This window comes from Felis catus, chromosome A1, assembly GCF_018350175.1.
Source record: "Felis catus isolate Fca126 chromosome A1, F.catus_Fca126_mat1.0, whole genome shotgun sequence".
Taxonomy (NCBI): Eukaryota; Metazoa; Chordata; class Mammalia; order Carnivora; family Felidae; genus Felis; species Felis catus.
Window position 1 is genome coordinate 12,975,613 of NC_058368.1, and position 72,089 is coordinate 13,047,701.

Below are 72,089 nucleotides of genomic sequence, written 5' to 3' on the forward strand. Positions count from 1 at the left end.
ACATGGTATGTTAGTGGCATAATCGTAAAATCTGGTATGTTTGTATAAAAGACATCAAGGTTCTAATATAGTTGGATTCTCCGTAATTGTGCTGAAAGTAACTCAATGCTGAGTTATTTCAGATGTCAGGGGACCATCTGAGACATGGAGTGCTGAACCTCTTAATATAACATGACTGTGTGAGGGAGGTAGGAAATATTCAGGGAAGACAAATTAGTGAGTCATTGTGTATTACTTTAGGCAACACTGTGCATTAGAACTTTCTGAGATGACAGAAATGTTCTCTATCTGAACTAATATTGTAGCCATTAGCTACATGTGGATATTGAGCCCCTGAAAGATGGTTAGAGCATCTGGGAAACGGAATTTTTAACTTTACTTAAATCAGTTTAGGGGTGCATGACTGGCTCAACTGGGGGAGCATGTGATTCTTGATCACAATGTGACGCTTGTCTCAGGATCCTGAGTTCGGACCCTATTATGGGGTGTAGAGATTACTTAAAAATAAAATCTTAAAAAAATAAAATCCATTTAAATTTCATTAGTCACATAAGTCAGATCCTGCTGTTTAAATCCCAGTTTGGCCTTTTATTAGCTTGAGGGCTTTTTTCTAAGGGCAGGTTACTTAGCCTGTTTGAATCTTAGTTTACTTCTGTGTACATCTGGGAAGCTAATTTTTTGTTTTCATTTTTTATTTTGAAATAATTTTAGACTCACACAAAGTTGCAAAATTAGCACAGAGAGTTCCTGTGCATCCTCCTTGCTGGCTTCCTCTAATGATAAGATCTTAGAAAACCATAAGACATTATTAAAATCACATAATTCACGTGGGTAGTATACCATTAACTAAACTGCACACCTAATTCAGATTTTACCCATTTTATACATGTAAATGTTTGGGGGAGGATATACAGTTGTGTGAAATTTTATTACATGTGGAGATGTGTGTAATCACCACAATCAGGATATATACCATCACCATAAAGAAACTCTATTGTGCTTTCCTTTATAGTTATACCTACTTTCCAATCCTAACTTCTAGCAATACTGGTCTATTTTCCATCACATTTGTTATTTTGAGACTGTTTTATGAATGGGATAATACAAGATGGCTTTTTTTACTCAGCATACTGCCCTTTGAGATCCATTCAAGTTGTGTGTATCTGTGTTTATTTCTGTTTGTTGCTGAATAGTATTATATTTTATGGATGTACCAAGTTTGTTTATCCATACACCCACTGAAGAACATTTGGGTTATTTGTAGCTTTTGACTCTTAAAAATGAAACTGCTATGAATGTTCATGTAGAGGTTTTTGGGAGAACATAAATTTTCATTTCTCTATGATGAATACCCAGGCATGTAATTGATGGAGAAAAAGTAACAATATTTCTAGGTTTCTGCTGTATTAGATCTAAATAATTTTTACTATAATGAAAATCCTATTATCACTCAATAGGTGATGTTTTATAGTGGGATTAACTGATTAACAACTAAACATGTATCTTAAAATGACCATATAAAAATATCAAAACTATACAAGGTCAGATTAATATTTTTAAATGATCTAGAGGGAAATATGATGAACATGAATAGAAATTGAAAGGAACTTACAAATGTGCATGTTAAAATGCATAGTTTCTGTTAGTTTATTTCTCCCACTTTAAACAATGATATAGTTCTCACCTCTCCTTCACAGTTCATTAAAACATTACATCAAGGGCAACATGATGGACACTTGTGGTGATGGAATTCTTTTGTGTCTTGACTATGGGGGTGGATATATGAACCTCAACACATGTAAAATTCTGTGGAACTACACACACACACACACACACACACACACACACACACATAGACATAAGTGCATATAAAACTAGAAAAATATGAGCAGGTTGAAGGATCATGTCACTGTCAATATGTTGGTTGTGATATTGTACTGTAGGTATGCAAGATATTACCATTGGAGGAAACTGGAACAAGAGTACTCTAGGTCTTATTTCTTACAATTGCAGAAGAAGCTACAGTTATTTAAAAATAGAAAGTTTATTTTAAAAAAACACATCAACCATTTGCTCTATTTCTGGGGCTTGCCACCAATTCTGTAGGCTTTGTATAATCTTTGAATTTCCAGAGTGTATATGTCTCAGTCAAAAAGCTCAACTGCCTATCCTGAAACTGTTTTTTTGAGCAACTACACAATAATCTGCATGATCAAAGTATACTGAAAAACCTATGACTCAGAAACATGACATTCTTTCACTTCTTTTGGCTTGCTCTTTTTAAAAATACAGGATAACATCTTAGGGAAAGTCTGTCATTGACCTCTCCCGTTCTTTAGATGCTGTGCTACAGGGTTCCACTTGAATGGGTTCTGCCCTGACCAAAGTGTGCTTGCTTTGGAGAAATTCTATTTTTACTTGTCTAATAGATAATTCTTTATGTTAGAAAATGAGGTCAAGTAAACACTCAGCCACAGTCCAGAATTATAACTACAGATACGGGGAACTGTTTAGAACCTAGACTTATTTAGAACACCTTTTGAAAACCCTAGAATGAAATGACCCAGTTACTCTGGTTTCTGCTTTATCTTCAAAGTCACCATTTTCTGAATTGTCCCTGACTGAGAACTATGCTGGATACAAGCTTTATAAGGGTGCCAAGCCTGTTTTGTTCATAAAGAATTTCTTCTTGCAATTCATTCAGCTGAACCTTATTATTATAGCTGGAGCCTTGCTCACCACGGTGACCATGGCTGGTGCCATCAGATATTAAATCTATTGATCTTGAGTGTACAGTCCATCTCGAGTTTTCAAATGGCCCATGCAGTCACTTCCCCTGGGGGGAAGCACATCTTAGCTTCTTGTGGGCTTCTCAAGGTTCATCTCGTTTCTGGGTACAATGTGTTCTTTTGATTTGCTGGTAATTTTGTTACTTCCCATGGACAGATATAAACTAGAGGACAAAAGGAGGGAAAGAAGTCCAAGGAATGTAGACTTCTTGCTTTTCAAATCACATTTCTTATGCTTGGTTGCCCTTATACCCAGGACATTTCCTGAATTCTTCTACTCTTACAGTGAGAGCCCACTCTTTAATTTCTCTCAGGTTGTATTGGGAAGATGGTGGGCTCCTGGAACAGAGAGTGCCTTGTTGAATAGAGCTACCTTCAAGCCTATGGTGAATAATTCCTATGAAGCTGATTAGTCTGTCTTGGGCTGCAGCAGTCATTTTGAAGTATGGCAGTGATTAGCTATTACCCTATGTTAGAGTAGGAACCTTTACCATACTGTATATAATTAAATACTATCATACTATAATATCATACTTGAAAATATAAACATAAAATATATGAAAATAACATATGAAAATATAAACATTTGAGACATCACAGAAAAAAAAGAAAGCTGGTCTCAGAGTCAGGAGACCTGGGACCAATTCTGGGCTTTATTATTTAATTACTTGCTGACTGTGTTGCTTAACCCTTCTTTGCCCCAATTTTCTCCTCTGCAGATGGAAATTAACTGTAATTTTGGTAGAATAAACAGAGAATGTTGAGCTGAAGCATACTACTCTTGAGAAAGGAAAAAAATAATACTGGAAGTTATGAAAACCTAAGTATAGTTTTAATAGACACTGACAAGAAATCTTTAATATTTGTCAAAATGTCTAGTTCTGGAGACCAAAAGCCTAATCTCTTTTCACCTTAGAATTGCCTGAGACACTGTGGGTTGCCTATGCAAGAGCTTTCCTTTTCTTTATTTTTTCCCCCTAGTATAGAGTGTTTGCACAATAGTGGTTAAAAAGAAATTTACTTGCTTCCCCAATCTCTCTTGTAGGTAGTACTGGTTATATGTAAGTTCTGGCCTTTGAGGTATAAGGGTAACATCTGGGTGACATCTGTGAACTAGTTTCTTCCCTTTAAAAAATAAAATAAAAAAGATACGAAGAGAGTGTTCTCAGCTGCTGCATTTTCTTCCTGTATTCGGATAGTTTTCTGCGACTTTAGAAACCATCTTGTGACCATGTGATGATAAACCCAAGGACAGAAGCCAACATGCTGACCACAACAGAATAGAATCATGGAAGATCTTGACTGACATAACCATGCACCTAACATGTTAGGACCACTTCTTTTATATTTTGAGAAAATAAAACCTTCTATTAATTAAGCCACTTCCTGTAATATTCTGTATACTTGCATCTGAAGGCATCCTGACTGACATACAAAAGAGTTTCCCAGGAACACAAATGCAGAGGTCACCATTTATATATAGTGATGGTGATGCTCCATGGAGTCGTACAACTTGGTGACCTTGGTCTTGGTGAACTCTTACTCATTCTTCCAAGTTTATCTTACAGAGTGCCTTTTCTGAGAAGTCCTTGTATACAGAGTAATAACTTATAGTTTAACACAACATCTTGTAATTATATTTTGTTATAGAGATAGTTATTTTTATAATACATTGATTTGAGGTTAAATGTCAATGAGTGTGTCTCAAGCACACGTATACAGCATATACAGTAGGTGCTCACAAACGGTTTCTGGAACAAAAGAAACTTTACTCACCTGTTCAGTGATAATAGAATTTTCATTATAGTAAAACTTATTCAGGTCTCATATAACAGAAATCTAGAAATAATTGTTATTTTTTCTCCATATGGGGTTTAGAAAAGAGATATAGGCGATGAAAAATTTATTGATAGTAGATATTTATTTTAGTGAAAATTTGAAATTTATATTTCGGGACCATACTTTCTTCCTCCCAACTCTTACCCTTCCTACCTCTTTACTTGCAGCTGAAAGATGAAAATGGATTTAGCATATGATAATCCTGAGGCTGCAATGATCTATGACATCTTTGAAAGATGCAGTCGTGTTCACTCTACTGCTTGATAAGGCAAGAGATTGCATACAGACATTGGGAGAAACATTTAGAAGCCATAAGAACTGAACCAACAGGAAGCTGGGCTACTCTTTAACCCTCAGGTGGCAAAACTTTACAGCTCAATCACGTGACAGGCTGGGTGATTGTTCAAGAATTTGCCTAATTTAAAATTAATCCATTTATTCATTCAACAAATACCTTTAGATAGACTAGTATGTATTACTTTTTTTTTTTTTTTTTTCTGAGTGCTAGAGATATATTGGTAATCAGTATATTCAAGGTCCTTGACTTCCTGGGCCTTAATATATTTATTCACATGTAGATGATAATGGTGATAATGGCCAGTTTTAGGGTCAGGGATAACCCTACAATTTCCTGACAAAAGTCCCGGAGAGTGTTGAGGCTCACTTTTTAAGCTGGGCATAGTAGGTAGAGTCCTAGTTTTCATTTGAGGGATTGCTAGTGTAATTCTTAGCAATGTGTTACTCTAAATAGAACTGGCATGTAGTGAATGATGTTAATTTATGAGTTCAGTGTTCTGGTTAGAGCCTGTACCAATTTTCTGTTTGTGCCCATGATCTGAATACTGTTCGATCCATGTCTAAAATAATCTAGGAGCTCATGTATGTAGTATAGCTATCCTATATGGGTAGTCCTGCCCAATCTGATAATACCAATAATATAATGTTAATCTGACTTCATCAGACTGGACATGACTATGTCCCAGAAACCACATAATGGTGATTCAGATGCCATTGCATTGCCCCTGTGCTAATGAAGTGAGCAAGAAATTGTTCAAAATGGTTTAGCGGATTTTCCCATCATAGTTCCAATCTCTTTTCAGAAAACCTATGAATCTTTGGAACTCTAATATTTATTTATCAGTTACTATGTGTCATATGTTATAAATAAAATATGTTATATCCTTTAAACTCATTACAAATTGATGAGATAGGTAATACCACTCTGACTTGATGAAACTGAGATTTCAAGAACCTAGGTTATTTGTTGAAGGTCACACGGCTTGTAGGTAGGCCAGCTGAGATTCAAACCAGGTCTATGGGACTCCTAAGTTCATTCCTGTTCTTTTTATATCATGCTTTCTTCTAGATATATCAATATGTAAAGTTAACTTAATTTTTAAGTGCAGACACATATCTTAGGGGATGGCATATTATTGTATATCAATCACAAAATTCATGAAATAACATTGGCTCTGTTATATGTAAATTTAATTCATACATAAAGTAAAAAACCCTAGAAATTATAATTTTCCACTTTTTGGTCCTTCTAGGTCATGGTCATTTAAAAAAAACTGAAGAGTCCACTATGTTTCATGGTTATAAAAAGTTGTAAAGTAAGAATCTTTCACAATCTTACTTGCTAAGTCTGATATTAAATACACGACCAAGAATGGCAATGGTAATTTTCAGCATTCAGTATGCATTTGAAATACTGGCAGAATTTCATATGTAGGAACTCTAATAATAGAAACAACTCCACCAACCTTGGTTTTAATGCATTCTTTTTATTCATATGTCAGGTTCCCTAAAGGTTTTATCTTGAAGTGTTAACAGGGAAATTTGTCACCAGTAGAGGACTAAATGAAGTCACGAGTCATATAACAAGCAGAACAGACAAGTAACCTTCACTTGGATACTTAAGAAAATACTGGCAGAAACCCTGATATAATCAATTTGCAAATAACTTGAAGACAAGAAGGTACTTAGTGGATAATGACTAATGTGTTCTACTTAAAACCAAATCCTTTTAAGCTAATCTAATATGGTAGATCAAGGAGGAATGATAGATTTTCTCTGTTGTGATTGCAACAAATCTTTTGATTATCTGCATGTTACACCCATCAATGAACAAAAAAGAAAAAAAAAAAGTGACCTGAAGCACACAGCTGGCTGGATTATAGTAACTACATAATGTCAAACATCTGGATGAAAATGCCAGATGCTCTTTTTCTGCAATGTCAAATATATTCATATAAACACTTATATATACACATGTGCATACACACATACCCAGAGTACATGTATTTGGAAATATATGAATTTTTGGCCTTTGTATTATGTTGGAATTTTTGCATCGTATAGACTTGGCTAAAGTTCTATGTCCCAACCATGAAGGATATGAATATTGTGAGAAGGTTCACAAGAATGCAAGGAACAAAAGACACCAGAAAATACTTTCTTGGCATAGAAGTTAAAGATATCAGGACAATTCAATCTGGAAAAAAAAAAAAAGGAAAAAACAAATAAGAGATAATTCAATAACATTATTTGAATATGCACCTGGTATAAAACAATCAAAACATTTTGGTCAAATGATTATGCAAGCAATTCAAATGAATTAAAAAAAATCTGATGATGCCATCAAGATAGTAATTGACAAAATAGTATTGACTGAACATTTACAAATAGTTGAGACATCTTAAATATAGCAATTTGCTGGCCCTTGGAGAGGATTGCCTTGTTGGCAGAGAAATAGGTAGGTTAATTAGATCTAAGACAAAAATTAGGGAAAGTTAAAAAAAAATGGTCAAAGAGAATATAAAAACCAGGACTCTAGAAGTCAGAATTAAGGAATATGGACCCTCCTCATGCTAGCATGAAGGTTCTACCCATCTGAAACCATAGGGCCTTAAGAGTTAAAGAAAGGCTGTCTCAGCCTAGAGGCATCTTATAATCTTTCTACCCCAATTAAAACTATAAGGTTTGCAAAATTGAATGTTGGCCCACATTATTCCTATTTCTCTATTTCCTTTCCTGTCCATTTTTCTTCACTAGTCCCATCAGTGACTCCTTCAAAGGGGCCTGCCTCACTTCAGGCAACCATCTTAGACCTATGGCCCTGAGTTAGTGCCTTTGTGCCCCTCTTCCACCCCCAGCAACCTCTACTTTCATGAATGTATTTCCTTACAGTTTAAAACTTTAGAGTCAGTCTTTGCGACTTTTAAAAAAGCAAATAATTCATGGATTATTTGAAGGTGCTTAGTGAGAAGAGCACTGAGGAGACTTCTTCACTAGCAGAGAAATGTCCACCCACACCCCAGACCCTGACCCCTACCCTGCCATGAGTACATTTATAAAATGTCATACTTTTCAAATGTAAGACAACAGTAGTTACACAGAATAACACTGATGGAGGGAGTGTCAGGCCAGGTAAAGAATGGTGAACAGATAGGTAGGAGACAGGGTGAATGTGATTGAAGAAACACAGGGCAATGTTTGGAGGCTTGTAGAGCATGATGAGATTCTCAGGTCCTATTAGAATTAGCCTCCTTGCTTGCTCAAACATAAGGCTGACCCTATCTCAAGCCGGTGTGATTCTATCATGGTAAAACCTGGCTAAGTTCCATGACTGTGGAGTCAGAATGCCCAGCACCAAAACTTGGCCCTTACTAGTGGTGTCACTTTGGGCTAGCTGCTTGACTTCTTCAGCCTAAGGTACTTCATTACTTACGGAAGTCTAGACAGCCAGCAAAACAAGGAACCAAGCCTGATTTGTAGCATTTGCTAATTTCTGTGTTGTAAGTACCCCTACCTTGACCAATTCCAACTTACCAACGTGATGTCGCCAAGCATGGCGTTGGGCAGAGACATGCAATCATACGTCATCATATTTCTACCATACAGGTAAGAGTAGATGTAAAAACCTCAAAAAACCTCAAGAGCACAGGATAATAGTACAGTTTGTAATATAATTGGTGAGTAATAAATTTTAAGTATTAATTGCCCTTTTTTAAAAATGAAACTTAATTGTAAGTATATATAATTTATTGTTTAGTAATGTGTATTTTTAAAAACTGGATTGCAAAATTCCTGAAAATTTAGCAATAGGCCCTGCTGAGCTGGTGCATGCTGGCTCCAGGACATCTCCAGTATGTACCCTAGAAGTTCTTAAACACTCCTGATTGGATTTGCATATTTATGCAAACACAAGAAAAGATTTACATTTTGTTCTTGGTCTCCCAGCTTTGACCTCCAGGGAGGGTAGTCCCATTTTGCCCGGGGCCCTGTTCGGGGATTCATTACCTTTGTGATGTGGGGAGTGGTTTGGTGTCCCAAGTTTCCTTGTTAGGTCCCTGTGCTGTCATTTCTTGGTGATAACTCATTGGTTTTCTCCCCAAAATAGAAACTCAGTATCTCATTTCATCTTCCAGTTATGCGCCGCTCTTCCAATTAAGCAAAGAAACAGATATTTACTTCTGTTTTATCTTTTGGATATCCACGTTTATTACACTTATCTGTCTTTTTCTTCACTGATTTCACATTTGTGGGGGTGTATGCATACAAGATTACTTTTTTACTTAAAATTTTTTTTTTAATTTAATATATTTTTATAAATTTCTGTCAGCACAGAGCCTGACGTGGGGCTTGAACTCACAAGCCGCAAGATCATGACCTGAGCCGAAGTCGGACGCTTAACCGACTGAGCCACCCAGGTGCCCCATGTAAGACTATTTTTTCAAATATCAGTCTCATTTTCACCTTGTTAAAGATACTTATTTCTGAAATATTATTTGAACTTGAACATTCTAAAATCATTGTGGTAAATTTTACCTCATATTCAAGACCTTTGTCTTGACAAGACCTTTGTCTTTTTCATAATTGTGTGCTCAGCATGTAGTGCATTGCTTGGTATATAACATTGAGTTAATTTAAAGTGTGCAACATGTTGTACAACACTTATATGTTGCAAAATGGTCACCACAGTAGCATTAGTTAGCCCTTCCATTACCTATATAATTACCACTTCTTTTTTGTATTGAGAACATTTAAGATCTGTTCTCTTAGTAACTTTCAAGTATATACTATAGTACTGTTAACTGTAAGCACCATGGTATATATTACATCCCCAGAACTTATTCATCTTATAAATAGAAGTTTGTATCCTTTGACCAACACCTCTCTGTTCTTCCCCGCCCCCACCTCCTGGTAACCACCATTCTAGTCTGTTTCTGTGCATTTGGGTTTTTTAGACAAGTGATATGATATAGTATTTGTCTTTCTCTGACTGACTTACCACACTTAGCATAATGCTTTCAAGGTCCATCCATGTTGTTGCAAATGACAGAATTTCCTTCTTTCTCATGGCTGAATAATATTCCATTGTGTATATATCTCACATTTTCTTTATCTGTTCATACATAGACACAGAAGTAGTTTCCATATCTGGGCTGTTGTGAATAATGCTGCAATGAACAGGGGAATGCAGATATCATTTCAAGATGCTGGTTTCATTTCCTTTGAATATGTACCCAGAAGTGAGATTGCTATATAATATGTTAATTCTATTTTTAATTATTTAAGGAACCTCCATACTGTTTTCCATAGTGGCTGCACTACACAAGAATTCCTTCTTTCCACATCCTCAACGACACTTGTTATCTTTTGTCTTTTTCATAATAGCCATCCTGGTATCACCTCCCAGATAAATACTGTACCCAGGATACTGGCACTGGTTCTGTTTTTTGGGAAACCCAAACTCACACAGGAATATTTATTTTTGGGGATGCCTGGGCCTCAATCTGTGGAGCTTGCGACTCTTGATCTCGGGGTCATAAGTTCAAGCCCCACACTGAGTACAGAGATTACTTAAATAAACTTTAAAATAAATAAATAAAAGGTTTTTTTTTTTTTAATTTTTTTTTTCAACGTTTATTTATTTTTGGGACAGAGAGAGACAGAGCATGAACGGGGGAGGCGCAGAGAGAGAGGGAGACACAGAATCGGAAACAGGCTCCAGGCCCTGAGCCATCAGCCCAGAGCCTGACGCGGGGCTCGAACTCACGGACCGTGAGATCGTGACCTGGCTGAAGTCGGACACTTAACCGACTGCGCCACCCAGGCGCCCCAAAGGTTTTTTTTTTTTAAGGAGTATTTATTTACTTACTTAATTTTGTCAAGGTGAATTTCCGTTTTTTTCTTTTTCTTTTGAAATAATTCTAACTTCTAAAAAAGCTATACTGAAAGAATAGTACAAAATAACTCCCGCATTCTCTTTGCCCAAGAGCTCAATCAAGTTTCATCTGTCATCTCAATAACATCCTTCATGGTAAGGCAGCCCAGTGTAGGATCACATGTTGCACCTATGTCATGTCTCCTGAGTCTCTTTCAAACTGGAGCAGTTCTTCAATTTTCTTTCACTGTCATGGCCTTGTCTTTTTAAATATACGCCATTTTATAGGCTTCCTTCAGTTTAGGTTTGTTCAATGTTTCCTCATGATTAGACTCAGGTTTTTCATCTTTGACTGAAATACCACAGAAGTGGCCCTGTGTTCTTCTTATTATGTCCTATCTGGTGGCACACAATGTCAACTTATCATATTACCTGTGGTATTAACTTTAATTATGTGGTTAAGATGATGTCTGCTGCCTAGTTTCTCCAAAGTAAATTTGCTTTTTTCCTTTCCTCTAATTAATAAAATATTTTATGAGGAGATACTCTGGCAAGGCTGGTTCATGACTGTATCACCTGTGCAGTTACATAGGGTCCTGTGCTTAGAAAGATCCCAGACTTGGTTTTCTTTTTGCTTGGTTCCCACAAGGAAGGAAAGAAGGGAGGGAGGGAGGAAAGGAAAATAAGGTGGGGAGGAAACAGGCATACATTTAATTTTCTCTAATTTTTTAAATTGAGGTGAAACACATCTAAAATTTGCTATATTAACTATTTGTAAGTGTACAATTCAGTGGTATTAAGTACTTTCATATTGTTTTGTAACCATCACCACCATATTCCTTGGAGACTTTCATTGCTGTCTTCACATTTAAAAAAAAAATGTTTATTCATTTTTGACAGAGAGAGTGTATGTGAGCTGGGGAAGGGGCAGAGAGGGGGAGACACAGAATCCGAAGCAGGCTCCAGGCTCTCAGCTGTCAACACAGAGCCCGACACGGGGCCCGAACCCACAAGCTGTGAGATCATGACCCGAGCCAAAGTCGGATGCCCAACCAACCGAGCTGCCCAGGTGCCCTGCTGTCTTCACATTTTAAGTAGTAGTCACCTTCTTCATTCTTTACTAACTGCTGTCTCCATCGTGTCCAAACACCTATAGTTTTGCTCCAGCGGTGTGCTGGAATTTCTCTGCTGGAAATCTAGACTTCCACAGAAGGTCTCTTGTTGAACTGTGTTGTCCGGGGCCTCTGGACCGTAGCCGAGAGGGGCTGGAGCTGGTTCATGGGCCATTGCAATATCCACAACCAGGAGTGAGTCTATATCCCTATTATCTGATGCATGAATGGATGAGATTCCTCCTGGGTGCCCTGGCATATGGTGCTGGATTCCACAGCTCCCATATAGACACTTTTGTCTGTGAGTGGATACCAAATTGTTATTGTTGAAGGACGTACAAACAAGGGACCTCTTAGCCATGATGCTTGACACTTAAAATTATTGAATGATTAGATGGTTGTATATTATTCTATGTCCAAAATAAGCAATATTTTTTTTCTAAAAAATTTAGAAGGTTTTCTTCCTGACTTTCCTTTTCTGTTTTTCTTAAGGTACCACTTACTTTTTTTGTCACCTAAGCTCAAGTCCTCTCAATTGTCTCTTAAGCATTCATCTCCTCACCCCTGACCTTTACCAACTTTAGTAACTTCAGCTGTCCCTCCTCTACCCATTTATATCTTTTCTAACTGCTGCCTCTGGCCTAGCTCATACCCTAATCACCTTTCACTGGACGACTGCTATTTGTCTTCTAATTAGTTTTCCCACCTCCAGTCTCATTCCACATTAATCCATCTTCCTGGTTCCAGAGAAACTCTCCTGAAGCACAGGTCAGATCATACCATGTCCTTTAAAACAGACCAGATGGTTCTGACACCATCAGGACAAAATCCAAATCCCTCATGTGCCATTTAGGCCCTTCTACAATCTGGCCTCAATCTGCCCATCCACCCTTTCCTCTCAGCAATTCCTTCTACATTTGACATGCCAATGTTTCCCAGGTGAATTCCTCAGAAGAGTATTTCCTCAGAAATTAATAGATGCTATGTTGAACACATTTCCCATGGCCAAATAGGCTGGAATAACAATGCTGGCCTAAACAGATCTTGGTGGGACTCCTCAGAGCCAAGCTATGTTGAAAAATATGACTCAACAATATATATACGCTTTGGGATATATTAGATAAAACTGTAGAGAAAAACAAGGGGATGCTGAATAAAAAATTCAGGGTAGTAGTTATCTTATGTGGGAAGGAGGAAAGTGTGACAAGGGAAGTGTATATAGGGGGCTTTAATGATGTTGGGAATTGCCCTATAGCTTAAGCAAGGTAGTGTATACATGGGTGCATGTTATTTGTTGTTGTTTATCCTTTTCTTTTCACATTTTAACATCTTTGAAATCAGGATAGTCTGACAATTGCTGAAAGTCAGTGACAATTGTGATGTAGTTGTTTTTACCTTAGAAATATCCTAACCAATTTCTTTTACTCATATTCTCTTTTTTTTTGTACGCATAAGAGTGACATATGACAAAAATCCAAGTCTGAAAGACCTCTTTCATTAAGTACAAAATAAAAATCTCAATGGCAAGAAAAAGTCATCCATAAGTTTTTAACAGTATCTCTATTCCAGTTTGATGGCAACTTAAGGATATTCGTGACTGAAGCATATTTCTACATGGTCAATGTAGAGCATAAAGATGACTGTTAAAATAGCAAGCTCAGTATCTCACACAAAGTAAGTACACACTAAATACTGTTGATTGACTTTCTAGTGACTGTTAATAATCAACTCAAATGACCCTGTACCATTCTTCACCAAATCTGGCCTTTTACACACACACACACACACACACACACACACACACACACACAGAATAATGATTGGAAAACTTACTTTGGTAAATGTCTGACCTGATAAGGCAGTCCACATTTATGAGCTAATGGGAAAAGACTACAAGGAATCTTAAACTCAACCTGACCTTGCCCTTCTCTTAACTCCTGCTATGATTAGTTGTATGACACTAATTACTTCTGTTCTTAATATCAAATTCATAATGTCCTTAAGGAACTGTGGCTTCTGTTTGTTATTATATATGAAGCTGTGCATATAGTGGTACTTAATCTGTTGTTTGATTAATGATTTTGTTTGTATAAGTGGCACATTAATCACATCCTCAGAATATAGGGTTTGGCTTGTGACTCAACTCTGTGTATTGCCACAAGACCTTAAAATTCTATGCATGAATCTAAATTGCAACCATTCTCTAATACGTGATTCTTATTTATTTGGCTTATGGTCAGTAAATCAAAAGAGATTGAAAGTTGGATAAACTGATATATAAGGAAATTTCCATTTTCTGTGTTACTGACCTTCAAGCTAAAAGTGTTGGTTTTTCTAGTAGTAAGCCCAGTAGTAGACACACATTGGAACTGGACCTACAGGACATACCCAGAATCTAAATATGACCGAATGTGGCCTTCTCAGGTTCACGTAGAACCTTCTCAGGTTTACTATATGTGCTGATCACTACTTTCTATGGAAATGTAAGTCTCTAATTATAGAGTCGGCCATAACTCTTCAGTCTTTCTCACTGTTGACTTCTGTTTTTTAATTACACATTTTTCATCTTTTGAAAGATCTATTTCTTAGTTCACTCTCAATCTCTATTTCTGTTATTCACAGTACCAGTGTGGCACTAAGTCCTCAGTAATGACTTATTGAAATCTCATCCTAATCATGTGTGAGGTAAAGGCGTAGGGTAATATGTTCTATCCCTCGACTGTTTGGCACCATGAAAGGAAGATTATTTAGAAGGGGAAATTCTATTTTCTTCTTACTTCTCATATCTTTATTACCCCTAAACCTAGACCAGAAATCTTGAGATTGCTGTATTTGCCATTTGTTCTAAAGAAATGATAAATCCTGAGACATATTTTACTGCCCCAAGTTAGTACATATCAAGAATTAAATCTCCCCAAGACAAATAAGATAGATGAAAAGTTAATTGTGAATGTAGCTCATTTAAAAAATTACACTTAAAGCCACAGCCAAAAATACTTTTCTTAGTGAAGGAGACATCATATAGTTGTCATGTAAAATTTTAGAATGAAGAGTTCTTATAGATTTAATTCATTCTAATATGAATAGAATTAATTGCTTCTATGGTTAATTCAAATGTTAGCAGTAATCATCCTGATAGGGATTATTTAGAACAAAAAGACAATGAAGAACAAGCTATAATATCACTTGGCTGTCTCTAAAGACCATAGTTAAAAGCATCAACTATTTAATCTTCTTATTTTTTTATGAAATAATTTTCAAAATGAATATTTTAGGTCAGTGATCCAATTTAAATCCTATTAAAAAGCAAGAAAAGCATGTAGTCAGAAATAATTCTTCTGCTATATCTTATGTTACACTCAAGGCCTTTCACAAATTTTTGAAAAGTATTTGGGAATCAGAGTATCACACAAAAAAAATTCTTTCTCTTTTTTATGGCATGCTGATGTTATATGTTACTTTCTCCCTGACAGCTCCTATAATGGAAAGCCTTTAATGTGTTTGGAATAAAGAATTCTAGATAATAAAATTTCATTCTCTTTCTAAGGATACGCTGAAAGTCAGAGAGGGTAAAATAATCAAGTATTAAACTACTCAAAGAACTCCCCCAAATATTTCCACTAAGATTGATTTGCACTGTGTTTATCTGAAAAGAAAAAAGTTAAATTGACTAGTTCAGCATTTATTTTATAAGAAGGATGAGTATCTGCTGAACAGCCTATTAAAAAAGAAAGACACACTGCAGATTGGAGGTTCAGTGTTTTAGAACGTGTTCCATGGTGTTAAGGACCCATAGACCAGGATTTAGTGGCTAATAGCCCTGGAGTTCCAGGAAACTCTAACTTAAGTACCAGAGGAACTCTGGTTATCTGTAATTTCTGATGTGGCTCACTGGTTGCTCCATGATCTAGAAAGCTTGCTATAAATTGAATCCTAGTTCTTGTGGAGATTGTTCACTCTACAGAATTAGCAGGGAAAGTCTTAATAGTTCCAGAGAAGGTGGGAAATTATTAAGCCTTGCTTATTCCTCTTTTGTAATGATCTGTGTTCAGTCAGGATTCTCCAGAGAAATGAAACTCATAAAAGTTATATTTGAACTAAAATACAGACGTTAGAAATAATATATAACAACTAATATATATAATATGCATGTATCTATCTATCTATCTATCTATCTATCTATCTATCTATCTACCTATAGAGAGAGAGAGGCAGACATAGAGATAGAAGTTTATTATAAGGAATTGGTTTATGTCATTATGGAGGCTGAGAAGTCCTAAGATATATAATAAGTAATCTGGAGACCCAGAAGAGCCAATGATATAGCTCCAGTTCAAGTCCAAACACCTGAGAAACAGGAGAGCTGATAGCCTAAGTTCCAGTCCAAAATCCAGCATACTTGAGACCCAAGAAGAGCTTACATTTTATTTTCATTCCAAAGGTAGGAAAACACTAATATCTCAAATCAACCATCAGACAGGAGGAGTGCCCTCTTACTCAGGGGAGGTTAGCACTTTTGTTCTATTCAAGTCTTCAGAGAATTGGGTGAGGGCCACCACATTAAGGAGGGCAATCTGCTTTATTCAGTCTACTGATTCAAATGATACTATCATCCAGAAATACCCTCACAGATACACCCCAAAAATGTTTGACCGAATATCTGATCATCCCATAACCCACTCAAGTTGAAACAAAATTAACCATTACAATCTGATTCTATTTATGGACTTTTCTCATGTTGCCTGAAAGACACTGAAATTATTATATACATTCTACAGTCATGATTTAAAAAGAATTGAAAACAGGGCTTTCTGTAGACTTATTAATGTTTTAGACCTGGAAGAAACCTTAGAAATGTTTAGTCCAATTCTCTTGTTTTAATTCCCCAAAGATAATGCTCTTGGGGTCCCTGAGGTAACAAGAAACCAAGCTGGTCCCTCTCCTCCTGCTTTTAGGCTAGGGCTTCTCCCACAATCCACAGGACTTCTAAAGTCAAGGAAGGTGTCATTTAGGGAGAGGCTTGCCTTCTCTTTCACCTGTTCCTGCTCTTCCCTCTTCCTCTTTCTTTACTTCTTTCTCCCTTTTGCTCCTCCTCTTTTTCTTCCCCTTTCTCCTCTTCCTGCTCTGTCTCCTTTTTTTTTTTCCTGGTGTGGAAAAACTTAGCAATTAGAATAAATAGAAAACAAAGCATGCTTCTTTAACTTAAGTTTGTCCATTTTCAGCCTGAAGACAAAGACTGTTAGTCATCTCTATGTGACAGATCATTTTATGAGCCAACATCTTGGACATGTAACCAAAATAACAATGGTCTTAGGACTTAGAAAATGCATACATGGTGCCCCTTTGATTAGGGTTGGCATACTACAGGAAAGATTCTTTGGGGCATTTGCTCATTAAAATTAACATTTGATGAGCACAAACTATATGTTGGGTACTATGTCAAACACTTTAGCTCAGTTAGAAGGAGAGACGTCTTAGAAGTTCTGTTCTAAAAATGTAGTAAACTTTCACCTTTTCTGCAAGTGGGTAAGAATTATAGACCAGAAACCATGGCAATAATATATAATAATATATAATATATATGTATGTATATGATTTCTCAAGTTATGTTATCTCCATGTTTGGTATTATTATATTACTTATTATTGTTATTCTTTTTACTATTTTATTATTGCTTCTTTGCCATATTCATTAATTCTCTTGTTTATTCATTTATCTAGTTACCCAATTCCCTAACATTCACTTAGTTCCTATTGTGCACTAGGCATGTATTAAAAATGCACAGATAGAGGCACCTGAGTGGTTCAGTCAATTAAGCATCCGACTCTTGATTTTGGCTTAGGTCATGATCTCATGGTTTGTGAGTTTGTTCGAACCCCATGTCAGGCTCTGTGCTGTTATTGTGGAGACTGCTTGGGATTCTCTCTCTCCCCACCTCTCTCTACCACTCCCCTGGTTGCTCTTTCTCTTTCTCTAAAAAAAATAATATACAGATAAATAGGATAGAATTTTCTCTCAAAAAAAAGTTAATAAGCATAATGGTTAAGAATTTGGACTCTGAAATTGGATGGATGGTGTTTGAAACCCAGTTTTTGTCCCTTACTTAGAAGTTAACATCTCAGATTTAAATTAAAAAAAGTTAATGTCTCACCTTTTTTTTTTAAGTTTATTTTTATTTATTTTGAGAGAAATATAGACAGCAAGTGGAGGAGGGACAGAGAGAGAATCCCAAGCAGGCTCCATGCACTGTCAGTGCAGAGCCTGTTGTGGGGCTCAAACTCACAAACCATGAGATCATGACCTGAGCCAAAGTCAAGAGTCAGACACACTTAACCAACTGAGCCACCCAGGTGCTCCTAGAAGTTAACATCTTTAAACCTCGATTTGCTCGTGTGTAAAGTGGGGATTAATAGGTCTGTAGTGATGATTAAAGTACATGGAAAGAGTTTGGCAGAGTATTTGGCACATAGTAAGCACTTATGAATGCTCATCATTATTTTTATTATTGACATTAACCTTACAGCCAAGTCAGAGACACATGGGAGTAAACCAAGAATATAGAGCAGCGTGACAATATTGTCAGTGCTCCATGACAAACAGGGCTGAGGAAACTGGCACTTGATCCCAGCTACAGGGATCCTAGGAGGCTTTCAGGAGGACATGGTACTTGAGTTGAGTCCTTGGACAGACTAGGAGCTACCTTACAAGGAGTCTAAAAAGAGGTGTTTCAGGTAAAGAAGAATAGCAGTTATGAAAACAATAGGCTGTGAGAGTTCAAGGCACTTAAGAGGAAGGGTTTTAAAGAAACCAGCAATAGCAGACCTTATGGAGACCAATTTGAGGTAGGACAGTTCTATCACCCATTTCACAGATGAGGAAACTGAGGCCTAAATGCCTGGTTGGAAAGAATTCCTAAGTCCAAACAGCTGGTGAGAAGGAGAGCTCTTTCACATCACAGCCTCCCATCACCAACGCAGGACAGACATGGGAGGACATACTGCTCTTGGTTTATACACGGGAATATACACAGGAGAATTTCTATATATAAATTTGTATTAATAGCTTTGCCTATCTATCATTAATAATCTTTTCCTTAACTAGTTGGATATTGAAGGCTGATAAAGTATGTATTTTTGGGTGTATATTACTATAAGTCATTAATGTTTTCCTTTCTTAGACCTTACCCACACTTCTATTAACACCTCTCCTCATTGCCAGATCAAAGAACTACTTGCAAATTCTTGCCTATGTGATCTAGTCAAGATGAAAAAAGGAAACCAAAAAGTTCATGATATGAAGCCAAGAAAAAAAAATGTCTACAACTAGATATACTAGTTTTCAGCCCCTGATTTCTTGTCACTAGGGTTTATTTAGCCTATTAGTCAGTGATTCAAGAAATGGAGCTTCCATCTACTGTGTGTCCTAGGTCCTAGAGATATTGTTATGACCAAGAGAGACTGTTTTCACTACAGTGATGGTGGGAATGTGGCAAGTCAATGAGTGACTGCAAACTAGTGTGATGGATGCAACAATGGCAGAAGCCTAAGCCATTATGGGGTCTCTTGGGAGGGACATTTATTCTGACCCAGAGTGTTAAGAAAGGCTTTCTGGAGGAAACAATTTCAGCATTGAGTTTTGAAATGGGTAGGAGTGAGTGAGCTAGAAAGGGTTGGTGGTTGCTCAAAGGAGGCTGGAGGAACAGCCAGTGCACTGGCCTGGAAGAAAGAAGATATATTCAGGACCAAGAAGTGAGTCAGTATGGCTGACTCATTCATCTCCAGAGGTGAGGCTGGAGAGTGGGTGCAGAAACCAGCTATGAAGGGCTATATGAACCCAAGAGAGAAATTCAAAGTTCGCTCAAAGACAATGTGGAATCATGTGCTATTTATTGGGGGAGTAAAAAGACCAGACATGCATTTTAGAAAGAGTCTTCCAGTTGCAGTGAAGTGACTGAATAGATAGTCTAGGCCAAGAGTAGGTACAGGAATATCAGTTTGGGGACTTCTGTAATAACTACAGCAAGGCATATTGGTTAATTATATAGAACAAATTGATGGTTACCAGAGGGGAGGGAGGTAGGAGACTGGGTTAAATTAGGTGATGGGGGAGCACCTGGGTGGCTCAGTTGGTTAGGCGTTTGTGAGTTCAAGCCCCACATCAGGCTCTGTGCTGACAGCTCAGAGCCTGGATCCTGCTTCAGATTCTGTGTCTCCCCTCTCTCTACCCCTCTCCTGCTCACGCTGTGTGTCTCTCTGTCTCTCAATAATAAATAAACGTTAAAAAAATAAAAAAAAAATTAGGTGATGGAGATTAAGGCATGCACTTGTTGTGACAAGCACCTGGTGATATATGGAAATGTTGAATCACTATATTTTACACCTGAAACTAATATAACATTGTAAAAAAGTAAAATAAAATAATATAGAAAAAAAGATGTATTGGTAGCCTAGGGATGGAGTAAGTGGAAGGACAGGGGTGGTAAACTGGCTTGGTAATAGATTGAACTTTGAGTGGATGAGGACGAGGAATCATAGAATTGTATTCACCAGACTCTACTGAGAAAACCCACCTTTGGTAGTGCCATTCACAGAACAGGGGACCTTGGGCCAGGGACAGTTTTGAGGTATGGAGAAGGTCAGAAAGAAAAAGAGGGGAGTTTAGTTTGGGATATTTTGAGTTTGAAATGCTTGTGTATCACCCAAGTGAAGCTGTGTAGCATGAAACTGGCAATGACACTGTCAGTTTATGTAAGAAACTTAACTAGTTATTTTACTAAGGATACTTACTTTACTCTGGATAAGGAGATAAAACTCCCTGGACAAGAACATTTGCTGTCTAGGCTAGGATCTGGGGGTTTCTCAGTACCCAAGGCAGTGTCCACAGGCCCTAAACTGAGCTCAAGCAGTGATCCAGGTACTGGCAAAAGAACAAAGAAACATCTAGATGAGTCTAAAGAGAGAGCCGGAGACACTTTTAAATCTCTCCTTCATTGTTAATCTATATGCAATTGGTGTGAAAGCACCAAGTTGCCCAAGTGGTAAATGAACTAATTTTGTGATCAGCTTGAAGGACCCAGTAGTTAAGAACATGGGCTTTTGAGATGGTAATTCTGGCTTAGAATTCCAGTTCTGTCACTTACCCTATGACCTTAAAGGGAAATTAATTTCTCTAAGCCTCAATTTCTTTATCTGTAAATAGGGTAAAACCACTTGGTTAGGTATAAAAATACCTAGCTTATCAGATTGTTCTAAGGATTAAGTGAAGTAGTGTATGCAAAGTTTTAGCACATTACAGTGTCTAACAAATAATAAGTCTCCAATAGTCTCTGTAGCGGCCTTGTTGGTAATTACGAGATATCTAGGAAAATATCTTTTTCCCCTTGTTAACTACAGCAACCAGGGATAAAAGGAGCCCACAGTCACACCCATTCACACAGATATGCTGAGAGCATGTGACTGCACATTTGTTTGTCATAACAGAAGACTTCAGTATTTTCTTGCTTTAAAACCATAACCATGTTGTTCTATGGAAATACGGAAGAAAAGTACATCCTGTTGCTAAGTGATATGCTCATGTAATTACTGGGGAAACAGATGGCCAATCAATAGTAGACAGGTAATTGCTTTAGAAATAGATTTAGTTAAAGATTGGAAATGATGATAAAGTATATTGTCCTATGATAGTGGTATTAAGGCAGTTTATGGTCAATTATAATAAAAAATTATATTGAAAAGAGCATCTTATTTCTACTTTAAAGCTAATAGGAAGCCAACGCTTGCTCTATTATTGAGCCAACCTTTGGAAGAAAATGTAACCACTCACTGTGCTAGACAAATGCTTTATTCTAGGCTACTTTTTCTTAAAAGGAAAGAGTTGAGCATTTGAATAGTCCAATTATCTATTCATTCATTCAACCATCATCTCTTGAACACTCATTATTATTCTTTCCTGTACTCCATTCTTACCTCCTCTGTACCTTCTTCTTCCACATTGCCTGTATACACTCCAATATCAGGAAAACTTAGAAATGGCACCTCACACACAACAAATTTAGAAATGAGCACCTTACACGCACATGTGGCTGATGACAAGGTAAACCGGAACAACCTTTTAAGAAAGTAATACGTCTGTAAGTTGAGCACACAAATATTATGCCATTTGATCTGTTAACCTCACTTCCTTGGAAATTTATCTGAAGAAAATAATTATCTGAAGAAAATAATTCAGAAGAAGAAGCTATATGAAGGTATTTATTGTGGTATTACCTATAATGAGAAGAAACTGGAAATAAACATCCAATACTAAATAATAATTAAGGATGACAATCATATTAATTCTAGATAATAATATGCAGCTATTCACAATAGTTGCAAAATCTCTTTAGAAATATGAACAAAATAAAGATCTGAGACAATATAGTTTGAAGACTTCACCTGTTCTGTCTATATATGAAGAATTAGCATAAAACATAAAAATGACTGGGAAAGAGCAAACACAAATGAAAATACTGTGTTAGGGTAGTGTCGAAATTTTTTCACCATCTTCAAAAGTTTATTTTAAACTTATTTTAATAATATTTTATGATACATTTAAAGTGAACACCACAAAGAATTGTTCTGTATGTGGTCAAAATCCAAGATGGCATCTTGCAAGCAGCAAATAGAAAGGCTTTACCACTTTTAGAATTCAAGTAATCTTAGAGAAATAAATAGTTCTGTTTCTCGGAGTTTTATCTCCCTTGTTTTCTATTGTGAGAGGCATTTACAAGTATATTGAATTTCTCTTGCTTATGAATTCAACTGCTGCTGCTTTTCCACAAACAGCCTTAATCCTTTGTTTGGCTGTCATAGTTGCTACTGCAGGAATTATGATGCTGCCAGCAGAGAATGCAAGAGGTAAAATGAAGAGGTTTTTAAAATGCCAGTACACACGTTCCCCTTTTTCTGGATATTATGTATTTCTGAAACACACACACACACACACACACACACACACACACACACAATTCCTATGAAACTCTAACCTTGTTTAGGGCAGGGACCATAATGTATATTTAATCTGAAAACATGCTTTCCAGGTTGTATTTTATTATAAAATAAAATGAATATATTCACTAGTCAGTACATCTGCTAGCAATGAAGAGGGAAAATGCTGGCTTTCCCTGGAATAGACTTCCATCGTCTTCCTTACACCCATGCGAGGGTTTTGCTTTTGTTTTCTTTTTCTTTCAATTTCATAGAATCTATTTTTCAATCATGCAGGGTAGTTTCAATTAATGTTGGGTGGGTCTACTTTCACAAATATTTTATCATTACTATTTTAGCATGATGAAATAAAGAAAACAATGGCTAAAATTATTCACAATAATTGATTTTGAAATCGAGAGAGGAAAACCGTATCTGAAAATGATAGAGCTCTACTCAGGTTAAGAAGCTGTAGGGAAAATGCTCACTTGTTAGGTTTAAGTTGCTGTAGTGGTCTATGTGAGCCTCACTCTAGACAAATCATAGTAGTTCTTGGGTGTCGCAAAGAGGTCTGGATCACATAAAGTCAGACTTTGCCTAGAGGGGGAAATATTCTTCATAGACAACTGGCCTGGTTTTGACTACATGACATGTAATAATGTGGAATATTGCCTCATAGTCCCTGTGGAGGTTTGGCTAATGTGTCAATGATGATTTCATGAAGGCCACTGACGGGGCAGGGGTGGGGGGAGGCAACTGCATGTATAGATGCAAACATGTATTTGCGCATGTGTATATGTGTGTGTGTGTCTATGTAAATGTTTTTAATTTCATTTGCTAAATGCATTTTTGGTTTATATGACTTCCCTCACCTCCAAGGTTACTGACCTCATTTATCACCAAAAGTCAAAGTTGTTATTTTGATAATTATTTTCAAAATTAAAGATGTAATTTCTAAATGAGTCCAGGGGATTCTGAGACATTACTCTGTTAAGTTTCAAGGTCCTGAAATTTTAAAACTCAGAAAAGAAGGCTAATGTCCTAGACATGATCTCCTGTCTTTGAGACACTCACCATGCAAGTGGAGTAGTGAGGCATGCGGGATCCTATCTCCCTTGTACAGTCCTTGAGTCATAAGACACTATCCCAGGCCAGGGTGGTTTCCCTGTCAGCCACCTCATTTCACAGAACTCAGGTGTTATCCTGCTAGGTAAGTCTATGAGCAAAGCAGGAGAGCCCTGGCTTCATTTGGACCTTTTAATATTGTAAACAGAGTAGATGTTTAAATGAATCAGAACCTTAATTTCTAGAAAGATAATCCCGGGCATGGAAAGGAAGTTTAGCCTGAAGTGCAGGAAACAGCCTGCAGGTCTAATTTTAGGACTGTGAATCTCAGCAGCATCCTTTAAATATTGCAGAACACTCTGCTGTTTCCAGGGCCTCTTCAGGATCTATTTGAATATATTAGGATCAAAAGAGCCCTCCTGTTTCCTTAGAGTTGAGCAAATGCTGCCAGTAGTTCTGTTTAGCTCCTTGAGTTGTGCTTTGTGCACTGCATAAGGCCCTTTCTGCAATCTCCACACTCCAGGCCCCGCACAACCCAAGGGTCACAACTCAGACGCTATTTAATTTTCTTCTGGAACCATTTTGTTTCATATAAGTTGATATTTTTCATACCTCTAGAATTGCCTCATTATGAAATGACAGCCCCCCTGGAATTAGGAACCTTCCTAGCAACACTGCATGTAAAAGTATCTGGATAAGACTATCCTCATTTAGAAATGAAAGGAAACCCTTTCATCCAGTCCACTAGCAGGATTCAGAACATACAGACAATCCTCTTGGATTTTGCTAGAAAAACCTTTGCTTGTTGGGGCAAATAGTAGAATTGGAGTCAGAGATTGATCTGAAGGAGGTGGACTCTTAAGAAGCTCAAAATAATTATTGACTCTATTTTCAGAGTGCCTATTACCTGAAAAGCATTTAATATATGCCATTGCTAGTACTCCCCATAGCTCTCCAAGTTGCTTATTACAGTTGGGGACTCTTGGATTGAGAAAAGCCCAGAAGCTTGCCCAAGGTCATCTAATAGGTGAATTGCAGAGCTAGGATTTAAACCTGCACCCATGTGGCCCCGTTTTTTAATCGCATTGTTCTGCCCCTCGGGACAAGTAACTCTTCAAAAAGGAAATGCCAGGTAGACAGGCTGCAGACAGCCTGTGTGTTAGTTTGTGTGAATACATTCTATTAACAATAATCTACTTGGATTAGAGAAAATCTAGCAGTTTCAGACCTCACCTCAGCAATTGGTATAGCGTTATTACTGAGCCAGCCCTGGGTCAGCCTGCTAGGATTCAAACCCTCACGTTTATTTCGTACATGGTTACTGGCTAGCTGTGTAATTTGGGGCTGTTACTTAGGTTTCTCGAGCTGTAAATGGGGATAATAATAATAATACATTCCTCAGTGAGCTGTGAGGATTAAATGAAAGAATCCTTGCAAAGTACTCTCGGATAATCAATACAAGATAACTATTGTTATTGCCAAAATTGCTTATACATGTTTGTGTCTCCCCTGCCCTGTGCATATGGGAAATAATTTTTTTTACAGGGGAATATTTTGGAGCAAACTAACTTGTAACTTGCTAGAAACCTCAAATAATAATACCAAATAAGTAAAGCAGGCTGGTGTACGAAATTTGCCAGCTGTGGAGGGCATTGCAACAAAACCTGTGCTGGACAGAAAAGGCTGAAGCATCCATGCCCCATTACTTCATAGCCTAACTCCGCTGACTCAGCCTAAGGCAGGCAGTAATCACAGCCAAGTTTATATGCTCGAGAATTGATGTGACCATATTTTCACATTCTCAAAAGCAAAGTCAAGAAAAAAAGCATGATCAGAAAGTTTTTATGGGACTAATCATGAAATGCTGACAGCTCCAGCTTATTGATTTACCTTTAGTTAACCTCTATAATTTGGATGATCTACCCAGCCCAAACTGGAGGTATAGCAGGGGAATCCCTTTTGTCTTTTGGTGACTTTGGAACAAAGAACTTGTCAGTTCTTATTTATCCTATAGAGGGTAATTGATTTGGGATGGTGGTGAGTGTTCAGATGGGATTTCTAGAGGACATTTATCTTAGTCCCTCCACAGCCCACACAATCAATATTGTTTATGCTAATGATGTGATCCTCTCACTGCATCAGAAATTCTGAAAAGTATGTGCCGGAGCAGTCATAGTACCGTATTCAATTACCTCTTTGTGTTTCTAATAATATAAATAAATTAGAAGACATGTATTTGACTACTGTTCTCAAGCTGCAAATCCATTGTTTTCTTGTTAAATGGTACTAATTGTGGTTGTCATGGAAACCCTGAAGGTACTTAGGCCGAATTGCCCGATCTATTTTTTTCTTTTGTAAGTGATTATTTCTTTGGCTGACATTGAAATTCCTCCTCTAGAAAGCTATTATGCATATGCTCACAAGACACTTGCTCTAAGTTAAGATGCTCGATAAACCTGTTACACCAATTATATTGTACTATGGTTATGAGAATCAAATTACTTCATATGTAAACTGATCATTTAGAAAAATTAATAAAGCTAATTGGCTGGGTTTTTTTTTTTTGCTAAAAGTATTGATGTGAAAGCTAGATGATTTTGAAAAATAAAACCTACTTGCTTAATTTTATTTCTATGTATGTTTTATATTATTTTATTAATATAAAACCATATATTTATATAATTATATAAAATTATATATAACAATATTTTTATTAATATACATTTTATATTATTTTATTTGTGTATGCTTTTAAAATATCATTTTTCTGTAACTTTTTCAAAAAATGTAAAAGTTACCTTAAAGAATTTCATCTGCTTCTTGTTAAACCCGTGGGTAGGTTTCATGGGGAACAGATATTTGTGGACGGTGTGTATGCAGAGGAAAACATCTCAGGAATCTTATGGTCTTGGGTAACATATTAGACCCACTAGTAATCGATTGTGGGTATTTTACCTGTGTTTCGGTATCCTCGTGTGTAAACTTCATTGGGTTGTTGTAAAGTTGAAGCATAACTCTGTATGTCATGCTTCTGGTCCAGTGCCAGGCAGATAGCAGATGCTGGAGAAATTTCACTCCTGTTCCAGTCTGTCTCCCTATTCACCCTCCCCTCACTCAGCCCTGCAGACAGGCTCACCCCCAGGATCCTGGAGTGACATATTTGGGTGAAAAGGACAAAATGTTTGGCTGGCAGAACCTCAGCAAATTTTTAGTGTCCTCGTGCCATTCCCTTATTATGGGATGCAAACAGTGTCCTGGGACAAGTCTGATCTGGAAAGAGAAGGTTTTACAAAGATTTGATCAATTTCATAATGATAACTTCCAAGTAACTATTAGAAAGTTTATTCCCCTCCCAGTACAACACAGGATCACCCAAGGGTGGGTTGGGGTGGGGAGAAAATTCATTAGTTTACCTTGTACAAGTGTGAGTTTTAGAAAATGCATAATTAAAAAAATATTTATTGTGGTGCTGTGGCTACTCCCACAGCTCATTACACTTCTGCAAAATCTTCATTCTTGTGATCGAAATGCAGTCATCACATTGGTTGTATATGATATCTAAAAGGAAATAAACAGTCTTATGAGTTTTTATCTTAGTAAGTCTTCCCTACTACACATTTGATTCATATTATGAATCAAATTTTATTTATTTTAATAAAATTGAATATAGAGTAAATCCAGATTATGTTCCCACTGTGTCTTCTATAAGCCTCAATTGATAGCGTATACACATGCTCGCTTACCATATGATATCACCATTGTTTATATATGTATTTATCCTCACAGATTAAACTGTTTACATATAGGGACTGCAGTTTGTAAATAAAAAAAAGAAAAATGAAATGAAACAAAAACTTAAAATCTCCAGCACCAAGTAGGTTTAGGCTATTTCTTTTATTCATTGAATGATTATTTACTGAGTGCCCACTCTTGCCCTCTGCTGTACTATCTGCTGGGGATTCAGTGGCAGATGCGTCTCCCTGGGCATTAAGCATGCATCTACAGCAGCGGATGCTAAGTGCTGTGAGCACTGAACTGCAGGCTCTCAGAGAACATGTTGGCTCCCTAACCCACATGGGAATGGCACGTAAGTCAAGTCAGCCTTCCCCAAGGTGATGCCTTCGAAGGGGAGAACTGATGATGCACAGTTTGATTTAACAAGGTTAGGAAGACGGTTCCAAACAAAACGAAAAGCAAATATAAACAGCCAGAGGTCAGGGACCAAAAGACGGTTTCTTGCATTCCTGTTCCCGCAAGTTTGTAGAGAAGAGTATCCAGCCTCTACAAAATCCACACTGGTGCCATTGATCAGCTGTTTTTAAATACGAGATCTCACGTTTAACAAACTGAACTATAAGCTCTGTGGATCTTTGTTTCGTAGGCTGAGGTGACAGCTCTGATAGGCCCTGATTGTGTAGCCTTTCAAGATGACTTTGAATCAACATGCCACCCTCCCAGCACACCCCAGAATGGAGCCCGTGGGTGAAGAACAAAGGTGACCTCTGGGTTTGGTTTTTTAAATTTCAATTTACTGATCTATTATTCCAGATTTCAAATATGTATTTAATACTATTTACTCAAATAGTATTTGGGCAAGGGTTTGGACTAATTTTTCAGTATTTTAAATAAGGCATAATGGGGTGCCCGGGATTAAGGAAATTGTAGAACTCAGCATAGTCAGTGGAGTCCAGAGAAATCTGGATTTGCCTCCTGGCTCCTTCTCTTCAGATCTAGGAAACCTCTAGCATGTTCTTCCCTCATCTATGAGGCAGAGCGGGGGGATACCTATCCAGAGGACTTCTGTGAAGATTAACTGAAATGTAAATTAAAAAAAGTGAAACGAAGCAAAGAAGTTTCTTTGATTAAGTGAGATTCCCTATTTAACATGATGCCTGATGCCTGGTTTCATTAGCAAATGATAATTAGTAATGCAAGTAATTTTTAAAAATGTTTATTTATTTTTGAGAGAGAGAGAGAGACAGAGAGAGACAGAGTGTGAGCAGGGGAGGAGCAGAGAGAGGGAGACACAGACCTGAAGCAGGCTCCAGGTTCTGAGCTGAAGCAGGCTTCAGCACAGAGTCTGACACAGGGCTTGAACCCACAAACTGGGAGATCGTGAGCTGAGCTGAAGTCAGACGCTTAACTGACTGAGCCACCCAGGCGCCCCTGAAAGTAATTTTTAATAGCCTCAGCAACATTCTTTATTTCTCCTGTATTATTACTATTTTTTAAACTAGTTTGTTGGGCTATACTTTACATACTATAACATTCATTTATTTTCAGTGTACAATTCCGTGAATTTTAGTATATGCAGAATTAGATAATTGATATTGCAATAAAATTTTAGAACATTTCCATCACCCTAGAAAGAATGTTTTATGTCCAAGAATTCCTAATTGTGTGTGGGAAATGTTCTATTTTTTTAATGTTTAGTTTTAAGAGAGAGAAAGAGAATGCTCACCTGGTTGGAGGAGGGACAGAGAGAGAGGGAGAGAGAGAGAATCCAAAGAGGCTGCATGCTCCTTAGAGCCTGACTCTGGCCTTGATCTCACCAGCATGAGATCATGATCTGAGCTGAAATCAAGAATCGGATGCTCAACTGACTGGACTACCCAGGGACCTCAGGAACTGTTCTATTTAAGAATCCATGATAATCATCATATTCACTAAGTAACCACAGGTTGTCATGTGGTGATATTCTGATAATTATCACAAAAAATGTTAATTCTTCCTAACACCCCTGACAAGTTGCAGCTGACTAAGACTATTTGGAGAAAGTACAGTCTAAACTGAGATCCATCTGCAGCACTGTTGTGTGATTGTTGGATGAGTTAATAGCCAATGTACCTAATACAAAACCTGAAGTCTTTTATCTGAAGATGGACATTACTTCCGGTACCTTTGTTATGTATAGTGATGATGGGAAACAAAGTATAGATAATTCTCGAGGAGTTTCCAGAAGATATTTGATACTAAACAAGAAGGAGAGGCAACCCACATTCTCCTCCTTTCTCCCCACACACCCCCACCAAAAAAAAAAAGAGGTTAATTCTTTAAGTATGTTATAACTTCTGATAACAAGCTTGGCTAAATACTATTGATACAGTACAAAAGAACCACTGTATTTTACTTATGTGGCTATATATTTTGGCATTTTTCAGTAATCATTCTAAAAAAATTTTTTAATGCTTATTTATTTTTGAGAGAGAGAGAGAGAGTGTGTGTGTGTGTGTGAGTAGGGGAGGGGCAGAGAGAGAGAGGGAGACACAGATTCTGAAGCAGGCTCCAGGCTCCGAGCTGTCAGCACAGAGCCTGATGTGAGATCAAACTGTGAGATCATGACTTGAGCTGAAGTTGGATGCCCAACCAACTGAGCCACCCGGGCGCTCCAATAATGAATCATTCTAAAGAGTATATTCTCTGATACCTTCCTTCCAATTTCTTTTCAGATAATAAGGGAGGGCATCATTCATATTTGTTGATATCATTAAGAATTATTGAATTTTTAAGATTTCATACAAAGAACATTCCATCATGATCCTTGGTGGTTATTCAAATAAGGAAGTTTTAGAAAAGTGACAAATATTGTCATGAAACTTCTGTGGAAAAAGTCTTTCTTATTTAAGTGTTATTCTGAAAAGATAGTCATTGATAACATTGAATGTGTTACTGCAAAATCTTTGAAAAAGGGCAAGCACTACAAGAAAGTATGCTATGGGGTCAGGTATGAGGGCTCTGCGTAGGAAGGCTCTGGTCAAACTGTGGTTAATTCTGCCAGGTTTTAGCTGTGGGATGTTAAACCCAGTTCCTTAACTCTGGTTCACAGTCTCCTCATTTGTAAAATAGAGGTGATAACACGGTTATGGGAATTAACCTATTATATTAGTAAATCAATTAGTACAGTGCCTGCTATCTAATAAGAGTTCAATAAACGGCTGCTGGAGTTTTATTGAGTTGTAGACTCCTAGGGAATTGGTAAAGGAGCCATTTTATTAAGTTTAAGAACAAAGGGGGTGACTTCCTATTAGGAAAATTATAAATATAGGGGAAGAGGTTTTTTTAATCTTCAGTAGGGAACCGAAAGTCTCCCCCTCTGACTGGGAAATAGCAATCATTGAAGAACTGAATGAAAATAAATTTTGGTGCACAAACTGTGTGACACAGAGATTGATCTATTGTACTGTAATCTGATTTTTGCTCTTTATCTATGAGGAGAGGAGATGAGGAGGCCAAAGAAAAACAAATCTTAGTAGAAGGGTCCCAGACAGACATTCTAAGGCCTTAGGTGTATTGACACAGAAAGGGCATCATCTGTCTCCACCTGAGCCTGAAAAATGCCAGAAGTGGCTGTGAAAGGCCTGAGACTGACAAGTTGGATGTCATCCATGTTCATGGCTCTGTGATGACTGATATGTAGTTGGGGGCTAGGATATTAACATGAAAATCAGTGGACCCAGAACAAGTGAGAAGACCTGATTGTCTGGGATCCTCAGGCCACCTGGTCACTTTCAGGACTGAATTAAGAGTGATACTGAGTAGGGCTGATGCCTGCTGATTGCTGGGGAAGCTGGATCTAGGAGCTCTAACAATGACTCAAAGTAGGGATGGATTACAAATGGGGAATGATGACCACAGGAGGAAATGGGGAAGGCTGATGCTGTGACTGAAGTTCAGGGAGCTGGGGGCTGCATCACTCCCAGTTGGTCTTTTTAGCTTCTTATAATTTGAATGTACTTGTCTTTCTTGGCCTCTCTTACCTATAGGAGAGCCTCAGAGGTCCCAGGCTGTCAGAGAAAGTTTAGTTCCATGGTGGCAGTGGTATCCATCCAAGAGTCCTTGGTTTTCCCATAGTTAGAGCTGGATTCATCTCTGAGGGCCTGAAGGAACCAGCTTTACCAAGGTCCAGAAACTTTGTCTGTGGGGGCTGGTATCAGCGCTCAGGGCTCTATTAGTTATACTTTTAGCTCAACCCTGAAAGGGGCTTTGAAACTAAGGTGAAGCGAAGTTGTGGACTAAACATAACTTGTATGCGCTCGGAAGGGATTTTGCCTACAGGTTCAAACTCTAAAAGATGCATCTTGATCTTCCAAAAGATCTATGATTGATTTTAAAAGACAAGAATAGATTTATTAGGCGGTTGTAGGGGACACACTCGTTCATTTATTTTTATTCAATTTTTATACAAATATCACTGACTTCATATGAATGGAAGGTGGTGCATTCTCTGTGAAGTTTAAGAAGATCTAGACATAGTCTACATTCTCAAGATGTTTCTTGTCTAGAAAGGTGGTTGGCAAACTATGTTGGCAGGTTAAATCCTGCCTGCTGACTGTCTCTGTAAACAAGGCTTTGTTGGAAGATAGCCATGCTCATTTGCTTACCTATCATCTATGACTGCTTTCCTGCCACAACAACCAAGTGGAGTAGTTGCAAGAGAGACAATATGACCCTTAAAACCTCAAATATTTACCATCTGGCCCTTCATGTAAAATGTTTTCTGACCCCTGGGCAAGAATAAGCCACTTAGAAAAGTTCCACTCTTCACTTCACCTTACACAGTGACACAGTGTTTCTTCAGTGGGATAGAAACAGAAAATGGTGATATGGCACTTTAGGCAGGGAGACTATAAGATGAACCCCACTCTGCCATGTGTCCCCTGCCCTGAGTGACATGGGACCCAAGAGTATATGAGATTTGCTATGACTTTTCAGAGATTCAGAAGAAGCTGAGTGTGGGCTGTTGGGCTATAGAGGCCTGGTGAGTGGATGAGGTGTGTGGACCTGACTGGAACAAAGGTCACTGGGTGAAAAATAAGTTGGTTTATATCAGCAATGGATGGTCCCTCAAGTCCAAGGAGGGGCTTTGGATGAGATAGACCAATATGGTGGTAAAATAGAAGTTCCCAGGGACTCCATCCAGCAGTAAGAACAATGGCTAACATTCTCATGGCATTTACTATGTGCCAGATACAATTAACATGGTAAATGCTATGAGATATGCCATGAGATAACATAGTTTAACTCATTTAATATTCAAAACAGTCCTGTGAGGTGGGTAGCTATTATTATCACCTCCTATTTGACAGAGGGTAGACCCAACGTACAGAGAAGTTAAATAACTTGCCCAAATCCCCATAGCAGTGAAGTAACAGAGACAGGAGCTGAAAACATGCAGGATCAGGATCGTGGGCTTACCTAGTATTCCAAATTGCTTCTCTAAGGGAAGGAGGGAGGGGGTGAGACTGAGTATTTCCCAAAAAAGATTGAAAGTGGCTCAGTCGCACATGTGGTAACCTGAGGAGCAAGCAACACTCAAAAATAGGGAGATAAAGTTATGTATTTATACACTAGAATCTATGGCTGTAAAGATAAATATCTGCTACAAATGTTAGTCCTGAATTTTCCATTCAAGTTGTACGGTGATGACAGGATTACTTGTCTCTCATGAACCAACAGGTAGGGGCTCCGGCTCCGGGAGGGTTCGTTTAGAGGCTATGACCATGCTCTGAACTCGGTATCCATAGGTATGAGTAAGTTGGGCATTTAAGGTGTGTTAAATATGCCCTTGTTAAATTTCATGAGTTTGCCAGATCTATCATGTTGATCAGCCCCCCTGTGCCTCATCCCAGTTCTGGCCAGAGCAGGGGATCTGGAGCTTTGCAGCTTCTTTGGTTGTGCAGCCTCCTTAGGCTGATGGAGCAGAGGCCCCCAGGATTACTGGCTATCCTTACCCTGCACTCTTCCATCTATATCCCATCAGTACTGCTAAGCCCACCACCACTTGCCTATGCTTAAACCTGTGCAGGGTCCATCAGTCTCATGCCATCTAATCAAGTAGGCAGGCACATGTCTGTTACAATCACTGTTGCATTTGAATGATGAGACCCCAGTGTCTGGGAGGACATTGAAGCCTATCTGAAATGAACTAGTTTCCTCTGAACACAGAGCTGTAGTTCTTTGTAGAAGAACATGCCCACCTTTGGCCCTGAGTTAAGATTACATCTAAAATAATTTTTTTCTATAGTATTTTGCGGAAAAGTTTTCAAAATCCATTTTACTTACCACTACTAGTCTGAAATGGATGAAAATAGAGTTTATAGCTTTTTCAGAATCTGAAATCTTAAACTAAGAGGATTTAAAGGAAGGCTACCGGGGGCGCCTGGGTGGCGCAGTCGGTTAAGCGTCCGACTTCAGCCAGGTCACGATCTCGCGGTCCGTGAGTTCGAGCCCCGCGTCAGGCTCTGGGCTGATGGCTCGGAGCCTGGAGCCTGTTTCCGATTCTGTGTCTCCCTCTCTCTCTGCCCCTCCCCCGTTCATGCTCTGTCTCTCTCTGTCCCAAAAATAAATAAACGTTGAAAAAAAAAATTAAAAAATAAAAAAAAAATAAAGGAAGGCTACCTAGTTGCTAATAAAATATCATATTGCATTTATTCTTTTTGATATTGTAAATTCACCAAGAAAGACAGGAGAAGAGAGGTCTGACAAACATTGCTAGTCCTAAATTATCCTAGAAGGTTGGCAAAATGCCAAGAAAAGAAGGGTTCTATGATGGATAGGAAAATATTATAGAAGTGCTTGCCATAGCCCTCTTTTCTAAACACAGCCAGAACACTTATGGGATTTTGTTCCAAAACATTTTAATTATATATAATGGAAGAGTGTTGCCAGATAAACATATCTCTGATTTCATATTGCAAGTCAATGGAAAAAATGGGTCTACTTTTAAAGATTTAATTAACACTAAATGTACTAATTATGTCATTAGAGTGTATTAAAAGTTATTGCCATGGTGATTTTTATTTTAGAAAGATCACATAGCCCCAAATATTTTCCCCCAAACATTCCAAATGAAATTTTCATGTAATATCCTTTAACATTTTTTTCTGGAAAATGTTATTCTGTGTAGAAACTTCAGAAAATGTGGCAAAGTAAAAGAAAACAAATTGACTCATAATCTCCAACCATACATGAATACTGTTACTGTGTAGTATGTGAATATGCTTATTATATTTATGTATTTGTACTCAAGTATATAGATTTGATATAGTCACATACAATATATCTATATATTTGAAATCATACTATATATTTAATTCCATATCCTACTTTTTCACAAGAAAATTTCTGAACTTTTTCTTATGCTATTATAATTTAATAAGTGGATTATTTCCATTTTTTGTGTTATAAATAACGTTAACATTTTTTGAGTTAAATATTTGTCCATATTCCTGTTTCTTTTGTTCTTTCTTTCCTTTTTTTTTTTTTTCCAAATTTTGAAATAGTTTATTGGTGGCAACCATTTCAGTTGCATTTATCTACTTAGCTCCATTAACACATGAAGGACAATATATTACTCTTAGGTTTTATGTGTATGGAATGTCTTATGAAAGACTCTTGTTTATATGAAACTTTAGTAGTTCTTTCTAATTGCAGTGCAGTTATGTAATGAGGATGTGTATTGCACACATTGTCAGATTTCGTTTTGGTAGATTAATCAAGGACGAAATATTCTATACATAAATACTGAGGTTTGTAATTATTTGTTACTAAAGAATATTTATTGCTCACTCCTAAATGTATTTGAAAATTAGACTATGTAATAAAGTTCCAAGCAATGTAGTTTATTATACAAATTAATAACATTTCAAAGATGTTTGAAAATAGAAAGAGACATAATCTATTAATAGTATTAATTAGACATTAGAACTTTATTTTTTAATTAATTATTTTTTAATTTACATCCAAGTTAGCTAACATGTGGTGTAATAATGATTTCAGGAGTAGAATTTAGTGATTCATCACTTACATATAACATCCAGTGCTCATCCCAAGTGTCCTCCTCAATGCCCATCATCCATTTAGCCCATCCCCCCACCCAAAACCCCTCCAGCAACCCTCAGTTTATTCTCTGTATTGAGAGTCTCTTATTGTTTGTCCCCTTCTCTGTTTTTATATTATTTTTGTTTCCCTTACCTTCTGTTTGTCTGTTTTGTATCTTAAATTCCACATATGAATGAAGTCATATGATATTTGTCTTTCTCTAATTTCACTTAGCATAATACACTCTAGCTCCATCTACACTGTGGCAAATGGCAAGATTTCATTCTTTTTGATCGCTGAGTAATGTTCCATTGTATATATGTACCACATCTTCTTTATCCATTCATCAGTCAGTGGACATTTGGGCTCTTTCCATACTTTGGCTATTGCCAACAGCACTGCTATAAACATTAGGGTTCATGTGCCCCTTTAAAACAGTACTCCTGTGTCCTTTGGAGAAATACCTAGCAGTGCAATTGCTGGGTCATAGGGTAGTTCTATTTTTAATTTTTTTGAGGAACCTCCACACTGTTCTTCAGAGTGACTGAACAAGTTTGCATTCTACCAGCAGTGCAAAAGGCTTCCTCTTTTTCTGCCTTCTCGCCAACATCTGTTGTTTCCTGAGTTGTTAATGTTAGCCATTCTGACAGGTGTGAGGTGGTATCTCGTTGTGGTTTTGATTTGTATTTCCCTGATGATGAGTGATGTCGAACATCTTTTCTTGTGTCTGTTGGCCGTCTGGATGTCTTCATTCGAAAAGTGTCTATTCACGTCTTTTGCCCATTTCTTCACTGGATTATTTGTTTTTTGGGTATTGAGTTTGGTAAGTTCTTTATAGATTTTGGATACTAACCCTTTATCTGATATGTCATTTGCAAATATCTTCTCCCGATCTGTTGGTTGCCTTTTAGTTTTGCTGATTGTTTCCTTCTCTGTGCAGAAGCTTCTTATCTTAATGAGGTCCCGATAGTTCATCTTTGCTTTTGCTTACCTTGCCTCCACAGACATGTCAAGTAAGAAGTTGCTATGGCCAAGGTCAGAGAGGTTGTTGCCTGTTTTCTCCTTTAGAATTTTGATGTCATCCTGTCTTACCTTTAGGTATTTCATCCATTTTGAGTTTATTTTTGTGTATGGTGTAAGTTTATTTTGTGTATGTGTATGGTCCAGGTTTATTCTTCTGCATGTTGCTGTCCAGTTTTCCCAACACCATTTGCTGAAGAGACAGTCTTTTTTCCATTGAATATTCTTTCCTGCTTTGTCAAAGATTAGTTGGCCATATGTTTGTGGGTCCATTTATGGGTTTTCTGTTCTGTTCCATTGATCTATGTGTCTGTTTTTGTGCCAGTACCATACTGTCTTGATGATTGCAACTTTGTAATACATCTTGAAGTCTGGAATTGTGATGCCTCCAGTTTTGGTTTTCTTTTTCAGGATTGCTTTGGCTATTCAGGGTCTTTTCTGGCGCCATAAAAATTTTAGGATTGTTTGTTCCAGCTCTGTGAAGAATGCTATTTTGATAGGTGTTATTTTGATAGGGATTGCATTGAACATGTAGATTGCTTTGGGTAGTATCAACTCCTGTTTATTTCTTTAAAGTGGAGTGCTAGAAGACACTTTTGAGTCAGAAAGAGTCAGCATTTTAAGGTTCTTAATGTAGCTTGCCAAATTGCCTTCTAGAATCTTTGTGATAATTTAATACTTCTGGCATCACTGAGAATTTTCCCCTAATACTTGAACAATTGAATAAATGAAAACTGAATTGTACAGCTTTATTTTTCTGTCTATCATTACTACAGAGGCTTACCATTTTCACATCATAAATTAGCTCTTTTAATTTTCTCTTCCATGACTTGTCAGTTCATGATATTAGTCACTTGCCTCTTGAAGATTTGGGGATTTTCTTGCTAATAATGTGTATTTTCATGGGGCATTAGTGGAGATAAATTAACATCTTTGGGGAAGAGAATACACATGGAGATCTCAAACCTGGATTCCCAGCATGATCTCCGTCTTCCCACTTCCCTTCATTCTTCAGGAAAATAGCATCATTTGGCATCACCTGTCATTTCTTTATGAATTTCTAATGCTATAAATTGGTACACTGCATTCTCTCTCTCTTTTTTTTTTTCTTAGAACAGTTTTTAGTGCTTGTTTATGCTTGGGACAAATGTAGACTTTGACTGTTTCAGCCTATCTTTGCTTGATATGTAAGACTTTAGGTGCTGTTGATGTTCTCCTCAACTTTGGTTTGTAGATCCTGAATCTTGGCTATATTGGACTGTGAAGAATTTCCTAGGCACCGACATGGTGGGAATATTCTGATGAACATCGATTTTCTAAGATTGGCTGAAGGGCCTGGGACAGGACAATATGACTACTAGGTGTGAAAATGGTCTTTGCTGCTCATCGTGGTAAGAAAAGTGAGATTGAAATGAGAAGAGTTTGTGGATTCAGTTGTAATGTGGCTTGTTTCATCTGAGCCAGTGGTGCTCAGACTTCAGCACACATCAATGTCTCCAGCATAGGTGCTGGGCTCCACCCCAGCATTTCTGATTCAATGGGTCTGCTGAGGGTCAGGTGATACTGATGCTGCTGGCTGGGGACCACACTTTGAGAACCATTGATATAAGCTCTCTGAGAGCTGAGATTAAGATTTCTGTGGTGCTGATCCATAAATGAGATCTATAAACTCTTTTAAGATGTTGCCAGTTAAAGTGGACCAAAATGACTGGGAAAATCAAAATGACTGGTCTTGCAGGGTCACCACATTTTTTTTTTACCTCGAGGGGGCGTCATTCCCATGTGAATGACTGCTCATAAAGTTGTCTTTTGCATTTGCATGTGGCCATACACAGGTACCCTGAAGGCTGATAGCGGAAATAATTTTTTCTTTATGACATCTGATTTTTTTGAAACACTGAACATCCCTTTCCCCTGCCTCTAAGAGCTCCCAATCCCCAGTCCAAAGATCAAATTTATAGTTATCTGTTTTCCTCCAGTTTTTTATGAATTCTCTTTTTTATACTTTAATTATACACCAAGTCAAGTTCTGTTCATGTATCCTGTGGGGTGGTGATTAAAACAGTATATTGTTTCCCTAAAAGGCAATTTTCTCAACACTTTTTGAATAAAACATTTGTATTTCACTGATTTATGATTCTGTTTTTTTCCATATGTTTTATGTGTATATATATTTATATTCCAATACTGTGTATATTGTCCTTACTGTGCTAGCTCATTTATTCTACAAATGTTTACTGTGTTCCAGGCACTGTGGAGATATCAAAATGAATAAAATAGTCATGAACAGAACACATGTGGGCTCTGCCTGCATGAAATTTAGCATCTCAATAATCTGTTCAATTGTTCATCTATTGGTACATGGGTACCACACTGATTTTAATTTGTGGTACAGAAATTTCCTCCTCATTACCACCAAAAAAAAACCCCTTAGTGATCCTTACCCATTTATTCTTCTAAATATCATTTTGTAAATTTCAAAGAGGTGAAGAAAACCACTTTTTTTAAATGTGTATCTTTGATTGGAATTATCTTACAGTAAGTATTTATTTAGAAGAACGGATGTCTTTTATAGTAATCTTTCCCTCAAAAAAAGTGCTGTTCTCCCTCATTTATTAGGGTCTTCTTTCATATTTCCTGAGTTATAAGATAAAATGCAAGTACTAAAATGTGTTAGTTAGGCTGTATTGTAAAGTATATTTTATTAGTGACACAAGAAATTCTAAGAATCTTCAGGGTTGAGCCCCTTGGAAGGAATGAAGAAAGAGGTTGTCAAATAGAAAATAGAGAGAAAGCATTGCCCTAGAGCAAGGATAGTCAGCAAATTCTTATATCAAGTTGATTATGTGAAGTACTGGATGATCCACTATGTCTAAATCAGTATTATGTATGTGCACACACACACACACACACACACACACACAAACACACACGCACATTTTTGTTTGTTTCTTCTACAAAGCACATTGCTATGTAAGTTTGAAACAGTGGGGACCCCAGTCCCTAAACAATATTCCTGGGATCCTGACAACAACGACTGGCTTTTGCTATGCAGATTTGCAAACATTGGTTGAGACTTGTATACTGACAGCTTAAACGGACAATATGCCTACAATCTGTGTGCCAACTGGCACATGCTGATAACGTCTGACAGGCCTCTCTTGTCAAAGCTTTTGAACACCTAATAAATACAATTGTACTCTCTTCACCCTTTGAAAAATCAGAGATACTCATTTTCCCCTTTGAGGTACAGATGGCGATATCATAAGAGCTTTGAGCCAGCTGCTCAGCCTCATTGATGCAAGCTCTTATGGCAGACAATAAATTCCTCAAATCTGTGATTGTTTTTCCTTTTCCTTTTCTAGCTTGCCAATGCCAAGCTGATAATGGGGAATATACGCCTCAATAGCAGTTTCGGTATTAGAGGTCACAAAGCACATGGAGGTCTGGGTGAACAAATAAAGAAGGTGCAATAATCACATTCTACCTGTTCTACATCATTTGGGAATGAGGTCTTATTGTGTTAAAATGAACTGCTGGTCAGTGCCGGGGAATAAATGTACCCTGAGAACATAATATTGGTTTAGTGATTGTCTTTTATTACCACAGCTTCTGTGGTCATTGCTATTATTGGGCTGGATGCTCATCTCCTTTGTGATGTTTAAAGAGACCTAGCCATGATGAACATAATTGTTACCATTTATAACACTGGGCCAGATTCTCATCCTCTATCTCTGGTGTAACAAAGAGATAGTAAATCAATGAGATGATAGAATTTAATAATGTGCCAAGAATTTCATTGTTGGTGAGACTTTTTCAACGGATGACTTAGGAAATTTGAAAACAAGATTGGGGGCAGAAACTTTTTTTGTTTCTTATTAAGAATCACTGACCCTCTTGGGGGTAAAAATCTCCCAGATCAGATGCATATAAAGGAAAATAATTTGTTTTCTTTTATCTTTTTATGAGAAAGAAATATTAAAAACATTCTAAAGCCCTCCAAATTTGGGATTTTCAAGTTTCAATTGAATAGCTACATGAAATTGAGAGAAATATGCCATTTTAATATGATGGATGACTGGAGACTCCAGGATCAGGGAAGGAAGGAATAGTAACAGAAGGAAGTGGGTGAACTAACCATTGAATGGTGTGGGGATGCAGAGAGGGTCAGACAGGCGAAGGGGAGAAGCAGAGAGGGGAGAAGGTGGGGAAGAGAGGGCAAAAGAAGAGAAATGGGCCAGAGGAATCCAATATTTATAAATAGAGCAGACAGACAAAGGCAAGACAAATAAGAAAATAATTGAGAGGGAGAATGTGAGAGGGAAACAGGATGAGGAGGCAGGAAGAGGGAGAAGGAAACAACGAGAGATATAGCAAACTCCCTGAGTTCTGAGATAACCATGTGTTTTGGCTTGGGTCCTTCTGTTGTTATTTGGACATCAGAATTAGTAACCACCCAATTCTTCTGATAGCCCAGGTTCTGAGGCTCCCATCTTTCTAAAATTTTTTTAATGTTTATTTATTTTTGAGAGAGAGAGAGTGCAAGCAGGGGAGGGGCAGAGAGAGAGGGGGACACAGAATCTGAAGAGGTTCCAGGCTCTGAGCTGTCAGCACAGAGCCCGATGTGAGGCTCGAACTCACCAACCATGCGATCATGATCTGAGTCTCATGACCTGAGTTGAAGTCAGATGCTTAACCGACTGAGCCACCTAGGTTCCCCAAGGCTCCGCTCTTTCTATAGCTTGATCCCTGCTCCTTATTCCTGACAGTGTGGTTTTTATGATCCATGCAGACCTTGATTAGATTCAGCAGTAGACATCCTTGCCCTTAGCCCATCTTTGCCTTTTGTGTTGCATTTCTTGTAAGCAGGTCTCTTGTCATTTGTTTCCTGTGCCAGGGCATCTATCCTTGGTTATCTCTCTAGTACCATTTTCTCTCTAAGTGTTAAGTGTTGCCTTTCTCCTATAAGTAACTTTTTGGGGACCTGGAGACCTTGCTTGCAACCAAAACCCCAAACTCTCAATTCATGAAGTTTCTGCCAGCGTGGATGGCTGGATCCCACCCTTGCTGATGGCCTGCCCACGTGGCAGTGTGCCCGGCTGAACCTCTCCTCACAGACTGCCTAAACCTCCACATTTTGGATCTTTTGGCTGCCTTTCTTGGTTTGAGGGTCTTTTAGTTACCAGATAATTGGATCATATCAGTGTCCTAAAATATGTTAATCTTCCCTTTGAAGTGTTACAATTTTCTTTTTCTGCCTTGAGATGTCTTCCCACCCCACCCAGATGTCAAGGGGAGAAAAGCATGTTATGGGATTCTGGAAGTAATAATTATGACAAAACAATTTAAACTTTAGAAATGTAGTTATAAAATTTTAAAGTGCCACCAACTTCCTATTTATGAGCAGGAAGTCTCTTTGACATTCAAATGATGCCAAAATATCTTACCTTTCTTCTTTGGGAAATTAGGCCTCCTCTCTTCCATAATGTGTAGAAGTTTTACTTGGAATTACTATCACATGCTACTTACTAGAAATGGATGGAATTAAGTAGCTGGTGACCTGAAATTGTCCCACTTCCAAACTTGTGAGTATAAGTGAGGTGTTGGTCGCAATTAAATTTCCTTCCCAATTAAAAATAAGTTTTTTCTTCTTTCATATGTTCAATATACTGCTTTTTAATGTTTTACTAATAACTTTTGATTGTAGCACTTTCCTTTGATCCTAATTTATGGGGTGGTAGTGGGAAGAGAGGATTTAGAATTTCACTGTGATTCACCTTTACACAAAAAAGATGTGGCTTAAAGCACTGTCCAATTTCTTCTTGAAACTTTTGTTACCTTCCTCATCCTATCACTCACAGGCATGTTCCAATTCACTTTGTAGGGGAAAGACAGAGTTAGCAACACTCTGGTCTGTTAGGGAAAACAAAAACAAAAAGAAACAATGTCTTAAAAATACCTTTCAAAACTTAAATCCATTGCCTGTATCTACACAATTATACCAGAACAGACTAGCAGGAAAAGGTTTGTTGGGGCTGAAGCACCATTTCACAGTTGAAGCTGTTGCACGAATGGCATGAGCAGATCCACACACATGATACACTGGGAGACATGTGTAGCACCTGGGCCGCAGAACTGGCCTTATCTTTCTTCTGTGTGGAGTTCTGGTACGAGTGGTGTGGTATGCACATGTGTGCATGTGGGCACAGGGGGCTTGGTGTAATAATGGGAGAAGGGAGAGGCAGACAGCACAAGGAAGTCCGATAGCCTCATGCACATTGTCCCAAAGGCATGGAAAGCTCAAGGGGTCTTTGAAATAGCTTCTGGGAGATGCAGTCAATGAGAAAAGTCATGGTAATGAGTAACCCCGATGGCGGGTGATGGTCCGTATGAGGTGGGAATGGGCAGAGTAGCTCTGGGAGACAAAGACACCGACACCTACATTTTACTTTGGAACTGAGAATATACTAGGGCTGGATTGTATTATGGGGCAATTTTCCTGGACTAAAGTCTTATCCATCTATAAGCATGGGTGCTGTATGGCTTGAATTGTGTCCTCAAAAAAGATGAAGTCTCAACCCCCAGTAGCTGTGAATGTGACCTTTTTTTTTTTTTTGAAATAAGGTCTGTTATGAGGCAAAAGATTTCCCGCCCCCCCCCAACCCGGCTCCAATTCATTTGTCAAAGCCCTAATCCCTGGTACAGCAGAATGTAACCATATTTGGAAATAAAATCATTGCAGGTGCAATTAGTCAAGAGGAGACTATTAGTGTGGAACCTAATCCGGTCTGACATGTGTCCTTATGAAGGAGGGAAATCTGAATATGGAAACAGATATGCACACAAAGAAAATGCCATATGACGATGAAGGTTGAGAATGGGGTGATTTACGAACATGGATTTGGAATACATATAAGAGGATTAGCAGGTAACTTAGAGTTACAAAATGAGTTACAAAAATGTTTAGCTTTACTTGTTACCTAAAATTGATTTGGGGTGCCTGGGTGGCTCAGGTGGTTGGGTATCCGACTTCGGCTCAGGTCATGATCTCACAGTTCATGGGTTCGAGCCCCACGTTGGGCTCTGTGCTGACAGCTCAGAGCCTGCAGCCTGCTTTGGATTCTGTCTCTCTCTCTCTGCCCCTTCCCCACTCACACTCTGTCTCTCTCTGTCTCATAAATAAATAAACATTAAAAAAAATTTTTAATGAATCTAACTAAAATTGTATTTTAGATTAACTCTGCTACTTAAAAAAATCTAAGTGGCTATCTGAGAGCAATAAGATTTGTTCCTCTAATGTGCTCCTGAGGGTGGTGGCGCTAATCATTATTTCTCAAACTACTAGTCTATTAATATTTATGAGGATGACTGTGGAATACCTGGCCCTTCTTGTAAGTCTCTGTTCCCTGCACAGGGGAGCCAATCCTACATGGAGGGACTACTTTTCTCTGTTCTTGGTTATAGGACAATGCCCATTGTACATATTCATCTGGAAGGTCATTAAGGAAGAGAAATGACCCATTGGTTTTACCAAGGTTTCTATTACCTGAGTTAGTTTAGTTATTTCTCCTCTCCCCCCCCATCCCTTTCCACACAGTCCAAGGATGTTTGCAAATTTCCTAAAGGAGTATTTTTGTTGCTATAATTTTGCATTTTCAAAGCCATAGCTCAAGATAAAGCCTAACCACAAGAAACAGGATTGTATTTTATATTATGCCCCCAAAACAAGAGTTGCAAACTAAAATGCCTTCAAGGCCATGAAGGTAACTTCAAAAAATAAAGTAATTGGAAGTTTGCATGTTAAATATGTTGGCATATTCTTCACTTCCTCAGGGAAATATGTTCCATCCCACTTTTTAAATCATATTTTATTTTTAAACTTTTTATTGAAGCTTAACTTATGTTCAGAAAAACCTTAAGTTTCAACTTTATGAATTTTCACGAAGTAAGAGCACGCATGAAACAAGCATGAGGTTGAGAAACAGAATGTCATTAGCACCCTATAGAGGCCCCCCTTGGAACCTCTCATGGTCATTACCTTTCCTGGAGGTAACCATTATACTGAATTTTAACATTGTAGATCAATTTGGTATTCCTATTTTTGCATCTTATACAAGTCGAATCATACAGCAAGCATATAGTATTTTATTATCTTGTTTTCTCAGCATTGTGATATATATTTGTGATTTCTTCATTCTCATCACTGAATAGCGTGTCATTGTATGAATATACTACAATTTATTTAACTATTTTAAATAGGGATTTGGGTACTTTTCAGTTGTCTCTATCACAAAAGGTGCTACTATAGACATGCTATTAGGCCCCATACCTTCTTGCTCTATGAACATTTTCCATTTGGGCATTCCTGAGTTGTACCCTTTATAATAAAGGATGGATAAAGTAAACCTAAGTACACTATTTTTCTGACTTCTGTGAACTGTTCTAGTAAATTATTGAACCTGAGGAGGGGATCGTAGGGACTCCTGATTTATAGCCAGTTGGAAGTATGGATGGCTCTGGACTTGTGGCTGGTGTCTGAAGTGGGGGCAGTTTTGTGAGACTGAGCCCTTAACCTGTAGTATCTGTACTAAGTCTGGGTCAGTAGTGTTAGAATTGAATGGAATTTCTGGACACCACTTGGTGTTTGGAGAATAAGAGAATTGGTTGTGGTGTCAGAAAAAACACTCCAGAGCATAAAATTATTTCCTCTTGTCCTTTAAATATTGGTCAAGGGGTGGCTTAGTTGGTTAAGCATCTGACTCTTGGTTTCTACTCAGGTCATGATCTCAAGGTTGTGGGATTAAGCCCCACCTTGGGCTCTACACTGACAGTGTGGAGGCTGCTTGGGATTCTCTCTCTCTCTCTCTCTCTCTCTCTCTCTCTCTCTCTCTCTGCCCCTTCTCTGCTCATGCTGTCTTTCTCTCTCTCTCTCTCTCTCTCAAAATAAATAAATAAAAGTTTAAAAAAATAAAAAAAATTAAAAATAAGTATTTGTTAATCTGAGATGATGTCATCTTTGCATATTTCTGATTTTGGCAGTTCGTATTCTTTTTTTTTTCTTGATTCATCTTCCTACAGGTTTAGTCATTTTACTAATATTTAAAAATCCTTTTGACTTTGTTGATCTTCCTTGTTGAATACTTGTTTTTTATTTTGTTAATTTCTATTCCAAATGTATTGTCTTCCTACTTCCTTAATTTTTTTTTTAAGAGAGGAAATAATTTGTTGAGTTTTTATCTAAATTCTTGAGTTAGATACTCAGATCACTAATTTTCAACTTTTCTTCTTTCCTGATGTATTAATCAAGGTTATAAATGCCTTTCTAAGGATTGATTTAACCGCACTCCACAAGTTTTATTATGTCTTAATCTTTACTATCATTCAGTTCAAAATATTTTTTTATTTTTCACTGTTTTTCTTCTTGATTTTAGAATTATATTGCTTAACTTCCAAACACTTGGTACTTATCTCAGTCAGAGAATATTCTTTGTATGATTTCAGTCCTTTGCAAAATTTGTTGAAAATTGCTTTATAGCCTAACATATTGCCAATTTTGATAAATACTGTATGTGCAAAGCATATCCTACAAATGATATGTGTAGTATTTGACATATGAGAAACATGCCAGGCATGTTCATCATTTTGTTCTTATATCCATTGTTTTACTATATTGTCTTCTCTGGGGTAATAAAATATTTCTATTTCTTTATTTTAATTCCAATTATCTTGTCTGTTATACCTTCTTCTGTTATTTTTTAATACCTACACTTGACTTACTGCAGTCAAATAAAAATATTCCTTTTATCAATTCTCTGATTATGTTGGAAACTCTGAATACTTTAATTCCATTTATTCTCAATCTGCCTTTCCCAATGCTGTTTCACCTATTTTAGTGCACCTATTTAGTGCTCTGCACCTATTTAGTGCTCTGCAGGGCATCATTATTATTGTTTTGTACAGTTGCCCCCCATTTATATTTATCCAAGTATTTATCACTTTATGCCACCTTATAATCTCTTTTGCATTTTGTGCAAGACTGTTTTCCTTTTGCCTGAGGACTTTCCTTTAGTAATTATTTTAGGAAAGTCTACTGGTGGTAAATTTTCTCAGTTATTGTTTGTCTGAAAACATCTCAATTCTACCTTCATTTCTGAAGGATGTTTTCATAGCCTATATACTTCCAGTTTGGCTCTATAAAAACATCCTTGTATTGTCTTCTGGCTCCCACCTTCTCTGTTAAAAGAGCAGCCCAGTCTTTTTATTTCTCCTCTGAAAATAAATGCCTATTTTCTCTGTCTGTCTTTAAGATTTTTCAGTCTTTGGTGTTTGGCAGTTTTACTACAGTGTGCCTAAATGTGGATTTTTTTTTAATTTTAAATTTTGGTGTTTATAGCCTTCTTGAATATATGAGTTGATGTACCTAGTCAATTTTGAATATTCTAAACCATATCTATTTAATATGGCTTCTGCCACATTCTCTGTATTATCATTTTAGGACACTGATTGTGTGTATCACAGAACTTATTAAGATGTCTTATATATTTCTTATAGTGTTTTCTGAATTTTCCAGATTGTTTTAATGCTTTCATCTGTATATTTTTTCTGTTCAGTAAAATCATCTTTTCAACTGGGCCCAATCTAATGATGAGCTCATCTATTAAATTATTGATTTTAGTTATTGTATTTTTTAGTTATAGAATTTCTATTTGATTTTTTAAATACATTTGACTTTTCATCCAAAATTCTCTTATCATCATTTTTTGGCCATATTAATCACTGCTATTTTAAAGTCTATGTCTGGTAACTCTATGTCTGGATAATCCCTTGGTCTGTTTCTATATTCTGTTTTCTTTTTGTCTTGACTATATTTCTTGGTATATCTGGTAATTTTTAATTGAATGCTAGACATTGTGTATGATCATAATAATATCTTCATAGAGGAAATTAATTTTATTTACTTATTAAAAAAATTTAAATGTGTATTTTTGAGAGAGCAAGAGACAGAGCATGAGTGGGGTTGGGGCAGAGAGACAGGTTGACACAGAATCTGAAGGAGGATCCAGGCTCTGCATTGTCAGTGCAAAGCCTGATGTAGGGCTCAAACCCATGAACTGTGACATCATGACCTGAGCCGAAGTCAGATGCTTAACTGACTGACCACCCAGGTACCCTGGAAATTAATTTTAGATTATGATAGGTAGTGAGAGTAGGGCAGATCACCCCAATCCAGTTAGGGTCAGGGCTCAATCTGGTCTGGAGAGGAGTATTTTAAAGAACTTAACTGGATCCTGGGAAGATGGTGGCATAGGAGGATGCTGGGCTCACCGCACGTCCTGCTGATCACTTAGATTCCACCTACACCTGCCTAAATAACCCAGAAAACCACCAAAAGACTAGCAGAATGGAGTCTCTGGAGCCAAGTGCAGATGAGAGGCCCACAGAAGAGGGTAGGAAGGGTGGCGAGGCAGTGCGCGCTACACAGACTGGTGGGAGGGAGTCGGGGCAGAGGGGTGGCCCACAAGCCGGGCAGAGCCCCCGAGTCTGGCTGGCAAAAGCAGAGGGACCAGACGGAGTGTGTTCCGACACCAAGCAGGACTTGACATCTGGAAGGTTATAAGCTAACAGCTCTGCTCGGAGAACGGGAGGGCTGGAGGACAATGGGAGGGAGAGTTGTTGAGCCCCGGACGACAAAGCTCAGCTTGGCAGGGAACAAAGGCGCTCGCCAGCGCCATCTCCCTTGCCCATTCCTCAGCCAAAATCCAAAGGAAACCAGTTCCTGCCAGGGAACTTGCTTGCACCGCGCAAACACCCAAAGCTGTGCTTCTGCGGATCCATTCCTCCGGCGGGTCTGACTCCCTCCCGGTGCCACAGGGCCCCTCCTGAAGCAGATCTCCCAAGGAAAAGCGAGCTGAGCCTGCCCCTCCCGCCCCCGTGCACCTTGCCTACCCACCCCAGCTAATACGCCAGATCCCCAGCATCACAAGCCTGGCAGTGTGCAAGTAGCCCAGACGGCCACGCCACCCCACAGTGAATCCCGCCCCTAGAAGAGGGGAAGAGAAGGCACACACCAGTCTGACTGTGGCCCCAGCAGTGGGCTGGGAGCAGACATCAGGTCTGACTGCGGCCCCACCCACCAATGTAAGTTATTTAAGACAGCACAGGGGAAGTGCCCCGCAGTTCCACACCACTCCAGGGACTATCCAAAATGACGAAACAGAAGAATTCCCCTCAAAAAAACCTCCAGGAAATAACAACAGCTAACGGACTGATCAAAAACGATTTAAACAATATAACAGAAAGTGAATTTAGAATAATAGTCATAAAATTAATTGCTGTGCTTGAAAACAATATAAAGGACAGCAGAGAATCTCTTGCTACAGAAATCAAGGGACTAAGGAACAGCCAGGAGGAGCTAAAAAATGCTATCAATGAACTGCAAAATAAAATGGAGACAACTACAACTCGGATTGAAGAGGCAGAGGAGAGAATAGGTGAACTAGAAGATAAAATTATGGAAAAAGAAGAAGCTGAGAAAAAGAGAGATAAAAAAATCCAGGAGTATGAGGGGAAAATTAGAGAACTAGGTGATGCACTAAAGAGAAATAATCTACGCATAATTGGTATTCCAGAGGAGGAAGAGAGAGGGAAAGGTGCTGAAGGGGTACTTGAAGAAATAATAGCTGAGAGCTTCCCAGATCTGGGGAAGGAAAAAGGCATTGAAATCCAAGAGGCACAGAGACCTCCCTTCAGATGTAACTTGAATCAATCTTCTGCACGACATATCATAGTGAAACTGGCAAAATACAAGGATAAAGAGAAAATTCTGAAAGCAGCTAGCGATAAACGTGTTCTAACATATAAAGGGAGACCTATAAGACTCTTGACCGATCTCTCTACTGAAACTTGGCAGGCCAGAAAGGAATGGCAGGAGATCTTCAATGTGATGAAGAAAAAAAATAGGCAGCCGAGAATCCTTTATCCAGTAAGTCTGTCATTTAGAATAGAAGGAGAGATAAAGGTCTTCCCAAACAAACAAAAACTGAAGGAATTCGTCACCACTAAACCAGCCCCTACAAGAGATCCTAAGGGGGATCCTGTGAGACAAAGTACCGGAGACATCGCTACAAACATGAAACCTACAGACATCACAATGACTCTAAACCCATATCTTTCTATAATAACACTGAATGTAAATGGACTAAATGCGCCAACCAAAAGACATAGGGTGTCAGAATGGATAAAAAAACAAAACCCATCTATTTGCTGTCTATAAGAGACTCATTTTAGACCTGAGGACACCTTCAGATTGAGAGTGAGGGGATGGAGAACTATTTATCATGCCACTGGAAGTCAAAAGAAAGCTGGAGTAACCATACTTATATCAGACAAACTAGACTTTTTTTTTAATTAAAAAAATTTTTTTTAACGTTTATTTATTTTTGAGACAGAGAGAGACAGAGCATGAACGGGGGAGGGTCAGAGAGGGAGACACAGAATCTGAAACAGGCTCCAGGTTCTGAGCTGTCAGCACAGAGCCCGACGCGGGGCTCGAACTCACGGACCGCGAGATCATGACCTGAGCCGAAGTCGGCCGCTTAACCGACTGAGCCACCCAGGCGCCCCAAGACAAACTAGACTTTAAATTAAAGGTTGTAACAAGAGATGAAGAAGGGCATTATATAATAATCACAGGGTCTATCCATTAGGAAGAGCTAACAATTATAAATGTTTATGTGCCGAATACAGGAGCCCCCAAATATATAAAACAATTACTCATAAACATAAGCAACCTTATTGACAAGAATGTGGTAATTGCAGGGGACTTTAACACCCCACTTACAGAAATGGATAGATCATCTAGACACATGGCCAATAAAGAAACAAGGGCCCTGAATGATACATTGGATCAGATGGACTTGACAGATATATTTAGAACTCTGCATCCCAAAGCAACAGAATATACTTTCTTCTCGAGTGCACATGGAACATTCTCCAAGATAGATCACATACTGGGTCACAAAACAGCCCTTCATAAGTATACAAGAATTGAAATCATACCATGCATACTTTTAGACCACAATGCTATGAAACTTGAAGTCAACCATAGGAAAAAGTCTGGAAAACCTCCCAAAGCATGGAGGTTAAAGAACACCCTACTGAAGAATGAATGGGTCAACCAGGCAATTAGAGAAGAAATTAAAAAATATATGGAAACAAATGAAAATGAAAATACAACAATCCAAACGCTTTGGGATGCAGCGAAGGCAGTCCTGAGAGGAAAATACATTGCAATCCAGGCCTATCTCAAGAAACAAGAAAAATCCCAAATACAAAATCTAACAGCACACCTAAAGGAAATAGAAGCAGAACAGCAAAGGCAGCCTAAATCCAGCAGAAGAAGAGAAATAATAAAGATCAGAGCAGAAATAAACAATATAGAATCTAAAAAAACTGTAGGGCAGATCAATGAAACCAAGAGTTGGTTTTTTGAAAAAATAAACAAAATTGACAAACCTCTAGCCAGGCTTCTCAAAAAGAAAAGGGAGATGACCCAAATAGATAAAATCATGAATGAAAATGGAATTATTACAACCAATCCCTCAGAGATACAAGCAATTATCAGGGAATACTATGAAAAATTATATGCCAACAAACTGGACAACCTGGAAGAAATGGACAAATTCCTGAACACCCACACGCTTCCACAACTCAATCAGGAGGAAATAGAAAGCTTGAAGAGACCCATAACCAGCGAAGAAATTGAATCAGTGATCAAAAATCTCCCAACAAATAAGAGTCCAGGACCAGATGGCTTCCCAGGGGAGTTCTACCAGACGTTTAAAGCAGAGATAATATCTATCCTTCTCAAGGTATTCCAAAAAATAGAAAGGGAAGGAAAACTTCCAGACTCATTCTATGAAGCCAGCATTACTTTGATTCCTAAACCAGACAGAGACGCAGTAAAAAAAAGAGAACTACAGGCCAATATCCCTGATGAATATGGATGCAAAAATTCTCAATAAGATACTAGCAAATCGAATTCAACAGCATATAAAAAGAATTCTTCACCATGATCAAGTGGGATTCATTCCTGGGATGCAGGGCTGGTTCAACATTCACAAATCAATCAACATGATACATCACATTAATAAAAGAAAAGATAAGAACCATATGATCCTGTCAATCGATGTAGAAAAGGCCTTTGACAAAATTCAGCACCCTTTCTTAATAAAAACCCTCGAGAAAGTCGGGATAGAAGGAACATACTTAAAGATCATAAAAGCCATTTATGAAAAGCCCACAGCTAACATCATCCTCAATGGGGAAAAACTGAGAGCTTTTTCCCTGAGATCAGGAACACGACAGGGATGCCCACTCTCACCGCTGTTGTTTAACACAGTGTTGGAAGTTCTAGCATCAGCAATCAGACAACAAAAGGAAAAAAAGGCATCAAATTTGGCAAAGATGAAGTTAAGCTTTCACTTTTTGCAGATGACATGATATTATACATGGAAAATCAGATAGATTCCATCAGAAGTCTGCTAGAACTGATACATGAATTTAGCAAAGTTGCTACAAAATCAATGTAAAGAAATCAGTTGCATTCTTATACACTAATAATGAAGCAACAGAAAAACAAATAAAGAAACCGATCCCGTTCACAATTGCACTAAGAAGCATAAAATAACTAGGAATAAATCTAACCAAAGATGTAAAAGATCTGTATTCTGAAAACTATAGAAAACTTATGAAGGAAATTGAAGTAGATATAAAGAAATGGGAACACATTCCGTGCTCATGGATTGGAAGAATAAATATTGTCAAAATGTCAATACTACCCAAAGCTATCTACACATTCAGTGCAATCCCAATCAAAATTGCACCAGCATTCTTCTCGAAACAGAACAAGCAATCCTAAAATTCATATGGAACCACAAAAGACCCTAAATAGCCAAAGTAATTTTGAAGAAGAAGACCAAAGTGGGAGGCTTCACAAACCCAGACTTTAGCCTCTACTACAAAGCTGTAATCATCAAGACAGCATGGTATTGGCACAAAAACAGACACATAGACCAATGGAATAGAATAGAAACCCCAGAGCTAGACCCACAAACGTATGGCCAACTAATCTTTGAAAAGCAGGAAAGAATATCCAATGGAAAAAAGACAAGTCTCTTTAACAAATGGTGCTGGGAGAACTGGACAGCAACATGCAGAAGATTGAAACTAGACCACTTTCTCACACCATTCACAAAAATAAACTCAAAATGGATAAAGGACCTGAATGTGAGACAGGAAACCATGAAAACCCTAGAGGAGAAAGCAGGAAAAGACCTCTCTGACCTCAGCCGTAGCAATTTCTTACTTGACACATCCCCAAAGGCAAGGGAATTAAAAGCAAAAATGAACTACTGGGACCTCATGAAGACAAAAAGCTTCTGCACAGCAAAGGAAGCAATCAACAAAACTAAAAGGCAACCAACGGAATGGGAAAAGATATTTGCAAATGACATATTGGACAAAGGGCTAGCATCCAAAATCTATACAGAGCTCACCAAACTCCACACCCGAAAAACAAATAATCCAGTGAAGAAATGGGCAGAAAACATGAATAGACACTTCTCTAAAGAAGACATCCAGATGGCCAACAGGCACATGAAAAGATGTTCAACGTCGCTCCTCATCAGGGAAATACAAATCAAAACCACACTCAGATATCTCCTCACGACAGTCAGAGTGGCCCTAATGAACAAATCAGGAGACTATAGATGCTGGCGAGGATGTGGAGAAACGGGAACCCTCTTGCACTGTTGGTGGAAATGCAAGTTGGTGCAGCCACTCTGGAAAACAGTGTGGAGGTTCCTCAAAAAATTAAAAATAGACCTACCCTATGACCCAGCAGTAGCACTGCTGGGAATTTACCCAAGGGATACAGGAGTACTGATGCATAGGGCCACTTGTACCCCAATGTTTATAGCAGCACTCTCAACAATAGCCAAATTATGGAAAGAGCCTAAATGTCCATCAACTGATGAATGGATAAAAAAATTGTGGTTTATATACACAATGGAGTACTAAGTGGCAATGAGAAAGAATGAAATATGGCCCTTTGTAGCAACATGGATGGAACTGGAGAGTGTTATGCTAAGTGAAATAAGCCATACAGAGAAAGACAGATACCCTATGTGTTCAGTCTTATGTGGATCCTGAAAAACTTAACAGAAACCCATGGGGGAGGGGAAGAAAAAAAAAGAGGTTAGAGTGGAAGAGAGCAAAAGCATAAGAGACTCTTAAAAACTGAGAACAAACTGAAGGTTGATGTGGGTTGGGAGGGAGGGGAGGGTGGGTGATGGGTATTGAGGAGGGCACCTTTTGGGATGAGCACTGGGTGTTGTATGGAAACCAATTTGACAATAAACTTCATATATTGAAAAAAAAAAAAAAAGAAACACACACACAAAAAAAGAACTTAACTATTTGCAGTCTATTCTCAGGATATTGCCCTTCAGGAGTTGCATCAGAGAGCCAGGCTATTCACTGGACTTCATCTCCTTGATGAGCCCTGAAATTCAATTTTTGTCTCTCTGACACAATAAGATTGAGGATAGCTCTGCCTAGTTTCTCAGTCTTTTAGCTGACACTTTGTTCTGAGCCTCTTAGCTTCTAGTCTTGCTCTGCTCATGAATCAGCAAATACTTCAAAGGGCAAAGCAGAACACATTTTTGGTTTTACTTTTCTGCCTTTCCCTCCTTTCTGGAATTTTTGACCCTCAAGTTCTAGCTTCTTGGTTTCATGCTTTCAATTGAAGTCTTAAAATTTTATATATATTCTTTCTATTTGTATTTGGAAGGTATTAGTTTGCTGAAATCTAGTGTTTGCATAGCCAGAAATTATATGCTAATATAATTTTTATATAATGTTACCACATTGATGGCATCTGTTGGTATTTTATGCTTTTCTGCCTTCAACTTGTTTGCTGATATAATTTATATATGGATGATGTAGCAAATACATTTCATATGTGGCACTGTATATGTAACTTATTTCATAACATATTTAAAATCACTAGTAGATATGTGGATTTCCATAAACTTTTATGGGTCAACACAAAACAAAAGTTTTGCTGTTAATACTATATCTTATCTAGTACATACATCTTTCCTTAAGATGATCACAAAACCCAGAACCCTCCATTTTTTTTCTTTTTGAAAGAATATAAACTGAGATGTATACAAAACCTATACATTTATAAAAATGTTTAGTGGCAAACCTCTCTCAACTTGTAATTAGTTTTAATATATGTTTCTTTAGCAAATTTGCTGTCCTCTAACAATATTTATGGACAAGACATGCATTTTGGTTTGATGTGGTATCATTTTCTGGATATTATTTGAACTATTATTACTCTTTCAGGAAGGATAACTACCTCTTCTCTGGTGTGTATCTTTTAAAATTTTAATATTTAGTGGAAAATTTCTAAGGAAGCATATAAACATTTCCCATTATATTTAATGGATTTTTGTCAAGTATTAGATTCAAAACTTTAAGTTTCTTTTTATCTTCAACATGTTATAAATATTTCATTTAAAAATTTTGAATCTTGCTAATAATCATTCATATAAAAATTAGCTATTATTTTACTATGTCATGTACTTAGGAAGAGTTTCAACATTAATGACACTGGGCATGAATCCATATTTCAAATAATCTTGGTTGTGATTTCAACTTTTTGGTGTTTTATTGTGATGTCTGAGTAGTTTATATTATTTTTATGGTAATGAGGTTATAAATGATATAGGAACAGAATTTAGAATTTAGTAAAAAATTTAGGGGCAGAATTTAGAAGCACTTATTGTGTTTTTTCAGGGTACATGCTGTTGATTCAAGGACACTCCCTCCCCATTTGAATGGTAGCTTAACATTTAACATTTTTTCTTCACATGAGCTGGATACTTGTGGTCAATGGGTACAGTGATTAGACTGAAGTGGAATGAAAATTGTTCCAAATTCTGTGAAGAAAATCTTGGGAAATCTGGTTCCTGCCTCTAGCAGTTGACTTGTTCCAATGATAGGAAACCTTGACTAATAAAGTGTATAAAGGCAGGGCTGTTCCTGTACTTCCCACCCTTGCCTTGATGAATGGAATGATGCTTGGAACTTATTCCACTGATAGCCATTAGAGGATTTCATGATTTTGATGGTCAGCCTCAATATTGTGGTGGTTTCCGTGATTTTAGCAAAGATCTTTAAGGAAAAACATTGTGCAAACTCTTTGTGTTATTACTGACATCTTAAAGTTTAATTAAGCTTTGATTTTTCATTTATGGACAAGGATAAGCACTGCCTCAATTTATGCAGGTTTCTGAGGTATCTTGAACTGGGGTCTCTAAAATTGATACTGTTGATGGATTTGTTATATGAATTATCAAGCTTACTTGATAACAGGTGCCATTACAAAGTTTTCATTATGTAGAATTACAAATTTTTACATTGCAAAATTTTCATATGTAGTATGAATTATTTTTATTCCTATTTTACAAAAGAAGAAATTGAAGACTTTATTGTTGCATAACAAATTACCACACACTTATTGGCTTAAAACATCATCTACATTTGATATTTCACATATACCCCAGGCTGGGCATGACTTAGCTGGGTCATATTCTCAGGATTTCACAAGACTCTAATCAAGGCACTGACTGGGTCTGAAGTCCTGTCTAAGGCTCAGGCATCCTCTTCCATGGCCACCTGGTTGTAGTAGAATTAGTTTTCTTACAGCTGTAGAACTCAAGGGTAGCTTGCTTCTTCTTGAGGCTTGAAGGAGGTTCTCTTCCGATTAACTTAAAGTAAACTGATTAAAAACTTTAATTATATCTGAAACATTTCTTGACTGCTGTTGTATTCTACTGAGAAGAAGCAAATCCACGGGTTCTACTGGTTAGGAGCAAACACTCAAAGGGAAGGGATTATACAAGAGTGCGACTAGTTAGGGATCACTGTAGAGTATGCCTTCCACAACCTGCCCATTTCTAGTCAGTGATGGTAAGAGGACTTGAATTCAAGGTATTTGGTCCTAGAGCCCACTCCAATGGATCCATTTTCTGAAATCTATCGTGTTATTATCAGTAGTAAAATATGCTCCTTTTTATTTTTTCCTGTATTCATCCTCCTCTATTTTTTTTTTTTTTTTTTGGCTTGAAAACTAACTAGAATTTTGACATGACATTTTGGGATAAATTTTAAAGAAGGGAAAAACTGAGCCGACATACTTTAAGAATTATGAGTGTTAGGTAATACACAGTGTTAATAAACAGAATTTTACTGATCAATATGATTCCCTTTTACATTTAAAAGATATCTATGAAGTAACTCTCAAAGCCTGGGATGACAGAAAGACCTCAGGAATATTCTAAAAACAGTTCATTTAAAGAAATATAAAACATTGTACTAAAAGAATAGTTTGGCATTCTTAAGTCCCCTTCACCTGACTTCCAATCTAACTGGCAAAAAAAAAAAAAAGATAGAAACCTTATAAAGGGTTAAAGAAAAAGAACTTTTAGTATCTTTTTTTCTCAAGTAAAAGATATTTTTAGTAGACACATTTAGGGAAAAGATAGAATATCTATGTTTATGTGAAATCAAGCAAAACCATTAGCATTAGGGAAAGTTTCATAAACATAACTAAGAAAGAGGATCACAATTCACAAAAACAAGTTTTTGTCATTTCAAGAACATACAAGGATTCTGAATGATGGTCATGTCCCAAAACATCTATGAATTTTGTCTTCCAGGCACCAGAGGGCATCATAATGCTTGGACATAGGAAGATTTGAGATTAATTAGGTAATGTGCAAAAGTTGAGAGTAGAGCTAATTCATCCCGATCTACTTTTAGTTTCATGAAGCCCATCAATTGATGTCATCTATTTTCAAAGTTTAGCATTAAGCTTAGTATCATTTTCTGTAGCAAACTTTGCAATTAAGACACAAACCCACTGAATGTAGCCCAACAATATGGTTTTGATATTTCTGGTGTAGTTTTCTACATGTTCTTATGAGTGGTAGGGACAGGAAATCTCTTATGGTGTTCAATTTCCTTTCAAGTGTTTAGAAATAGATTCAGAAGGAACAATCACTTCACTGAGCTACTGAGACAGGTAAAGTAGAACAGTAATGAAAGAGAATGAAAAAGTTGAAGGCTTCCGAGGAGCATTCAAGGAAGATGGGTGTGTGAAATCCTACAAACTAAATCACAGAAGCAGTTGAAAAACTAAATGATGGAGGTCTTCTGAAAAATGTTTAACTCTGCTTAAGGATATTGTTGGATAATTTTTTATATTACTAGTATGGGCTATGAGAGTAGAATGAGAGACTATAAAGCAACTATGCAGCAGAGTGAAAAGAGAGTATCCGTATCATAAGCATGAGGTTTCCTAGGGGAAAGTATAAGGAAATAAATCTTTTTTTGCCTTGACTATAAACCTAATCCTAATCTGACTCTCTCTTAACTAGTCTTTACCCTGCTTGCCTTACTGATTTTGTTCCACATACTCATAATTATGTTTTTTTAAATACGAAAATCAGTTGGGCAATTTAAACATAAGATAGTGATCAAACGCAAACGTGAATGCAGTAGCATAAATTGTTCGATTGGTATGGATCGTCCTCAGAAATCAAGTTTTGTGGTCAAATAACTTCATGACACTGGACTATACCCCCCAAAATTGTCCCTTCACACCTCCCAGTGATGTTTATGAGATGTTCATAGGGTCACACACAGTTAACTCTTCTAGGACGCTAGAATAGACAGCATTTCCTGAACGTCTTTTTTTACTATCCTGTTTTTAAAGAGTTTACTAAGGAGGATAATCTACAAAATTTTGGTTCCTGATGAGTTTTTAAAAACATAAATAGGGTATAACATTTCCCAAACAGCAAAAATAGCAAAGTTTAATAACAGTATCATCCATTAATAATGTGCTATTTCTCCTCTTTTCATTGATCTGTTTTCCCTTCAACTCACTGGACACATGCCAACTTGTCTTCCAATTTCTGCCACCTGGGGAAAAAAAACCCTCTATCTTGCCTCATTTTGGAAAGACATTCAGAGGAGAAAACAGGAAAGTAAAATGACGTTTTCTTTCCTTGAGCCAGCAATAATTTAAAACAATACATCAGAATACCAAAACATTAAAAATCAGTACATTGGATTGGAAATTAGTGGTTGGATTTCTAGGAAGAGTGAGCCCATGTATAGTTCAATCTCAGAAATAGTACATGGTGATGATTTCTGGGCTCAACTGGTTTAAGACATTGCCTGATGGCAGCTTGTGAATACAGATGAATATAGCAAATTATGCACCGTCTCAGTACTGCTGAAGCCAAAACTAATAAATTTTCCTAAAGCCTGCTGAACCAGCATATTAGAAACACACTCCACAGAAAATATTCTAACTTAGAAATAAAATATATTATATCGCACCAAAAAGTGTCCAAGATGCCCAAACCTTAAATGAATGATTGTATAAAGTTAAGGAATTTTGTTTCTTAGAAGAGCTTCTGCACCAAGAACATATAAAGGAAGAGTGTGGACAGGGAATAAACTGGCATCCTATTCAGATGTGTGACCTTGGGCAAAACAGCTCTAGATGGCCATTGAGTCTGTGTCCTTGTTTATAAAACGGGAAGATAACTCCTCCTTAACCAGCCATGGATATGTCCTGACAATCAAATCAGAAAATTTATAAAATAATTATAAAACTCTATAGGAATGTTAGTTACTAATAGAATATAAGTTTCTGCTCTTTCTTCCTGTGTGTGTGTGTGTGTGTGTGTGTGTGTGTGTGTAGATCTATGCAGGTCTGTCATTTATCTCCATCTGTGTTCCTGTGTATCTATATATCTATGTATCTATCCATACATATACATAGTTATGTAGATATCTTCTCTTCCTCCTTCCCTTCTTCCTACTTTTCTTTCTTCCTTCTTTCCTTTCCATTTCTTCCTTCCTTCCTTTCTGTTTTCTTTCTTTCTTTCTTTCTTTCTTTCTTTCTTTCTTTCTTTCTTTCTTTCTTTCTTTCTTTCTTTCTTTCTTTCTTTCTTTCTTTCCCCTTCCTCTCTTCCTTCTTTCCTTCTGCATTCTCTTCTTTCTTTTGTTCTTTCTTTCTGTCTTTCTTCCTTGGTTCCTTTCTTCCTTTCTTTCCCTAAGTTTTCCTTTATTGTTATATTTTTTATATACAAATAAGTGTATTGGCAACTTCTGGTTTTGGAAGATGACTATAAATGTGTAGGTCATTTTGTTTTTCTTTTAATATTGTGCAGCTTCCCAAGATTTTTGTTAAAAAGTTATGGTGAAAAGCTAAAACATTATGGTGAAAAGCTAAAGAGCTAATTTTTTTGCATCACTTTTCTCCTAGAGCCCCAATGGATGACCAAACCTACATTTATTTTCTTCTTTATGTCATGCCAAAGAGGAAAAATGCATAATTAGATTATTTAGGGCTTATATTTTATACTGTTACCTAATTTTAGAATAGAACAGGTACGCTTATAGCAATGGAAGACAAAACATGGAAAGAAGTCATTTAGGATGCAGAGCAGCATGGTTGGTGTGCATTTTGCCCTGCTTGGTACTGCATGCAATGACTGAATATACAACCAACGTGTACAGCATGTGAAATAACCAGGAAGAGCAAAGCCCACTTCTGCTGCTCTGAAGGACCAATAGTCAAATACATAAACATGAGGTCAGGAAAATCTGAGCCAACTTGTTCAAACATGTCACACCGTGGTTGCTTGACTTTAGCACAACAGGCTCAAGCTCACTACATGTACCAGGCTGAGCTCTGTGAAGTTGATTGTGGGTGGTGGGAAGTAAATTTATCCTGCAAAGAAGGAGGGAATTGCCTCTGGACCTGGAAGACCTTCCATAGTTACCAATATTCCAGGCTGACTGAGTGGTGGCTGGCCTGCCTGCCTCTCTTCCTTCTACAGGTATTTCCTGAACATTTGCTATTGTACCACACACTGTTATGGGTATTAGGGATACGACGGTGAACCACACAGATGCTGTTCCGTCTTCATAGACCTGATATTCTAGTAGAGAGGAGCGTGAAAAAATGTCATATTAATAACATTATAGAAGTTATTATAAATGTTAAGAAGGAAACTTATAAGGACCAAAAGAACAAATCAAAGGGGTGGTGCCTTGGATAAGGGTGATCAGTGTCAGTCTGTCTGAGGAGGTGAGACTGAAATTAAGACAGACATATAGGTCTTAGATCAAGACATAAACCTAGGTCTTAGATTAAATGTCAAGGCATGGAGAGGTTTTTGCTAAAGAGGGTGGTAGTAGTGATGGTTAATGTTGCAAGTAAAAGAGATAGCATGTGCAAAGGCCCTGAGGTGGGAAGAAGTGAGATTATTGAAGGAAAAGCAAGGAGAAAGAGATTTCTGGAAATATTTGTACCTAATTCCTGCTATCATGATAAAGTAGAGCCTTTGAAACTGATACAAGTAGCCTGGTTGTACCAGAGCAATCTAGTTGAGTATTGCTCTTGAGAATTGGTTTCCTTGAACATGCTTTGGAAACATACTCTATGCAACAGCATACAGACAAAATAACAACAATAACAACAACAACAACAACAACCAGAAGACATTTTCGAGAAACAGGAAATGATTTTGTGTGCTATAGAGGGGAGTTTGCGTAGATGTCTGGTTTCAGATAAAGTTTGATGTACACTCTGAGTAGATAGTGGAAAACTCTGAATGTTTTTTGTTTTCTGTTTTTCTACCATGTAATGAGTTTATTGTTTCTATTTTTATTTTTAAAATTTGTATTATTTCCGGCTTTATTGACATGCAACATATGTAAGTTTGGAGTATACAGTGTGATGATTTGATACATGTATATGTTGCAAAATGATTACCACAATGAGAATAGTTAACACTTCCAACTCCTTACATGTTTAGCTTTGTGTGTGTGTGGTGGTATCATTTAAGATGTACTCTCTTAACAACTTTCAATTATATAATATTGTTAATTATAATCACCATGCTATGTATCAGTTCCCCAGAACTTATTCATCTTATAGTTTGAAGTTTGTACCCTTTGATCAATGTCTCCCCATTTCACCCCCCTCTCTCTCCCAGCCCCTGGAAGCCATCATTCTACTCCATTTCTATGAGTTCAGCTTTTTAAGAATCTGCATATAACTGCAACATTTGGTGTTTGTTTTTCTCTGACTCATTTCACTTAGCATAATGTCCTCAAGGTCCATCCATGTTGTAATATAAGGCAAGATGTCCTTCTTTCTCGTGGCTAAATAATATTCCATAATATATAATATATATCATATTCCTATATATCTTTCTTATTTATCCATTCATTTGTTGATGGATGCTTAGGTTATTTTCATAGCTTGGCTATTGTGAATAATGCTGCAGTAAGCATAGGGGTGCAGATCTGAATAAATGTGTTTTTTATCCACTAAATGTTGACACTAGCAATTTAACTTTGCTTGTAGACCTGGATGCTGAGAGCTCCCTCTGCATCCTGGTTGCCCTGGCCCCCTCACCTGGCTTCCTCTACCACCTCTCCACAATCTGGGATATGTCTAGTATTACAGAGGGCCTCTAGGACCTTTCCAGCATTCATTCTGATTAGTGTTTATCCATTATCCAATTATTCACTATTAAATACATTGAATGTCATTTCTGTTAGTTCGGTAGAACTATTATAGAAAAAAAATCTGTGTTCAAATAGATTGGAGACATAAGAGAGAGATGTTAAGAGTTAGTGTCTCCAAACATGCTTGGGAGCCTCTTACCCCTCTGGTAGCAGCTTATGAGGCCAGAGGTTCACAGAATAAAGCACAGGAAATACTCCTGATCTGCCTCAGTGGTCTTACTTGTTTTCTCATCTCATGTACCCTCTCTATGCTGTCTCAACCTTGATGTTGTGGCTCTCTTTCTAAAAACAGTTATGATGAGGTTATTGTCTTGCTTCCACTGTTGATAATTTCTCATGTCTATGGAATACAGGCCAAACTTCAGAGCCTTCAAGAGTCTTTGCAAACTGTCACCTACCACCTGCTAACACCGTCATTCTCAATCCCTCCCACAAGGCCTGCATGCGGCTCAGGCACACAGGACTACTCTGAACTTGGCAAAGACTTCATGGCTCCTCTCTGGTCTCTCACGTCATTGACCCCTGATTCTGCAGAGCCCACTGTGAATTGCAGTCTTCCTGTAAAGTCATTCTCTGGATGAGTTTCTCCCCCCTCCTCTCAGCTCTCATGGCAATTTGTTCACACTGGGAGCATTTATCCCAGGCCCAATTGTATTATTGTTAGCCACGTCCATTTCCTTCTCCTCCACCAGACAGCGAGCTCTTCAAAAGCTGGCAGCACACAGTGCTCATTCCCTCAGCCCACTCTGCCTCTTTCCTGGCTTCCTTGTGTCTGACTTCACACCTTGCACCCAAGTTAGCTGTTGTTTCATCAACCTAGGCTAACCAGGAAAACAGGTGACATTGTTGAACTAGCACTGGGTCAGAAGATCTGGCGTTCAGAATGGCCTCCGGCCCTGAGTAGCCATGTGCCTTGAGCAAGTTGTATGAGATCAGAGGCTCTGTTTCTTCAAAGGATTAATGAGGAGTCCAGCCTATGTGCAGCTTCTCTGCAGCTTTTTGTCTAATCTGGTATGTATAAAAATCCAGTGGAATTTTAAACATTTGTACTGTCAAGTCCCTCTGATAGGCTCAGGAAATATTAATCTCCTGTGTTTCTACTGTCAGTGTGTTCCCTACCTACAAGCTTTAGGTGTCCTTAGTTTAAGATTTGGGCCACCGGATCAGTATCACAAGTGACCTAGGAGGCCCTTTCTATAGGTGAACCATCAGAACTAGACTGGAGAAGTCAGTATACAGGGCAGGAGTGACACCTAGAAAACCCCACTGGCTGATTCAGATGCCCTTCCTCTTCACCTAGAGCACCTCAACGGTCTAGCCACCTGCATTCAAGCCTCACATAGCTGCCCAGCAGGCCCTTAACATGCAAATATGGTCATTCCTGCCCTGCCTTACATCTGCCAGTGATCCGTAATGCTTTCAAGAACAAGTTTGAATGACTGGATGAGTGGCTCTTCACGATTTGATCTGTGCCCCTCTCTTCAGACTCTGTATCATTATACACTTCTTGTTGCGGTCCATAAGTCACTAGCCTATCTCTGTAAAATATGGGACACCCTATATTTGAATTTTGATAAATAATAAATACTGTTTTAGTATAAGTATGTTCCAAATATTGAATGGGATATACTTATACAAGAGTATTATTGTAATTTTTTAGCTAAACTTCAAATTTAACTGGGCATCCTGCATTTGTATTTGCTAAATCTGACAACCTTGTCTATCATTCCATGTGACCTCGGGAACTTCTGCCTTTTTCCTGCTATTGATTCTTCCATGAATAGTTTCTCCTCCCATCCTCTCCGATTTCACTTCCACACATCATTTAGGACTCTTTCCATGTCTTCTAAAAAGCCTCCGTCACCTCTCATTTTAATGTAGGTATTTTTCTGCGGTACCCTGGGCTTATGTCTAATAGTGTACTTATACACATCTATTCTACTTATTTATTTGTATATTTATCTGACTCAGTAAACTAGAGGATAGGATCCATGGTTGCAGTCTACTTACATTTAGAAACTAACAGAATGCCTGGCATATAATAGCTTTTCAATAATGCTTGTTTGTTAAGTCAAATGGTGTCATTTTATTAGCTTTTAAAAGCACATAGAGAAAAACACATGGGCAGAAGCCTAGGTTTCTGGGTTGAAGGAGAAGAGGGTGCCAGACATCAAAACTACTAACTGGTTTCCAGATGGTCACATTCACAGGACATATCAGTATTGAGTATAGGCACAAGAAGAGGGACATTCCAGGAAGGCACAGTTGGAAACATCATGGCCAGCCACCAGAGATTGAAAACATAGAGACGAGACCAGAAACAAGACAGTGTTTGGGAAGCCTTTCATCCTCAGTGTCCCCATGGAAGAATAAATCAGTGTAATGAGAATTTGACAGTGAAGAAAAGATGGATTACTAGCTGACAAGGGAACAAAGGCTGTCCCAAGAAACCTTTTCCTCCGTAAGAATTTTAGCAGGAGAGGCAGAATGGGACCATCTGGCCACACCTATCTTAACAAATCTGTTCTCGTAAGCAATGGGCCTCAGAACAATCATGAATGGAGGCTTCAAAGCGCCAAGGCAAGCCCTTCTGTTGGGTATAGGAGGGGAGCAGAGCCCTGTCCTGTGGGAGTAGCAAGTGCTTGCAAAGGCAGATAGCAACCTTCCTGTTTTCTTTGTGAATTAATTAGGGCTGGGAGGACAGTTATGCAAGGGGTGAGTTGATGGATCTGCCAAAGAAAGGAAAAGAGAAACACAGACTATCAAAATTTGGCAATATCTTTGGATCCCAGCTCATCCTTGGTTGAACTCATTTCTTAAGCAGAAGCTTTTCCCCATTTTTCTGTTCTTTCCTCTCCCTTTTCTTCTCATCAATGTACTTACTTGTATCCCTCAGCCCCACTCCCCAAGTGAGTGGTTTTTGACTTAGCAGATCTTCAATAATATATAAGCCACTGTATCATACTTTCAGAATAAATATTAAGAGCATGAAAAATATTCATGGTTCTCACAACACTCCTCTTCTAGCAATTAACCTAAGGAAATGAGGCAAAAAGTTTCTGTTCGATAATACTCATTACAATATTGTTGTAATAAATAATTCTGAGACATTCACGTGATGACATAGTATACATTCAGAAAATAATCTTGTCTAGGAATGACTAATAGCAGAGGGGATGCTTGTGATTGGAAATACATTCCTGAAAGCCAGAATAAAAGACTCTAAGTTCCAAGGAGTTCCAACATATGTGTTACACTATTTGAGTGTATGAGAAACAATAGAGCATTGAAGTTAGAAGCATTAGGTTTGGGATCAGGAAGATTGAGGCTTACCACATTCTAGCTGAGATCCTGGGAATTCACCAGGCCTCAGGATATCACTGTGAAATGAGGACAATAGTACCTGTCTTGCAGAGTTATTTTGTGGATATATATGAAAAATCATCTGCCAAATGCCTACAATAGTTCTACTACATACTAGGAATTCAATAAATGAGGTTTATATGTAAATATGTAAAAATGCAAAATATTATCACCAACATATGAATGCCAAAATATTAACATGAGCTATCACTAGGTAGTGGTATTAAAGGTTTTTCAATTTATTTTCCATGCTTTTTCATTTTTAAAGCTACCTATAGTGCGTATATATCACTTTTATAATAGAATTAAACTGCTATATTAAATAGATTGGCATAAAGCTTGCAACAGCTACATGTCTTTGGCAACAAAGAATGCTTTGTTTTATCCTTTCTTTTCTTTTATTATGAGAGGCATGGTAGAAAAAGATCTAGGGATATTGTCAAAAGTATGCCAAGATCAAATAGGGAGCTTTGCACGACTCAATACTTCCTGGCAGAAAATGAAGGCTCCAAATCGTCATACTTAAGCAAAAATCTTAACTCACCGGAGTCTGTAGGCATTATGTCTGTTTTATACTTATAAAATTCAATTAATGCTACCTGAACAGTAAGATGGTATGGTTTCTGAAAGTCATACTTTGCAGCAAGGACACCAAATTAATTATGCTTGATGAAGAACTGTGTTAGTGGGAGCAGTACTTAGTAACAAAGGGCAGGATAAAGCTTTCACTAGTTGCACGCCGGATTAAAAGCCTTGAAATGCTTTATAGAGCAGGCTGCATTAATTTAGGGACATTATTAGTTCGCTTGCTGATATTTCTTCCATCCTCTGTTGCTCTCATGGGCTACTGGGCTTGACTGACTTGTTTCTGTTCTTTTGCATTCATTTCTCTCTGAGGAATGACAGTTAATAATGAGAAAACGGGTGTGCTATCACAAACAACACTGAGATTGAGGAGGGATTTCACAGCAGCTGCAGCAGCTTAAACCTTACCAGACAGGAATACCCACCGAACAAAGGCAATTTTGTTTGTCCAGCGTGACAAAGGTTATTACCACTTTGTTTATAATGAACTATATGTCAACGTCTGGTGTGATCAAATGATGGAGCTTCTCAGTCTAGAAATAAATGTTTTTACAATGGTCTGTGGTTTCTGTTATCAGCTATATAGGTAGTAAAAACAAACTCTAAAGCATTTTCTGACATGTGCCTTCCTGCAGGCTATTAAAAAGCCTTCTTTCTGTCCTCTGCTCTCAGCATCATGCTGGTCTTAACATCATTAAATTATGAAATCACTGTAGTATCTCTGGAATTGTTTGCTCTGCTGCTGGACTCTTGGCATTCAAATGGCTCTTCTGAGGCTCAACTATGTTATATGTTCATCACATTAGATACAGTTTATAGTTTAGGTAATGTGTTAATTCAGGAAACATTAACAAGTGGAAGGTGTATTAGAAAGGAGGCATGTCATGATTGTTTTCAGAGAAGGAGAGGACTGTATGGCCACAGAACTCATGAGAACTCAAAGAGGTAGAAGAAATACAATATAAACATTCCAAACCTGGAACACTTTTCAGCAATAATCAATAATAAATTATAATGAGAAGATACGATTTTCAGCAGTGGCTCTTCAATGAGCCAGACAGATGTGGATTTTTTTCGGGTGGAGGAATGACACATTCCCTAAACTTGCCCCTCACTCGGAGCCCTGGGCTCCTAAACCGTGCAGCCTTTTGTTCAGAATTTCACCAGGTGGAGTTTGAAAAGGTTGCCAACAGTTTCTGGCTGTGGGAATCACAGTCAATCAAATTCATGGGGGAATAAACTTCAGAACATCTTCCTCATCCTCCTCATCTCTTCCTAAGACAAACACATTTTCCCCAGTTATTAACTGGGGTGTTTGTCTCCAGCATAGACAATTGTTTACAATCTTACCCTAAAGCAGTTTTAGCTGCTTAAATCAGATCACCATTTGGAAAGTATGTTTTGGTTAGGAGGATTGTAGTGGGTTGAACAGTGGTCCCCCAAAAGATATGTTTATGTTTTATGTTCCAGAAACTGTGAATGTGACCTTATTTGGACAAAGAGTCTGTAAAGGCCCTTTGTTGACAAGTGATAAGGATCTTGAGAGGAGATCATCCTGGATAATACCATTGCACCCCATATCCAATGACAATACCCTTATAGGAGACACACAGAATAGAGACAGAAGAAGAAGAGACACCGTGGTCACTGGAGACAGAGATAGGAGTGATGTGGCCACAGGCCAAAGAATGCCACTAGAAGCTGGAAGACACAAGGAGCAATATCTCCTCTGGAGCCTCTGGAGGGCATATGGCTCTGCTGACACCATGATTTTGGACCTCTGCCCTCTAGAATTCTCAGAGAATAAATTCTGTCCTTTTCAAGCCACCTAGTTTACGGCAATCTGTCACAGCGGCCACAGGAAACTAAAACAAGCAGGTTCTAAAGTTAGCAGACCAGGGCTCCAATCTTGGATCTGCTATGACCTTGGGCAAGTTGATAAACTTCTCTACAGTTCTCATCTGTAAAATGGCCATAATAGTAATAATGATAGGGTTGTTATGAGAAGTAATAAAGATGTCTGTACATCGTCATCATTGTATCTACATCATTAAAAGGCCAACGAACAAGGGTTGCCTTGTTAAGAAATAAGCTGAGCCATATTTAAAATTTTAGGAGTTTATTTGAGGAAAGCCCAATTTCACTTGGGCAGTGCCAACTGGAAATGGTTAGGAATGCTCCCCTGACAGGAGTTAGAGGAAAGACTTATATAGAGGAAATGCAGACGCGAAGAAAGGAAATTATTTGATTGGCCATAGCATAAAGCCTAGTTAGCTTTACCTAGTGGTAATTGGTGTCCTTAGCATTTTGATTTAATAAGAGATATTTACAGGCTTGGGTTTTGGTTTGCTTACATAGGCCACCATAGCATTCGAACCACCTCAGTAGAATCGCTCAATTAATTTAATAGCCTGAACAAGGGAAGAGTGATCTCTAAAGATGTGTTGGAGTCACCACCTCTTACCAGACAGAAGCTACTTTCAGCATGTAAATGTCAGCTTTGCTTCAGCTTCTACCAACCCATTTTTTTTTCAACGTTTATTTATTTTTGAGACAGAGAGAGACAGAGCATGAACGGGGGAGGGGCAGAGAGAGAGGGAGACATAGAATCGGAAACAGGCGAGATCGTGACCTGGCTGAAGTCGGACGCTTAACCGACTGCACCACCGAGGCGCCCCTACCAACCCATTTTCAAATATGCTAAAGTCTGTGTTTTACCTGAGTACCCTGGACAGGGCTTTGCACAAACTCTTCTTGACACGCTGAGTGGATTCACCAGTTTTCATCACGATTTCTTATAATCTAGATGATATTTAATGATGCTAAATATTTACTTGTCTTGACTTTGTTTTCTTTATTCATTCATAGATTGCTCCTGGACTGTAAGTTACTTTGAAGGCTATTACGTATCTTTTGTATCCTCTATGGAATCTTGCATGTAGTAGGGCTGTGATAAACAATTGAACCGGTGGTAATGAATACCTCTTATGGTCCCATAAGGGTGATTGAAGAAGCAGTGAAATACTCAGAGACTCCTAGGAATGGCCTTCATTGACCTAACTTCTCTCTTATGTTGTAGCATGTGAAGTTTTGCATATACTTTGCACTTTGCTCACAATGTGCTGATGTCTGCTCTTTCTGTCGTTCAGGCTTCAGAACCCAGTCTGAACGTCATTTCTTGAGAAAATTCTTCCCTGAGTGATTAGGTCCACCTGCTAATCATGTCCACAAACCCCCTACTTCTTCAAAACACTCATCTCACCTGTAACGATCATTTTGACATGTTGTTCTCAGACCATAATAAGGTCCATGAATCAGGACCAGGTAGGTTTATGCCCACATGCATTCCTTCATGTAGCTCATCTCCTGGTACTTATTTGTCATGTATTTAGTACATAATTATGATTAGCTATGCCACCATGTGATGAAAATAGTATTGTCACTGGGGCGCCTGGGTGGCTCAGTTGGTTAAGTGTCCTACTTTGGCTCAGGTCATGATCTCACTGTTGTGGGTTCAAGCCCCACGTTGGGCTGTCTGCTATCAGTGCAGAGCCCGCTTCGGATCCTGTCTCCCTCTCTGTCTTCCCCTCCTCCACATGCATCCACTCTTTCTAGCTCTCTCTCTCTCTCTCAAAAATAAAGAAACATTAAACACAATATTTTCACCTTTTCTTCTTTAGCTTTAGTCTACATTTTTTACACATATTTTTATATATATGCACGTTGGTTTCTCAGGGAATAAAACAGCTGACGTGTATTGTGCTTTTATAAAAGACAAAGTAACTTAGAGATTTAATGGACTCAATGAAAAATATTATATTCAGAAATGACCTCTCTGAGTTCTCAGTCTTTCTTTTGGATAATTTGTAACCCTGCAGAATTAACATGAGTTTCTGTAGCTGCAAAGACAAAAGGCCTTAGTTTTATGATAAACCAATTGAAAATTAATTTTTTTCCAGAAAAATTTTGTAGGAAGAAGACATTAGGAATGAGTTGAAGCTACCAATTTTATTGGCATAGTGATGAGGCCAATTCAAAAGAAGCAAATTAAATTTCATTCCCTTCAAATACATTGGTAGTATTTCTAATACCATATGCTGTGGAGCACCAGTCCCTTGAGATGATCCATGAAAAAGAGCTTAACGAGCAAATTAGTTTCAGAAACACTACTATTTATGACCCCTTTTGAAGAGTATAATATGTATTAGCATATTAAATGCTCTGAGGTGTCCTAATGTGAAGAAACCAACTTAGTTTAAACCAGAAATTCCTAGACTTGTTTAAACAAGGAGTTCTCAAACTTTTTTTTTTTTTTTTCCTAAACATGTCATGCCTATTAACAGTCTGAGAAAATCAAGCTCTTTAAGAGTTTTTGTACTAGGGTAATGACTATGGACATAAAACTTTAAAATTATAGAACAAATGTATAACAATTATTGCCACAATGAAAGTTGGTTATGCCTCCTAACTATTGTGTAGAGTCAAAACCTTACCTGTATAAAACTAGCCTCAGTGTGTCAGGTACTTAATCCTTTCAAATGTGGCCAAGGATATCTGCACTGCCTGGTAATTTAACCAAGTGACCATAGACTAAGTTCACAGAATGAAGGACAGCCATCATTTGTCCAAAGCTTAGATTTCCTTGTCTTTTAGTCATAATTAAAAGTTTTTCTAAGCGCCTTCCATGCGTAATGTACTTAATAATCAGTAGAAGGATTAATATCCAACACTGTCAAAAAATGTTCACAGATTCATGGAATTATTATTGTGAGGACTGAACCAGCAAAATTAAAAGCAGACACTTTATAAATTATAAAGTGCTCATCTAAGCGTTTTGCCACTATATTTGGTGCAACCTTCTCAACAAGGAAGATTGTCATCAATATCCTTGAAATTGCCTCTCACATCTTGGAAGTTCTGCTTATTAGAGAGAAGAGACACAGAACAAGGCTCTGAAATTTTATCTTGACAAATTGGGCTGCATGGCAGCTTGTTCATAGGACCTGAAATTTCATCTGAATACTAATGTTGGCATTGTGTTGACTTTACCAAGTCAAGCTCGAACACTCAGGCTTGCTTGCAGTTCACCCACCATACAAATTTTCTTCATTACTGCCATGTCCTCACATTCTAAAGTCTGCCTCGCAAGAAATTACACGCATCTGAACACCGTCAACAAATGAGATCTGACAAGTAAACATTTTGCAGCAATGGGATTTGAAATCTGGACTTTGATTGCCTTCAACTCCTGATGATATTGTATCACAGATTCTTCATGTGATGTATTAAAAGTGTCCTTCCTTTTTGAAAAGCCATGGGGAATCAATAAGGAGTGAGAATTTTTAACAAGCTGAAGCACCTCAAAGCTGAAGTAATTAGTTCATGAAACTTGACATGCCACTCTTCTGAAGGTGAACCTAGGAAACTGTGAGAAACAATCTGATAGAATAAAGTCCGTTTCACCTGTCATTTCCCTACAGAGGCTGGGTGGCCTTCCACCCTTACTAGTAACTCCCAAGGAGTAATCCAGATAAGTATTTTCACCAACTGGCACTCAGGAAATCTCAGCATCCTTTCTGATGTGCATGGGCCAAAGCCCCCTCAAAACACATGAGTCACCATTTCCAGGGAGTTGCAACAAAATCAAAGTGTACCATTTATTACAGACTCA

The 72,089-nt window shown here is 37.9% G+C and overlaps 1 long non-coding RNA gene across 1 annotated transcript; it reads right to left on the reverse strand.

The window, feature by feature from the left end:
* Positions 1-6,036: 6,036 nt before the first annotated feature.
* LOC109497409 lies at positions 6,037-23,544 on the reverse strand. The gene is made up of 6 exons (XR_006593907.1): positions 23,362-23,544; positions 21,875-22,016; positions 20,696-20,825; positions 9,922-10,090; positions 8,931-9,070; positions 6,037-7,122 (listed from the first exon to the last, which is right to left on the reverse strand). It is a non-coding gene; the product is annotated as an uncharacterized LOC109497409 (long non-coding RNA).
* Positions 23,545-72,089: the final 48,545 nt, after the last annotated feature.